This window comes from Setaria italica, chromosome III (genome assembly GCF_000263155.2).
Source record: "Setaria italica strain Yugu1 chromosome III, Setaria_italica_v2.0, whole genome shotgun sequence".
NCBI classification, from domain to species: Eukaryota; Viridiplantae; Streptophyta; class Magnoliopsida; order Poales; family Poaceae; genus Setaria; species Setaria italica.
In genome coordinates this window covers 14,759,839-14,824,447 of record NC_028452.1, presented here as the reverse complement: position 1 = coordinate 14,824,447, position 64,609 = coordinate 14,759,839, and the positions used below count along the sequence as shown (strand labels likewise).

At 47.4% G+C, this 64,609-nt stretch overlaps 5 protein-coding genes across 8 annotated transcripts; 4 read left to right on the top strand and 1 right to left on the bottom strand.

Moving 5' to 3' along the window:
* The first annotated feature begins 18,156 nt into the window (after positions 1–18,156).
* On the top strand, positions 18,157–20,094 carry LOC101772657. 3 transcript variants are annotated; one of them, XM_022824967.1, is made up of 2 exons: positions 18,157–18,853; positions 18,938–19,735. In XM_022824967.1, the coding sequence occupies exons 1-2, from the start codon at positions 18,325–18,327 to the stop codon at positions 19,030–19,032; spliced, it is 624 nt and encodes a 207-aa protein (XP_022680702.1). In that variant the 5' UTR covers positions 18,157–18,324; the 3' UTR covers positions 19,033–19,735. The 3 variants fall into 3 exon arrangements, with proteins under 3 accessions (XP_022680702.1, XP_004961652.1, XP_004961653.1); XM_004961595.2 differs by lacking the exon at positions 18,938–19,735 and adding an exon at positions 19,742–20,094 and having other exon boundaries at positions 18,164–18,853; XM_004961596.2 differs by lacking the exon at positions 18,938–19,735 and adding an exon at positions 19,742–20,094 and having other exon boundaries at positions 18,192–18,809.
* Positions 20,095–22,571: 2,477 nt separating this feature from the next.
* Positions 22,572–25,549, top strand: LOC101772257 (cyclin-B1-5). Its single transcript, XM_004961593.2, has 9 exons — positions 22,572–22,801; positions 23,426–23,522; positions 23,605–23,692; positions 23,783–24,016; positions 24,113–24,232; positions 24,327–24,575; positions 24,648–24,809; positions 24,909–25,087; positions 25,197–25,549. The coding sequence occupies exons 1-9, from the start codon at positions 22,750–22,752 to the stop codon at positions 25,333–25,335; spliced, it is 1,320 nt and encodes a 439-aa protein (XP_004961650.1). The 5' UTR covers positions 22,572–22,749; the 3' UTR covers positions 25,336–25,549.
* Positions 25,550–26,016: 467 nt separating this feature from the next.
* LOC101771846 (UDP-glycosyltransferase 87A2) lies at positions 26,017–32,523 on the bottom strand. Of its 2 annotated transcripts, XM_022825067.1 has the most exons (3): positions 31,943–32,523; positions 31,018–31,856; positions 26,017–26,313 (listed from the first exon to the last, which is right to left on the bottom strand). In XM_022825067.1, the coding sequence occupies exons 1-3, from the start codon at positions 32,181–32,183 to the stop codon at positions 26,281–26,283; spliced, it is 1,113 nt and encodes a 370-aa protein (XP_022680802.1). In that variant the 5' UTR covers positions 32,184–32,523; the 3' UTR covers positions 26,017–26,280. The 2 variants fall into 2 exon arrangements, with proteins under 2 accessions (XP_022680802.1, XP_004961649.1); XM_004961592.2 differs by lacking the exons at positions 31,018–31,856; positions 31,943–32,523 and adding an exon at positions 27,239–27,810 and having other exon boundaries at positions 26,017–27,152.
* A 5,107-nt stretch (positions 32,524–37,630) lies between these two features.
* LOC101771448 (WAT1-related protein At5g07050) lies at positions 37,631–39,841 on the top strand. Its single transcript, XM_012844701.2, has 5 exons — positions 37,631–37,929; positions 38,051–38,113; positions 38,243–38,359; positions 38,526–38,943; positions 39,054–39,841. Exons 1-5 carry the CDS (start codon positions 37,736–37,738, stop codon positions 39,429–39,431), a joined length of 1,170 nt encoding a protein of 389 aa, XP_012700155.1. The 5' UTR covers positions 37,631–37,735; the 3' UTR covers positions 39,432–39,841.
* Positions 39,842–50,365: 10,524 nt separating this feature from the next.
* Positions 50,366–54,604, top strand: LOC101771055 (cytochrome P450 98A1). The gene is made up of 3 exons (XM_004961591.2): positions 50,366–50,912; positions 52,754–53,148; positions 53,697–54,604. The coding sequence occupies exons 1-3, from the start codon at positions 50,417–50,419 to the stop codon at positions 54,342–54,344; spliced, it is 1,539 nt and encodes a 512-aa protein (XP_004961648.1). The 5' UTR covers positions 50,366–50,416; the 3' UTR covers positions 54,345–54,604.
* Positions 54,605–64,609: the final 10,005 nt, after the last annotated feature.

Here is a 64,609-nt window from a genome sequence, read left to right as displayed (position 1 = left end):
ACCCTCGGCCCGCGCCGGCGGCACTCCCGACGCCGGCATCCTTCTTTGCATCGCCTCGCTCTCTCTCCTCCCCCTACCCTCCTCCCATGGTGCCCAGACAAACCCTAGATCTGGGTGGGTTCGGCGCCACCTCCGCCTCCGGTGCCGGCGGGTTGCGGTGGGCGCTGGGGCTGAGATCGACTGCATCGCAGCCGCCTCCCCTGCCTTCGGTGCCAGCGGGCACCAGGGCTCGGCTCGACCACGCTTGGCTCGACCATCTCGATAGCCTGGGCCCCATCCCACTGGTGGGGGGCTGCCGCCCCCGCGCCCGGCGCCGCCATTGCCTCCCCTGCATCCACCTCCAGTGGGTGCGACGGGCGCCGGTGCCGGGCTTGGCCGCGCCTGGTTCGGCCGTTCCGACATCCTGGGTCGTTGCCCTTGCTCCCGACGGCATCGCTGCCCCTCCCTACGCTCTAGGGACGGGACGACTGGGAACGGTGCCGCCATGGTCGCGATGCCCGGCGCTTGCGGCTTGGTGGATGCGGAGGATGCAGGGGGTTGATGAATGGCCGTGGCCCGCATGGGGGTGGAGGCGGTCCCCTAGCCCGCCAGTCGCTGGATCCGCTCTTCTCGATGGCTAGAGGGAGAGAGAAGTTTCTCTTGTTCGCCTCCGAATCGCCCTCGCCGTCGTTGCCTCCTGCTGCCGCCACCACCTACCTCCTAGCCGCACCTAGGTCGTGTTCAGTCACTCCCCATGGTCGCCGCCCTCACCGGTGGTCTCCGCCGGAGGGTCTTCCGCCAGATCTGCCCCCCTCCCTCCCGACCCAGATTCGTCGCTCACTCTTCGTTGTCGATGCTGGTCGCTCGTTGTCAGCCATACATCTATGGACCCACTGGAAGGTTTGGACAGTTCTACAATGCGGGGTTGTACACTGAGACATGTTAGACATGGAGACGGTGCAGGACGGCTTGGTCTACGTGGAGGACAAGGACTAGTCGAGGATTAGGAAACTACTCGTAGCAATTAGAGTAGGACTCTCTAGTCAAATCTAACTAGTACTCTTGTAAACAACTGAACTGTAACCCTACCCCGGCAATATAAGGTGAGGCAGAGACTCCCTCCAAACAAGTTCAATCAATACAATCCAACCAACACACAGGATGTAAGGTATTACATGACATAAGCGATCCAAACCTATCTAAATCATGTGCTCGAGTTCACCTTCGAGTTCCTAATCTCGGCGAGCCCCACGCATAAAACACTACCTCGGGTACCCCCTCGGTAGGTTGCTGGGTCTAAACACCGACAGCTGACACGCTAGGTAGGGGATCTTACTAAAGATCCACTGGCGAACTCGATGGCTCAAGACATCATTATGCCAAACATCGCGTTCAAAGTAGGCGTGACGTTCATCTTCGGCTCCTGGGTCTGCGTCGCGGATGGCACTGGAAATTTCCACCGCCACATCACGCCGACCCCGGAAGAGAAGTAGTACGACATCAACCTTCATCACCAAGTTTTGGAGGATTTCGTTGAAAACAAAATCTTCGACCTCTTCTGAGGCTCAAGGGACGAGTCCAAGTACAACTCGACTTCTCCCACCAGTTGGACTGGTTCCCCACGAGCTGGCACTTAAGCCATCGTGTGAATCGGTCTACGATACAAGTCAATTCCCTTTTGGACTCCGAAACTTGGGTGCTGTCTACCAAGCTACCCTGTCCAGATTTCAGTCCAACTCGGATTAGATTGAGGACCTTGACTACTACTTGGATCCGAACGAGGAAATCCCTTTATTAGGTTCGCAGTAGGGCCTGGTAATCACATCTACTCCACAAGGCAGATTCGTCTACTGGTCCAACATGAAGCTATCTGATCTCACGAAGGACGTTGAGCCACGCCCTGTTGCATACCTTGATACTCTCCCATACCAAGAGGGTACCCCTCTATCTCCTATCTACGAAGAGAACGGCCCTACAGAGATTCTCACGTCAAGCTCAGGTAGTTTTTCTTCGGAGCGAGAACTACTCGTCATCGTTGCTCCTCAAGAGGGCAACGGCGAAGAGCCACCAGAAAGACATCCGCGATGCGAGCGCCATCCAGATGATGTGTCGGCGAATGAGCTCACTACCAATGTAAAAGGAGAAGAGACTGAAAGTCAAAGGAACCGTCGACGAGCAAGAAACACAGCACAAGCAGATCATCGCCGACGCCTTGCATCTGACCTACCGATTATGAACTTGGATCACGCATTTGAAGTAGACTAATCACGTCACCATCACACTTATCTCACCACAATCGCATCCATTGACCTGATTACTCGGGAAATGCCTCAAACCATGTACACCAGGCAATTGGCTCTATTGGCGGAGCATGCATATGAGCAACTCGATCAATAGAGCCCGATACACTCAGTTCGACACACCTCATCCTAGCACAATAGTAGTGGCATGCATCCAAGTTGTAATGAGAATGCCAGGCCTAGTCGCAATGAAGATGCCAGATCTAGTCAAGACGAGGTTCTCATAATTGAGAACCCCAGACCAAGTCAACACAAGGTAAAAGGTAGTCTGGCGGGACCCTCGGGAGGCCGTGGCCATCGAGGGCCCCATCCACAGCCTGAGCAACCAACATGCGACCTCCGTCAGAAGCTCAACAAGAATCACGATGCTCGTGACATCATCGAAGGGCGCCACCGTGAACGCGAGCAGGAAGTCAACTACTCGGGAGAAGACTTTGATGGGTTTCCCACCTTCTCAAAACGAGTACGCAAGATGGTTCTACCCGACAAGTTTAAACCTCCAGGTATTACCAAGTACGACAGTAAGCAGGATCCAGTCCAATGGCTGTGGTGCTACTTGTTGTCAGTTCAGGTGGCAGGAGAAAATGATGACACCAAAGGCATCTACTTCCCCATCTGCATGGAGGCAGGGTGTGGCGGATCCACTTCGGATCTACTTGGTTAAACATGATTTAGCCGCCTGATACGCGACGCTCATGCCTAAGCCGAGTAAACACGAAGTGCCATCGGATTTCCTCCGATTTAACCACTTGATCAGGACCATTTTAGCAGACCCACACGAAGGTGAGCGGTTCCAGAGAGTACAACAAGTCCACCAAGTTAACAACTTAACCACTTAGTTTGGTTATGAAAGAAACATCAGAGTTTTACAAGGTTTTCAGAAAGACAACAGAAGGTAAAACCACTAGCGGAAGCAACGTCGAGGTCGGACGTCCCTGGTGAGGCCAGCCGGGACATCACTGATCCCTCTCCTCGCCGTCCGAGGAGGGATCCCACTCGACCGTCCAACCCGGAGGGAGCTGGGGCGGCCAAGTGCCAGTAGGAGAAGGGTCGGGAGCAGCAACTTCACCTGAAAAACAGGAGCCACAACAAGGCTGAGCTACTAAGCTCAACAAGACTTAACCGATAGGAGTAAAGCTACTCCACACTTCTAGACATGCAAGGCTTTTCGGCTGAGGGGTATGTTTGCCAAAAGCACTAAATAGAATCCTATTTTCAAGTTTTAGCTCCGGTTCTAAGTTCATTAACCGGTCTAGGTTTTGCAACCTATTCTAAGCAATCATAGAACCAACCAATGTATGTATATATATCAACAAAACCATGTCATTATCAGATTCCTCATTTACTCAGGGTGACATAGCGATCAAGCAGTCTCAAACTGTGAGAGGCAGACGAATCGATTCGAATTCTTTAACCATGCATGGTGAACCTAACCTCACGACATCCGCGCACCCGGAGGTCGCTTCCTGTGTCGGCCTTCCCCATCAGTCCCCTAACCCGTGTCGGGCCCATTTCCTTGGGTGCAAGGTTCCACAGACCCGGCCTCTGTCGTTCTGTGACCACGCTTGCCACCACGTGCGACATCCAGCAGGGGAAACTCCGTTCCAAGAACAATGGGGCGACCGCTCACGTCTAGGTTCAATCCGGTACTAGGCTTTCTCATCCCATACTAAGTATGAGGTTGGTACTTTCAAACACTTGATCACGAACACCACCACTGTCGGACCTTAGCAAGTTTCATAGACAGACGGGGCGATCAACCGACCACCAAAGAGTTACCCAAACCCTGCCCCGTCCATCGTCCTTACAGTTGTAACAGAAGGGTAGACATCCAACTCCTACAACTCGCGAGTGACAAGAAATCACTCGGCTTTTACCGCTTCCTATTTAAGCAAGCAGCTACTCGGTCCAACAGCTAGTGTTCAGATCAAGGGAGCTACGTTATGCATCTAGGGTTCCAAACAACTCATATACGTAAATGCACAAACATGTTAAGGAAGGCATGCGCAAGCCTGGTACAACAACACAGGGTTTTCATGCAACCGGGGCTTGCCTTCGAGCAAGGAGGAAGAGAACTGCTCGACTTCTGGGGCGGCTTCGGCTTCAGAGGGCAGGAGCTCAGCTACACCGTCGTCTTCTGGCGCCGGGTGCAGCTCGTAGAAGCCGTCGGCGAGGCGCAGCTCTACACGAATGCAATGCATTAATTAGCATAGACGGTTATTTCAACAGCAACACTTGCAAGTCTGAGCCCAGAAACTCGCGACAAAAAGCAGGAGGGTGGGAAGGTTCAAGGGAGCTGGTGGAGATCAAGAGGTAAGGGTTGGAGGAAAGGAACTTATGATCTGATCCTTAAACTAGAGGATTTGGTATGCTAGGGATCCTCAGACTCAATGCTGAAGGGCTCCCGAGTTTTACACATACACCCTCGGTTTGAAGAAAAGGTTACAGCCGAGCCCTCGGACGAGGCGGATAAGGGTCGGCGGAACAGATAGGGTCGGGCGAGACGGAACCGGGGTCAGGCGGATAAGAGGGGTCGGGCGAAGCGGACAGGGGTCGGACGAGGCGGACCAGGGGTCGGCAGCTTACCTCCTTCCTACAAGGAAAACTTGGGGTCGGGAAGAAGTAGACTTGGGCGGAGGGGCTAAGGCTTTGAGCAACGGCTAAGTCCGGCCGTGCTCCGGCGGCGGCGGTGCTTCTTGTGGATCACAAGTGAGCTCTTACGCATCACGGAGGAGCAAGCGGCTGGATGGTTTGGGGAAAACGGAGTGGAGCGGAGAGGAGAGTTCCTCAGGAACTTAGTGTGTGGCGCTAGGAGCTCGAGCAGGGAGCAAGAGAAATGGCGGAAGGCAGCAATGGCGGAGGGAACTCCGGCGGGGCTCGCGCATTCCCTTTTATAGCGGCTGGGAAGGGGAAGGGAAGCAGCGCGGGAGTGAGAAGGGGAGCGGCGCGAAGGCCGGGGAAGAAGCAATGGAGTGCTCTGCCTGGGCGGCGATTGAGCGACGAGGGTGGTGGTGCAGGACTTCGGGGATGACGCTAGCGGTCATTGGGCTCTGGCGTCAGGGCGGCGCAGGAGCGGGTATGCCGGTGGTTGAGATTTGGCGGAGGCGGGCGTCGTCGTGCGGTAGAGTTGATGTAAGTGACCGGGTTAACGGTGCTAGAATCGAGGGCGCACAGGTGAGAAGACAGGCAGCCGCGGGCACGCGGGCGAGCGCGGAGCAACAGATTGTCGGGCGGCTTCTGACAGGGCGGGGAAAGGAGCTGTCGCTGCCGTGGTCAGGGTTGGCGGAGGAGGAATCGTCGGGTAGCGAAGACCAAGCGGCGCGACTGTGTCGAAGTGACGGAAAAGACGGGCGACATCGGGCTCTGCGGCCGGGATCTGGCGATGTGATGATGGGCGCGGCAGGGGAGGCGTTGCAGAAAGGTTGCAGAGGGGCTTCCGCTGCAATTGGGGAAGGGGGCGCGAGAATCCATTCGGTCGTGGGCCAGAGATGAGGCTGAGCGGCGGGCGTCGGAGAAGTTGAGCCACGCGGCAGGGAAACTCTGAAGCGGGCATGGAACTCGAGTGCGCCTGTCGCGGAAGATCTGGGGGAAAAAGATCTCGCGGGTCCACCGGTCAGATAGAACGGACGTTTTGGGAAGGACTTAGAAGGATCCGACGGTGAGCTGGAGTTTGCGGGGTCGGAACCGGTGACAAGCGGGGAGGGGTCGGGTCTCAGGGGTCGGGACCGGTCGGGAGGTTGAACACTTAGGCTTGGAAGGCTAAGACAGGTGATCAGGGGCTCGGATTAAGATTAACTTGGAAGATTTGGGGCCGGTCGTCACACAGGGCCACTCACATGGCTTGAATATGTAGAAGGGAACTCCATTGACACGTGAAGTCAACTAAAGGTGGTGTTCACAAACAACTTCGCAGGGGCAATGCAACGTTCTGGCAACAGGATCGACTTGTCACAACTCAAACAGCAACAAGACGAGACCCTGCGTAGTTATCTACACCGTTTCTTCAATAAGAAGGCTAATATCATGGACATCACAGAGCGGGACGATATAGATTGCTTCTAGAATGGTGTCTATGATCACCGAATGTTCCAAGATTTTGGCAGGAGACGCCCGGAGGATATCAAGTCTCTCAAGATTATGATACAAGAATTGGCGGATGAAGCACACAAAGAGATCGAGCAGTTCAAGTATAGATGTAACAGAGGCCAGAACAACAACAACCAGAACAACAGCCAAAGCAACGACAAAAACTGCAACGATCGCCCCAACAACAACCGAGATAACTACTCGGGTGGCCAAAATTGCAAGAGGAAGCTAGACAATACTGTCACGGTGATATCCTAGCCCTCCAAGAAGAGCGGCGGAAATCAGCAAAGGACTCCGATCAAGGAGCTCCTGAAAAAGTAGTGCTGGCACCCACACTCCAAGCACTCTGCGATGGACTGCTATAGCCTTTGCAGGGTCATGAAAGATCTGTAGGAACCTTCTGAAGCAAAGGACAAGGGCAAGGCCAATGAAGAGGACAACGGCAATGTCAAATTCTAGAACCCGTCCAACACCATTAACTTTATCTTCGGCGGCACACCGAGTACTGCTACCAAGCGGTCCCAAAATCTACCCCTCCAAGAGATCATGTCCATTGAACCAGCAACGCCTACGTTCCTCAAATGGTCTGAGGTGCCAATAACCTTTTCAAGAAAGGATCAGTGGACTAGTTCCTCTGACCCAGGATGCTACCCTCTCGTCCTAGATCCAGTAGTCGTAGGCTCCAGACTCACAAAAGTACTCATCGATGGTGGCAGTGCAGTGGCCTCAATGTGCTCTTCGTCAAAACTTTAAAGAAGATGGGCCTCGACATAACGGATATGCTCACCCCGACGAACTCTCCGTTCTACGGGATTATCCCAGGCAACACGGCTATACCCCTTGGTTAGATGGTTTTGCCAGTTACCTTCGGGACCACTACCGGAGCGAGCACATCCGGTTTAAGGTGACTGATTTCAAAACATTGTATCATGCCATCCTTGGAAGACCAGCACTGACCAAATTCATGGCCATCCTGCATTACGTGTACCTAGTACTCAAAATGTTGTGACCCAAGGGAGCACTCTCCCTGCGTGGAGACTTTAACAGATCATACAACTGAGATATAGAAGCTGTGGAGCTGACAGCGACTCCTCCGGTGCCAAATTCGATGATGCAAGTCTTCGCCGCCTCCAAGAAACTGTCCTCGACAGAACTCGAGATCCTAGAGAAGAAGTCGGGGGCTACCAAGGTCGAACCAGCAAGTAAGGTTGATATCAAAGCCATTGATCTTGGCACAGGTGATAGCTCCAAGACTGCCCTGATTGGCTCAGGGCTGAACCCCAAATAGGAAGACGCGCTCATCAGCTTCCTCTGGGCCAACTGAGACATCTTTGCATGGAAGCCATCTGATATGCCGGAGGTGCCTAGGGAGTTGATCAAGCACTCACTGAATGTGGATCCCAAAGCCATGCTAAAGCGACAACGACTACGACAATTCGCCCAAGACAGAAGAGAAGCTAACGAAAAAGAGTTGGCCAAAATACTAGCAGCCAGCTTCATAAAAGAAGTCTATCATCCAGAGAGGCTGGCTAACCCCGTCTTGATGCAGAAGACGAACAACAATGAGTGGAGGATGTGTGTAGACTACAAGAACCTCAACAAGCACTGTCGAAAGGATCCCTTCGGGCTCCCTAGGATTGATCAAGTCATCAACTTGACGGCTGGATGTGCTCTACTTTGTTTCCTTGATTGCTACTCGGGGTATTACTAGTTAGCTATCAAAGAAAAAGATCAGATCAAGACCACGTTAATCACCCCGTACGGAGTTTTCTACAATTACACAATGTCCTTCGGGTTGAAGAATGCAGGCGCCACGTATCAACAAGCCATCTAGGAGTGCTTCAAAATACAACTACACCGCAACATAGAGGCATACGTGGATGATGTGGTCGTAAAAACCAGAAATCCTGATGACTTGATTGCGGATCTGGAAGAAACCTTCGCAAGCTTATGAGCATACCGGTGGAAATTGAACCCAACAAAATGTTGATTTGGTGTACCCTCCGAAAAACTACTCAGGTTCATCATCAGTCATCAAGGAATCGAGGCTAATCCCTAAAAGATCACCGCCATCACAAATTTGCACGCCCCATCGTGTATCAAAGATGTCCAAAAGCTAACTAGATGCATGGCAACCCTCAACAGATTCATCTCAAGACTTGGGGAATGGTGACTACCCTTTTTCAAACTACTCAAGCGGCACGATAAATTCCAGTGGACCGAGGAGGCAGATCAAGCCCTTCAACAACTGAAGGACTTCTTATCACAGCCACCAGTCCTCACAGCACCTACTCCCAATGAAGACCTGCTACTTTACATCGCCGCGACTACTAATGTCGTCAGCACGACAATCGTGGTCGAAAAACCATAACCAGGCCATGTATACAAAGTACAGAGGCTCGTCTACTTCATCAGCGAGGTGTTGTCAGACTCCAAAACCAGGTACCTACCAGTTCAGAAGTTGCTATACGCAATACTACTCACCTCGCGGAAGCTATGACACTATTTTCAGGAACACAACATCTCCGTCATCACAAATGTCCCCTTGGGAGATATCCTCCACAGTCGAGACATAATAGGAAGAATATCCAAGTGGGTAATAGAACTCGGAGCCTTGTCCCTGAAATTCAAGTCAAGGACTACCATCAAGTCGCAAGCACTAGTCGATTTCATGGCAGAGCGGCGGGAAAAAAATCAAGTACCCACACCGGCAGAACGCCCAAAACATTGGGTCATGTACATCGATGGATCACTCAAGCTCGAGGGCGCCAGTGCAGGAGTACTCTTAATCTCTCCCAAAGGTGAACAACTCAAATATGTGTTACAAATCTTCTGGAAGGTCTCCAACAATGAAGCCGAATACAAAGTGCTTCTGCACGGGCTCCGCCTGGCAGTCCCGCTAGGAATCAAGCGATTATTGGTGTACGGTGACTCACTGGTGGTCATAAATTAAGTCAACGATGAGTGGGATCGCCACAAGGACAATATAGATGCATATTGCCTAGAAGTACGCAAGTTCTCTAGCCTGGAGTTCCATCACGTGGCTCGTGATAACAACGTAGCTGCAGACGTCTTCTCTAAACTTGGATCTACTCGTGCTCAAGTTCCAACAGGGATCTTTGTCCACGAATTACACAAGCCATCCATAGTAGAGCCGGCACCATTAAAAAACACCGATCGAGGTCATGACGCACCAGACCGGGAGATTATGATGATTGACGTAGACTGGAGAACCCCCTTAATCGACTACATCAAGGAGCACAAGTTGCCTCCCAACAAGACAGAAGTAGAGCAAGTCTCGCGGCGTAGTAAGAACTACGTTCTAGTCGGGAACAAGCTCTACAGATGAGGCGCATCATCAGGAGTACTCATGAAGTGCGTCTCACGACAAAATGATAAAGACATACTAGAAGAGATCCACAAGGGCATTTGTGGCAACCACGCATCGTCAAAAACGATCGTGGGTAAAGCTTTCAGAGTAGGATTCTAGTGGCCTACAGCTCTCGCTAACACTGAAGAACTAGCCTACCGGTGCTAGGGTTTTCAATTCTTCACCAAGCAGCAATATGTCCATGCCTACAAGTTGATCACTATACTTCCCTCCTAGCCCTTTGCATGTTGGGGGCTGGATATGATCAGCTCACTGCCTACGGCGCCCGAAGGGTTCAACCAAGTACTCGTGGCGATTGACAAGTTTACCAAGTGGATCGAGGTGAAGCCAGTAACTTGTCCAAAGGTAGATAGGGTACTCGACTTCCTCGACGAAATCGTCCATCGCTACGGCTTCCCCAGTCGCATCATCACAGACCTGGGCTCGAATTTCAACAATCATAAGTTCTAGGAGTACTGTGAGAACAACGGGGTCGACGTCTGGTACGTCTTTGTCGTTCATCCATGGGCCAACAGCCAGGTTGAGCGCGCCAATGGGATGTTACTGGAAGCTTTCAAGAAGAAAATACACAACATTGGCAACATCAAAGGAGGCAAGTGGCTCAAGGAGCTACCCAATGTCCTCTGGGGGCTTTGCACATAGCCATGCAAGCCCACAGGGTACTCACCCTACTTCCTAATCTACAGATCAGAAGTCATCCTCCTCGTCGATGTCATGTGGAAATCTCCAGTAGTTGAGCAATATGAGAAAGGTGCGGCTGAAGAAACAAGGTGTCTAGACTTAGACAGCCTCAAAGAAGCTCGCTGTGCAGCACTCGTCCAGTTAGCAAGATACCTTGAATGAATCCGCCGCTATTATGATCACAACGTCAAAGAGCGTTCGTTCAACACAGGCGACATGGTCCTCAAGCGTATTCAAGACACCAAGGGGCTGCACAAGCTAAATTTATCCTGGGAGAGTCCTTTCATCGTCTCCAAGATCACTGGACCTGGGTCATACCGGCTCCAAACCCTCTCTGGCGAAGAAGTTGACAACTCGTGGAACATTGAACACTTGTGTCGATTCTAACCATAGTTTACATATTCATATAAATTTGCCATCGACCTTAGTTGTATAATAACAATTCAATAAAAGTAGAGTCATTTTTTGTCGCAAATGACTAGTCTCTGCCTATTTGCGGCTCGCAAAAAGCAAAGTTCACCGAGCTATTGAGCTCCTTCGAGTACTATCACCGAACTCACGGCTTGTATTCACAAGTTTGCACATATATCTTTTGGGTTATTCAACTCGTTGGATAGCAGCAACTTGCAACAAGCAAGCCTGTGCACAAAATTCCTAAGCTTGTTAGCTTATTGGACAAATCTGTCCATCGACAGCCTTCATAAAAAGAAATCATCAAGTAACTTGGGAGTTATCTGTACTACCTGAGATCTTATCTAGACAACCCTGTCTAGTCGCAACTTGTAATAACAAGTTTGCAGTTTCAGGCCTTTGAAGCACAACACCTGAACAACCCAAAGAGGTTGCAAAGGTAGGCTCTAGTTCACGAAGTCCTAAAGAGTCTACTTTACAACAAGGAGTTACATCCTAAAATGTACTCTACATTGCGTATCTGAAGAGGCTCAAAAGAATAGCCTTGTGCGCAGACACTCACGACTACCACACGAGCAAATATTAGGGTAGTCCATGAGATGCACTAAATCGAAGATTTCAAAACAACTCAACAAGCAAACAGAAATTGCGACAAGACTTCAAATAATTTACATTTCATTTCATGACTTGTTCATGTTACACTAACATATTGTTTTTACTTAGCAAATTACTCAAGGTCTATCTAACCGGCTACCTCCTTGGCAATTGGAGCCATCTCCTGCAGGTACTGTTGGAACTGCTCATCAGAGCAGTATTCAACAATACCTTCCGCCACAGGAGCCAAGTCAGCTTGCGGGTAGAAAGACTTCACCATCGCTAACAGCTGCTTGGAGATGGACTCTGCCGTATTCTGGATGTAGCCAGTGATCTTCATGGGTACTTCCTTGAGTATCTCCATCAAAGGATGGGGCTCCACGCTTGGGGGCTCCACCATTGTCAGCGATAGGCTGAGCGGCTTCTGTCCGCTCTTTCAGAGCAAGTTTGGTTGCTGCCAACTTAGCCTCCTACGCTCGAAGTTTCGTCATCAAATCCACCAGTTGGACTTCTCCGTCGACACACAGTTTCTTCTCCTTCTCCAGCTTGTGCTCCAGAGTCTTGTACTGACTGGTCAACTTAACATGTTGATCAGTGACTCGGTAGTATGACTCCATAGCGTGACCTTGAAGATCTTTATTTTCCATGGTGAGCTCTGTAAGAACAAGGGCAAGGGATAAGTCAGTATTTTCAAGATAAAATCAGCACTCGAAGGACATCGGGAGGCGACACATCACCTTCCACCCATTGGTTCAACGTCGTATTGCACCTTCGGAGGAGGTCCTTCTCCTTCACGGTTCTCTCGACGAGAATTTGGTACTCTACGGCCTGCCCATCATACTTCATAAGTAGCCAGGAGGAATACTGATGCTCTTCGACTAGTTTCTATTCTAGTGCCTGGGCCCACATGATGGTGTCCACGTACCCCCGGATCATCTTTGACTTCCAGCAAGAGCGCTCGATCAGTTTTTGCAAAAAAAAAAGCAAGTACTCGTGTAAGCAACGAGTACCAATTTCAAGACAAAGTCAACTGCAAAAAGTGAAACTTACCACTATATACTCGCCTACACGGTGGTGCATCTCCATCACTATGGCCTCAATCTCCATAGTGGACAGGGGGTCAACCAGCAGCTATCTAGGTCCACCCCGGGAGCAATCCAGGTTTCATCATGCTCTCTGTGCTCCTCGACGTCCGGTGCACTGAGAGGGACCAGTGCACAGCTAGTTAATGGCCCAGCCTCCGAAGGCAAGAAGGAGGCCGTGCTGTGACTAGTCAATGGCCCCGCCTCAGACGGTGGGACTATGGCTAGCACTTGGAGCACCCCAGCAGCCCCAACATCATCCTCTGGCTCGGGGGTACAAGTGCTACCTCAACTTCACCAGTAGCTGCCACCTCCACCTCGACTTCTGGATTTAGCATGAGGGCTACCAACACCTCCACCACCGCGGAAGTACTTGCCACAATGGGCTCAGCCACTGGCAGCTCAGGGGCTGGCACTATAGCAATGTTAAGCAATGATATGACATCATGCATAAGAGCCGCGATAAGGGATACCACACCTGAAGTGATTTCGGGCATGGGTTGCTCCTCTGGTGCTAGAATTGTAGGCTCCAAGGCAAGTCTGGGGTTGAGCGGCTACCACCATCAGCTCCAGATTTTAGGCTTGGGCCCTCGATGTCCACACTGGCGGATTTTTTGCAACAAGACAAGTGTTAGAAACACACTACACAGCGACATCAAGTTAAAATCAGTACTCATTACTTACTTGGTGGACCTCTTTATCTTAATGGAGGGCCCAGCTCCCAGACGTAGGGACTTGATGGTGGGTGACGACTTCTTCGGCGCGGCTAGTTGGGGTGCAGCTGAACCCTTGCCAGCCTTAGATGTCATCTCCATCCCTTGAGTAGTCTGCGCCGGGATGGGGTTAGCCCTGCTGGCAGGAGACTCCTTGTCATCCTCTAGCTCAATGACTTCTTTTATCATCGGCCCCTTCTGCTGCACGACTTCTGTAGTCATTTTTTTGCCTCTATCTCCACCTCGACTACCTGCAACTCATCAATGTCAGCAACAAGTTAGGCATGGTAGAAAGGAAAACAACTTACAAGTACTCAATCTTTAGGATCTTCTCCTTCTTCGAAAGTGATTACTGGAGGGTCACTTCATCGGTGGACGATTCCTTCACCACCTGCTTGACGGCGACAATGCACGCCTTCTTTGGGGTTGGTGCCAATCCGACTTCCAGGTCATCCTTAGCTTCACGCTTGGACGTCTCAGAAGACGACCCCGCCTTGTCAGAAAGAAGAGGCTTGACAATAAACTTTTCAGTAGCTTCTAACTCAGAGCAACTGAAGGAGGACCAATCCTCTGATTCCTCTTCCTTCTCCATCGCCTTCTGTATCACCGCAACACGTGGAGCGGCACTAGCGCCATTTGGTCCAGGTGGAGGAGGGTTGGAGCAGTACAAGTGGACTTCCTCCTGCAAATAGAAGACAAGTCAGTATATTAACATACACCAAATATAGTACTCAGGGGTTGTAGGCCACGGGTACTTACATGGTTTGGTGGGTTGGTGGCGTAGTGTTCTCGCACGATCATCAGGATGCCCCTGATGTGCTTGAAGAAGCGTTTCAGCCGCGCCATCACTATATCCATGGATAAGTCTTGTGACGTCATCTGTGACGAGTCATTTGGACCCGAGTAGCCGTACCCCAATGTGTAGCGCAGCTGCAGGGGTTGGACTCGCCTCCTCATGAAGCTAAAAACCACACTGATGCTAGCCATACCTTCCATCTTGAGTGCGGCGATCTTCTCTATCAGCTCCGATAACTAGAAGCTGCCTGCAGTAGTCGGCTCATCCAACTAGTGGTTGTTCCATATTAGACGGTAGCTGGTCACCTTGGGAAGACGGAGCTCATGGTTTCCAATATAGAACCACCATTGCTTCTAGCCAGAGTGAGAGTCTATCAGTTCATACTCCATGTACTAGCCCTTGATCTGATCCCACAACTGGATTCTTGCCCTCCCCTGACTACTTCGGTGTGATCCAATCTGGGCTGGGGCATAACTCTAAAAAACTTCCTAAGCAATTGGAAGTGTGGCTGAATGCCAAGGAACGCTTCACAGAGATGCAAGGAAATGGCAATGTGCAAAATGGAATTGGGGTTGAGGTGGACTAATTCCAGATTGTAATACCTCAATAGACCCCGAAAGAAATCAGATGAAGGGAGAGCTAGTCCACGCTCGATGAAGTGTGCGAAGATGACTGTCTCATTGAAGAAGCTCTGCATGGGCCACGGATTGCCATGGGCCTCCCTCCAGTAGGCAAAATCCTGCTCTTGAAGAAGATCCGCATCCACCAGTGCTTGGATGTCTGCCTCCTTCATCACGGACTTCTTCCAGGCACAGGACTGATTCAACAGCGGTGTCTGGTCCGTCTTGTCGTACTTCGGTGCCAGCAGCTGGATTTATTTCTCCTTCTTGGTAGCCTTCCACTCCTTGCTCTTCGCCGCCTTGCTGGAGGATGTTTTCTTTGGTGCCATTGCCACTAAGGTTTTCTTGCGCATGAGCTGGAGGGCTAGGCAGTGGGGGAAGGATGGCACTTGAGCTCAGGAAGGGCAAGTGGCGGCGCTAGAGGTACAATGCGAAAGATGAACGTGCACAATGGCTCGGGTGAAATGGAAGGGATGGATTCCTCCGTTATTTATAACTGCGGCATAGTTAACCGAGAGGCGAAATTAACAGGAAATATTCCATTTTTTAAAAGTCCTTAGTTAGCGCTGGACGATTTCAAATTTTTCTGAAAGAGATAATATTACTGTTGGCAAATGATCACATTGACCAGTAGTTGACCCTTATACCCAAACTAGTCGTGTAACGGCTCGGGGACTATGTGCCATGTGCCCATCAGCTAAAAAGTTTTTTCTTTCGGTTTTTAAGTAAGAGAGATGTGAAATTACAGGATTGACCCTCAGTCTGATTCTTCGAGTCAACCTAAGGCTCGGGGGCTACTCCATATGGAGTGCGATTTTTATTGCACTTCCATATAAGATTCAAGACCAAGTTAAATGAGGCTTGAGCACCTTCTAGCCGCATTGCAGTACTCGAGTCCATTTGAAGACTCAATCCGATGGAGTACTCAAAGGAGCACCACAAAATAGTCGAAGGCATCTATAGAAGTACTCGGGATTGCTACATTTGACTAAAATGTACTCGGAGCTTGTCGTCCATACATATGTGGGCCCACCGGAAGGTTTGAACAATCCTACAATATGGGACTGTACACCGAGACTTGTCAGACATGGAGACTACGGTGCAGGACAGCGTGGTCTACATGGAGGACAAGGACTAGTAAAGGATTCGGGAACTACTCATAGCAATTAGAGTAGGACTCTCTAGTTAAATTGGACTAGTACTCTTGTAAACAACCGACTTGTAACTCTGCCCCTAGCAATATAAGGCGAGGCAGGGACCCCCTCCAAACAAGTTCAATCAATACAATCCAACCAACACACAAGACGTAGGGTATTACGCGACATAAATAGCTTGAACATGTCTAAATCATGTGTTCGAGTTCACCTTCGAGTTCCTGATCTCGGCGAGCCTCACGCATAAAACACTACCTCAGGTACCCCCTCGGTAGGTTGCCGGGTCTAAACACTGACACTTGTGGGGCCATGCCTCCACTAGCCGTCCTCTTCACTGGTAGGGTTGGGAGAATGCGTCTTCGTCCTCCCCATGTTTCTTCGGTCGTCCTCGATCATCGTCATCAAGTGTTGCTGGCCGGGGGGAGGGCTCCATCTGTGCCTGCATGTCCTCTTCTTTTCACGGCTACGCGTTGGTCTGCCATCTTTGTCAAGCTGCCCTCTTCCCGAACCTTTTGCTAGGTCTCGATAGGTGTGTTTGCGGTGCTTGGTTGTGGATTTCACGAGCGAAAGCTCTGCCCGGTGTTGTCTGGTGTCGGCAGTGGCTACACCCATGGGTGTATGTCACTCTGTTGGGGGCACTGTCGAGGTCATCCACAACACTTTGGTCACGCCAAGTGAAAACTTGGTCCATTCTTTCCTGAATGGACGGACGACGGCGACGTCTTTCACGTCGTTCCCTCCCTGGAGGCGTCGTCTTGCATATCCCTCAGCTCTACTACTTCGGCTCAGGTGACCTTGGCGTTGTTCTGTTTATGTGGCAGTTCTGTAGGCAATGTTTGCGTTGTCTCTCTATAATCTTGCAGGTTGTCAGTTGTTTGGGTTGTTGTTTTCAGCTATTTTGGTCGCTCCATTAGTTAGGGGTGTTGTTGTGGGGTGAGTGGGGTTTTCTCTTCTTCTGCTGCTGGTCGTCTGCCATGACTCTAGGTCGCCTTTTCTCGCCGGCGCCACCCCTCGCCAGTTGGTCGTATTTGGGTCGCCACGGTCGCCCCGTGATCGCTCCTTGGTTGTGCCTGCGGATGTTCCGCATTGTCATTGTTGTAGATTGCTCGCTGCCATCCATCACATTGGCTCTCATCTAGGCATTGGTGGTATGCTACGTGGAATAGCTAGGTGAAGACTTGGTCTGCTCCTCCATGGACAGACGGACGATGGCAGCATTGGCGGCGCTTCCTTCTTGGAGGCATCATCTTGCATGACCTCCTCACTTGACATCCGCTAGCTCCGGGTTGTTAGGCAATTGATGATGTGCGTGTGTTCTTGGTGCCTCTCTCTCGTGCAGGCATCAGTCGTCTTGGTCATGTTTAGTGTGGTGGTGGTAAGGTGGTTTTCCTTTTATGTTGTCGTGTTTGTGTTGTTTGTCGCCGGTGGTGCCTTTTGTATCTCTGCGCTTTGGGATTTCTCCTGAAGTTGTGTCGTTGTAATTTTCTTCTTCTTAATGAAAAACGTGCTATGCACTCTTAAAAAAATAATATTGTTGACATTGTTCGAACTAACATGGGTTGTGAGTCTTCCCATTTCATCTCTTTTACGGTACACAATACTACTACTTAGTGGTATATGGTATATATAAGATTTAGCCGTTTATTATGATAATTTAGTAATTATTGCATTGAAAAAGTGATATTTCAAATGGAATGGTCTTTTAAACTTTGTCCTAGTGTCAAAAAATATTACAATGATGCCATTTATGTTCTTTTACCATGATGCCCTTATACAACCTATATTACCCACGTATACTATCCATACCAGAGGTGAAGGTTTCAGACTTTCAGTAGTCGGATATTTTTGTGCTAGTTCTTTTCGAACTATTATATAACCTAGTATTGTACTCTCCCATTTTACGTTATGTCTCCTCATTTTAAATTGTCAGCCTCCTGATTTGTGAATAATTTTATCAGCACCATCATTTGATGTCCGTGTTAATGGCTTGTAGGACCTGGGCACACCATTGGCACGTACTGCTCATATAGATTAAAGGTACCCTGAAAAGGCTGGAAATAGTGACATAGATAAAGTTTACATAAAAAGTTAGGCTGATAGGTGGTACTAGTAACATACTAGCGCGTAGTGTAGGTACGCACACGGTGGAAATACAGCACGTCGATCGATCAGCTTATCAGCACACAGCAAGTGAGCAAACCTTACCAAAAAGAAGCTTCCGAAAGGGGAAAACGGGGAAGGATCTTCACAACCCGGTTGCCACTCCCGTCCTTCTAGAACGGCCATGTCCTTTGCTTTAACCCAACGGATCAAGACAGCCCAACCCAAGTTACCCGCCCAGACGCCCAGTACACGCGCGTCCTCCCTGTTCCATCTACAAAAGCAACGGCGGCACACCATCCTCTCGTCCGTTCAGAGATCACTCTCAAAACTTTTTCGCAGGAGCGAGCACGCGCGCGCCGCGCCCGTTGCCGTCCGCACGCGGTTGAGATCGAGAAAAAAGTGAGGGCGCGGTCGATGGAGGCGCGCGCGCTCGCGGGCGGCGCCACGCGGCGGCTGTCCGCGCGGGAGGAGGAGCTGCTGGGCCTCCTCGCCGGCTTCCCCGACGGCGGCTCCGATCGCGAGCTCTCCTTCTCCGACCTCGTCGAGGCCGGCGGTGCCAGGCCCGCGGCAGACGCGGACCGCGCGCCGGCACCGCGGGAGGACGGGGCCGCGGCGCGGTCGTCGTCGCCCGGGCGGCTCGAGGCGGTGGCGGCGGCGTCGTTGACGGCGTCGAAGCAGCAGCGGCAGCAGGCGGCGAGGCAGAGGGCGCGGCGGGGCGGCGGGGGCAGCAGGGGGAGCTGCGGGGGTGGCGGGGACGGCGTGCTGCTCAACTTCTACGTGCCGGGCCTGCTCACCCGGAGCATGACCGCGCCACGGCCCGGCCGCGGGCCAATGTCTCCCGGGGCAGGGCAGTGCGCGCCGCCGAAAGCTGCCGCCCCCGCCGCCGGGAAAGCCAGCAGGTCAGTCACTGTCAAAGTCAAACCGACGATCACACGCGGTTACGGTAAATTTGCTTGCCATGAAACTATGAAAGCCTTCAACTTCCATGGTAATCAACTAATCACACTTGCATTTCGTGCCTCCCTAGGTTTTCACCAGAATCATCAATCGTGCACCCGTACATACTCGGTCATATCAACATCTCTTTCGTTATATATAAAAAAAGTATATCCACATCTGTAATTAAGAGGCGGTTAGTTTACTATTAGTTGACTAGTTGCACACTTCGAAGATAAGGTGTTATGGAAGATGGACATATGTTGACACTGCTAGCTATGGATTGTCCTTCAAAAAAAAAACATGTTAAGGATTGTTTGCAACACATGGATTTTTTTTTTCAGTATTTGCACGTAGAACAGTCTAGCACTCATAAAAATCAGGTGGCCCCCAGTTCTGAATTATACTACTGCAGCTGAATGGTACCAATATCATTATGTTATTATTAGTACAAGATGAGCATCAAACACCTTTGATTTCTTTGGTCATCGGTGCTTGGTCTGTGTCTGAAACACACTTCTTTTTCAACTAAACATAGGCTGGAAGGTGCAATCGGTACATGCATTTTTCCTAGGACCGGTGCCTTTTGGACCAAATGGTTCTTCCATCCTTTTTGACCTACATTAGCTTTTGGGAGTCAAAAAATGGAACAACTCATGACCATGAAAGCAGAGAAAGAAACAAAGTTGATAATCTGACCGAAGTACACAGAACTGAATGTCAGCTTTTTCCTTGAGAAGCTTCTCTTTGAAACATACTCCCATAGTTTTTAAAAAAATGTTTTTTTCCTTAAAAAGTGCTCAGACTTTCGGATTACCGCTCTACTGCTTCAGATGCGTTTGGTGCATGATTTACACCAAGCTAACAAACCGGCATGTGGTATCCAATCTTTCAGGGCGCGAGGGCCTCTGGGCATCGGGTGCTGGACGGCGCTGTGGGGCCGCGACCGTCGCCGGCCGCCGGCCAACGCCTGCAGCTGAAGCACGATCATCGGACGAGATGTGAAAGGGCAGCATAAAACACACACCGGCATGTGCTACCAGCAGCAGTCCGGCACCACCAACCATGGAAACTTTTTTTGTTTCTCGCAGCTAACCTAACACTCTGCTCCTTGCACCTGTAAATAATTAATCTCGACCTCCCTTTCTAGTGTGACGCCTGAAGTGCAGCCTCTCGCTTTGCGTATTGCGTGAGCGATGCAAAAAAAGTTTCAGAGAAAGCAACCCGGATCATGCCCCTGAACCTCAATGAGCGAGTCCAGGCAACAAAAGGTCGTGCCTGTCAGCCGCCGTCGTCCTACGTTTTTGTTTTCCGAGCTGCGGAGTCACCACAGTCCACAGCGAAGCGAGCGAACTGACCAAGGGATCTGCTGCCACCGTGAATCCGTGATGCGACGAGTGAGCGCGTGGTTGCTGTAGCGTGCCGTACGGTGCGCGGTGCCTTGTGGCCATCATGTCCGGAGATGTGGCCGGTTTTCGTGGGAGCGGCGCGTCCGTTTCTGCCGGCGAGGTCGACTCGGCCGTCGCATCCCGTGCCCCTGTGGGTTTTGAGTCCGATGCTGGGAAATAAAGACGACATGGGCCACTGGTTTTGTGTAAGGCTTGAGTGCAGCAGTCTCTGAGCCCAGTCATGCATGACGGAGCCCACTGCCCACTAGGCAAAAAGGTATGGAGCCTTGCGGCCCACGCACAGTGACCTGGTCCAAAGTTTCTAGCACACGGCCCGGCGCACGGCCGCTAGCTGCTGCCTGCCTGCTTGTAGTTGTAGCTGGTGACCAGGGGGCAACTTCACGCGCCGCGGCGAAGGGGCCGTTTGGTTCCACGCTAAATGTTATATCGAACGTTTAGGAGTATTAAATATAGATTATTTATAAAATTCATTACATAGATGGAGGCTAAACGGCGAGACGAATCTATTAATCCTAATTAGTTCATGATTTGACAATGTGCTGCTACCGTAACCATTTGCTAATGATGAATTAATTAAGCTTAATAGATTCGTCTCGCTGTTTAGCCTCCATCTGTGTAATTTTTAGTTTTATAATTAACTCATATTTAGTTATCCTAATTAGCCTTCAAATATTCGATATGACACGGATTAAACTTTAACTTCATGATCCAAACACCCCGAAGTTGCTCCATGCGCCACCTCCACGTTTGTGTGTGTGTGTGTCAGCTTCCGGCCGCCTTGCCAGCCTCCTCCAGGATCACACGCAGGTGGCCGACGCGCCGGACCAAGCGCGACCAAAATCCGGGGGACGTGCCCGTGCGCGCGCCATGTCGCAGCACGTCTTGTTTTTTCATTCCGTTCGAACAACGCACAGCTTCAATTTTTTGACAGTGCCTACTGGTACAGTCCAAAGTACGACATGGCAAAAAAAGCCATACTATGTTCAAGATCACGGCACGACGTTTTGATGGGCTAACAGGCTAGTAAGAAGCAAATCCATCTCTTTTAAACTTTATCTTCCACTGTTTTTACTGCAATTTATATGGATACAGGTACAAATTGTATAGCAAAATTAAGATTGGTGAGAAATACAAAGTACACTTCGGAGGTGTTTGGATACCCATTACTAAACTTTAGCACATGTCACATCGGATGTTTGAATACTAATTAGAAGTATTAAACATAATCTAATTACAGAACTAATTGTACAGATGGAGTCTAATTCGCGAGACGAATCTATTAAGCCTAATTAGTCCATGATTTGACAATGTGGTGCTACAGTAATCATTTGCTAATGATGGATTAATTAGCCTTAATAGATTCGTCTCGTGACTTAGACTCCATCTGTGCAATTAGTTTTATAATTAGCTCATGTTTAGTCCTCCTAATTAGTATCCAAACATTTGATGTGACCCTACTAAAGTTTAGCACCTCGTATCCAAACACCCTCTTCATTAGGGCTTGATCTTGCCGCCTTATGTGGTATGGCAGGAAAATGGCACGGGTGGCCCGTGAGTCACGCTTGGACCTAACTGAAGACTTGTTAAGTCGATATGATATTAATAGAATAACACGATGACTAGCACAATTTTATACAGCATGAGACATATAAAGTCAGTACGACATAGCCTTTGGTCGCACTTCTATAGCTCATGCTCCTCCCGTACTACCTTTCTTCCATCAATACCATAACACGAGCCGTTATAAGGATACACACTTAGAAAAATGAAAGGTGGAAGACACAATGTAGAAACCAAGTTTTAAAGTAAGGCAGATTGATAGAATGGGAAAAGAACTCGATCAGGATAAGCATCAACAAATCGTTGTCGCGTACGAGAGAGCAGCTGTTTTTTCCGAGAATTTACTTGCCTCTTTCCATTTTTTATTTGTTTTTGAAAAACGGCGCTGGCAATAGCGGTGGAGCAATTTTTCCATTTTTCACCGCGTCGCACACGCTCCTCAATCCCCTCTATCTGATCGCATACAGGGGTAAAAAATTTATTATCTAGCCGTATCACGATTGACCAGGTCACAAGCCGGCGTCGAAGACAGCCGCATCGGCGAATTCTTTCCATGCGTAACCGGCAAACCCAAAACTTCCCTTGAACGAAACCCTCAACGGCTACTTTCCCCCCGAAACCCTGCCACAGCGACGATCTCAGCCGTCCGATCTGGCCTGTCCGGACCGATGCTGCCTCCATCGCCTCCCGACCGTTGGAGACGGGCGATCCGAATAAAGCTGCAGCCCCACCGCCGCCCTCTCCATCGCCCCCAAACACACCCAAGCCTCCCCTCCCCCATCTCTCTCTATCCTTCCTATCCAAGGACCGAGAAGCCTAGCGGGCTTCCTCTTGCCTCGCGCCGCTCGAGACTCGGGAGGGTCGCCGGGGAATCGCCGGGGCGCAGCTGCAGACGTTCCGGGCGCGTCGGCGTTCTCGGGGAGGCGTTTCGGCGATGGCGACGAGGAACCACCGCGCGGCTGCCGCTCAGCAGCCGGCGAACAGAGGTGAGCGATCGAATGTTGGGATCTCCACCGTTTCTTGGATCGTTTGTTAGTTCTTCCTTCTGGCCTGTTTCGTCTTTCATGGGGGTGGCCGGGTGGGGGATTCACGCGTGCCTTCTGGGAGCGATATTTTGGGTCTGATGCGAATCGAATTGCTTGGGTTCGAGCTCATACCGATCTGTTCTATGCTCGATTCTTGGGAAAGGTTGAGTTTTGAAGTAGCTTGCATAGCTTAGTCCGAGTTCTTGAATCTGCTGCTCGCTTGCTTCCTTTGGATCCTCCACCAAGAACGCATTCTTTTTCTTCAGGGGACGTTTGGTTTCGATTCATGCATCAAGATTTGATTTCGATGTAGTCCAGCTTGTTTGATAAGAATTATATCAGTCTTTGCTAGTTTCCATATTCGATTCACGCATCAATGTTTCGTTCCGATGCAGTCCAGCCTCTTTGATTCGGTTTCTTGATCTGCCTGCTCCTGATTTGCATGTCGAACGAAGTTAAACTTTCAAAAGATCGATTTTTTTTTGTTCTTTCTCGACGTTTCGGGGAAGCTTTGCTTCGAGTTCACACGAATTTCATCCCGTGCCAATGGAAATCGAGTTCTCACCCCTCATCTACAATGGTCAGGTGCCGCAGTCCTGGCGGGGAAGCAGAAGGTCGCCGCCGCCGGCCGCCGCCGGGCCCTCGGTGACATCGGCAACGTCGTGACCGATGTCCACGACGGGTGAGAAACTAGAAATCGTCACGGCCTTCTGCGCTCGTTTTCTTTGTTTAATATTGTCCTCTGAAACTTGTCACGGTTACAGAAAGATCCAGCTGCCGGAGGGGATCAATCGCCCCATCACCAGGAGCTTTGGCGCCCAGCTCTTAAAGAACGCCGCTTTGGCGAAACAGGTACGCGGATGAGCCAATAGTACTGTATTTGACTCTGCAGATTTCTTGACTCTGAAGCATTTTATTTGATTCCGGTTGGTGGTCTTGCAGAATGCCGTAGCTCCTCCGGCCAAGCCTGTAGCGGCGCGCGCTGTCCCGAAGCCAGCCAGGAAGGCTCCTGCGAAGCCCGTCCCGCGCCCTGAGCAGGCCCCAAAGAACGCCACCAGCTCCAACGAGAACAACAAGCCGTCAGAGGTTGTCGCCGGCAGCAGCAGCTCTGCGCAAAAGATTTCGAGGAAGAAGGTCGTGTGCACGCTTACAACCGTCCTCACTGCGCGTTCTAAGGTGAGCGATACATCGTAACATCCAACACTTGCCCTCTTTCGTCGTTTCTGATCGGTTCAGCATCGTAAACCTTTGGTTTCTTATGGTCAATGTCAGATGGCGTGTGGCATTAAGCAGAAAAAGCTCATTGAAGATATTGACAAGCTGGATGGCAACAACCAGCTTGCTATGGTGGACTATGTGGAGGACATCTACAAGTTCTACAAGGCCACTGAGGTACCTGCTACATAATCTTTAGCAATTCTGTTCGAGTGAGCTTGTTCTGAATCAATGAACGTGTGATCACCATACACCATGTTTGTGGTTGCAGCATGAGAGCCGCCCCAGTGATTACATGGGCCATCAGCCCGAGGTCAACCCCAAAATGCGCGCCATCCTCACGGACTGGATGGCTGAGGTCCACGGTAAATTTGAGCTCATGCCTGAAACGCTGTATCTGACCATGTACATCGTGGACCGTTACCTGTCGCTGCAGCCCGTGCTGAAGAGGGAGCTCCAGCTCGTCGGCATTGCGGCAATGCTGATCGCCTGCAAATATGAAGAGATTTGGGCACCATCGGTAAGGCCAAAGCTCTGTTAGTTTCTACTCTTTATTCTGGATGCTTGGAAGCTGAACTCTTGTGTTGTGCAGGTCAACGATTTCATCAGCATATCAGATGATGCGTTCAGTCAGCAGCAGATTCTTGTCATGGAGAAGGCTATTCTGAACACACTGGAGTGGAACCTCACTCTTCCCACCACATACCACTTCCTGGTGCGGTTCGCGAAGGCTGCGGGAAGAGGTGATAAGCAGGTAAAGATTGAATTGCTCAGGTTTTCCTCCAGTAGTTTCAGATCAGATTTCAAACAATTGTTTGGTGCTGAAATTTCTTTTCTGTTCGTGTGGATGCAGCTCGAGCATATGATTCTCTTCTTTGGAGAGCTCGCGCTGATGGATTACCACATGGTGACAATCCGTCCTTCAGTGATCGCTGCTTTCGCAGTGTACGCTGCTCGTTGCACGTTGAAAAAGAGTCCTCTCTGGACAGACACCCTGAAGCACCACACTGGACTCCATGAGCAGCAGCTTATGTGAGTGTCTCTCCTGTCTGAAGTTGTGAGCTTGATTGTTTGTTGTCTGTGAAGAGTTTGAGTGGTGTGGAACGTGTGAGCTAATACTTGGTTGTGTGATGATCTTCAGGGAAGGCGCAAAGATGCTGGTCAGCTCCCATGCAGCTGCTCCTGAAGGGAAGCTGAAGACCATCTACCAGAAGTACGCATCGGAGCAATTTGGGTGTGTAGCTCTCCATCCGCCTGCAGCTGGTCCGGGCCTTGTCTAAGGCCTTTACTGTGTTGGTTCTATGAGAGTAGACAATGGAAGGCTGTTCTGACATCTAGGATTCGTTTGAGTTGGCTTTGAATCAAGAAAGTTTGAGAATGTTATTCTTTAACTCGTTTCTCAGGAGTATTATACACTGCTGGTCACTATTGCTACTACTTTGATATACACTGTTGTAACAACTATTCATAATTACATGAATTGAATTGATAGTATTCTCTTACATGTTCATCTCATTTTCTGCCATTTCACCTGCAACAACAAGATGAGTCGAAAATGTCAACAGAATGGTTCTGAATTTTCACCCTTTCTGACGGAAAGCAGCACAAAATCATTCCGACTTTTATCTCCTCAAATTTCAGACTTTCCGTGATTGACTGAAAGTTTCACGCTTGTTTATTTTGCTGCACTGAGCATTTTGCTAACATTTGGAGATCACACTGGCACTCACTACAGTACTCCAGTTTCACATTTTCTGACATTCAGAGATCACACTTTATGTTATTGATGGAAAGCAGCACAAGATCATTCTGACTTTTATCTCCTGAAATTTCAGACTTTCTGTGATTGAAGGTTTCACGCTTGTTTATTATTGCTGAGCCGAGCATTTTGCTAACACTGACTCTCACTACGGTACTCCAGTTTCACATTTTCTGATTGGTTCCGCAAAATGCTTGTGAATCTTCTTAACTTTCAACTTTGTAATTGACCGGATTGATTTAACAAAGCACAACTTGAATTTTAGAAATGCTACTCTAGTGCTTTGTACTCTTACAAAGAGCTGCTATCAACTGCATGAAGCAGCGTGTTTATTCTTGCCTAACTGAATATTCTGCACATTCAGAGATCTCACTGACTCAACTGAAAGTCAATACCAGCACTTCAATTGCATCAGTAAATTGAGTCTTCCTACTGCAGAAGTGACGCCGAGTGATATCCTCAGACCTCAACGTGAAACGAAATTTATGAAAGATGTGATGTCTTTCCAAGAGGATCCGCCCTCTTCAGCCGCAGCACGAGCCGCGTCCTTCAGCAGCGCGGCTCTCATCCTCATGTCCGCGGCCTCCGCCGAGTCAGGACGCATCAGCCTCTCCACGGCCGCCGCGATCTCCTCTCTCCCGATGACTCCGTCGCCCCGTGCCATCTCCTTGAGGCCGAGCCCGGTCTTCCACACCTCGGCGACGAGCCGGCTGTTGGTCGGCTGGTCGAACGCGATGGGCAGTGTCAGCATGGGCACGCCGGCGTACACCGCCTCGAGCGTCGAGTTCATGCCGGAGTGCGTGAAGAACCCCCCGACCGAGGGATGGCACAGCACCCTCAGCTGGTCGGTCCAGGGCACGGCGATGCCGGCGGCGGCGCCGGTCACACGGGAGCGCGCGTCGGCGTCGCGGAGCACCCACAGGAACCTGGCCTTGCTCTCGGCCAGGCCGGCGGCGATCTCGTCGAACTGGGCGGCGGACACCGAGAGGAAGCTGCCGAGCGAGACGTACAGCACCGACCCCGCGGGCTGCGCGTCCAGCCACGCCATGTAGCCGTCACCGTCGGGATTGGAAATGCCCTCTTGCAGCGCCATGAAGGGGATGCAAGGGCCAGCCGCGTACACCGGGCAAGGAAGCTCTCGCCTTAGAGCGCCAATGGCGTCGCTCTCGAGCTCTTGGAACGAGGTTAGGATGACGCATTGTGCTTTCTTTACAGAGAAGTAGGCTTCAAGGACTTTATCCAGCAACCCGGCATTGGTGTGCGTGGGCGCAAGATCAGTGAACCTTATGGATTTCGTGCCAGGGATGTAGTCTTCAATCAAGCAAGGATCAGTGCCGTCTGCACAAGACCGCAACATGAATGTGCAGAGATGTTAAAGAGCCGAGAAGAACAGTGTTAGTACAAGTTGCAGAGCAGCTCAGTACCCGGAGACGCGTAGCCGGCGGCCACGGCGGGTGGCAGCCGGTGGAAGTTGTACTGCACGGCGAACATGGTGGCACTGAGCGGGCACATGGCGCAGACCGGCACGCCCCGCCGCGCGCCGACGGCCACGGTCCACGGCACGAACACGTCGGCCACGATGGCCTGCGGGGCGGCGAGCCGGTCCAGGAGGCGCTCGAACGGCGCCGCCATCTTGGTGTACACGGCCTCCAGGAAGCCGAGCATGTCGTTGGCGCGGCCGTGCTCCGAGGGGATCACGTTGGGGATGGCCTCGAAGCGGACGCGGGGGCCTAGCTCCGGCAGCGCCGCCGGGGCTCCGAGCAGGCCGAGCCACTCCTCGGTGACGACGACGGTGGCGGACACGCCGTCGCGGGCGGCCAGGAGGCGGCACAGGTTCAGCATCGCGTTCACGTGGCCGCGGCCAGGGTACGGCACGGCCACGATGTGGCACGGCGGCGGCGCCATGGAGCCCATCGTTCCTTGTCGTGGCTAGCTTTGGGCTCGCGACGCTCGGACAAAGAAGCGATCGATCCCCTACGGTCTACGCAGGAATGGATTGGGGGCCCGGGGAATCGTGAGGAGATCCGCCATTTGGGATGCAGTATTATAGAGGGGTGCTGATGGTGTCGCTGCCTCGATAAACTCCGGCGATGCTCGACGGCACGCCATTTCTGACACCCGCCATTTCTTTTGTGAGGTCGGACCTTTTGGAGTTCGGAAAAGAAACTACGGAACATTTGGGGTTCTGTTCAACAACACAAGATTCCAAGAACAAGGAACGCGTGCACAGGGAAGAGATGGGCCCTTTCTAAAACAAGGCCCAAGATTAGCTCAAGTTTGGCCCGTTAGATCCGATGACCTTAAGCAGCCATCAATTCTCCTGAGACAAAAAAAAAAGTTCGGAGGGCTATTTCTTATCGGACTAGCCCTAGAGACGATTTCTGGACCGAAACGATGATTTATTATGGACGACGACGACGACGGTGGTGACCGGCGGCGAGGCGAGCATAGTGTACCGCCGGCCGCCGCTCCACGCGTATAGCCGGATAGGATAGGATAGCGCCGCGTCTGTGAAACCTAGCAAGTGGATCTCTCTTCAGTGCTCATGTAATCGTTGCATCGCCTATCTATGGGCTTTTTTATACTGAATAAGTTAGACATTGTACACGAATTACTTATTGCATCCTCTACTCTATCAATGAAATTGGCACTGTCTTGTGCCCATTCGTTCAAAAAAAAAAGAATTACTTATTGCAAAAGTGATAGCGGAAATCCTCATCGAGACGCTGTGCGCATTCTGGTTGATGATGCCCGTGTCGCCATAGGATGTCTGCAAGAAACCAAGTTAGAAGTTGTATCACCCAATGTAATCTTGACCATATGATGCTCGGTTCAAATTTCCGAGATTTTGCTTATTTGCCTGCGTCTGGCACCCGTGGAGGTGTCTTGATTGCTTTGTCGCTGCGATGTGGCCACTCTATCGGACCACCATGTCGGTGCGTTCACTGTGACGGTTAAGGTAACAACGGCAGCGGCGTCAGATGTTGATGCAGAGGTAGGCGCTGATGGTTGGTGGCTCACGTCTGTCTATGGAACGGCAAGCGGACGCTGAGAAGGTTCTCTTCCTAGAGGAGCTGCGGGCAATTCGGGACGAATGCGATGGGCCGTGGATTGTCGCAGGAGATTTCAATCTGATCCTCGACTCAGCAGATAAAATCAACGGCAGAGTCAACCGGAGGAACATAGCGAGATTTCGAAGGGTCGTGGATGAGCTCCAACTCCGGGACTTTCATCTGCCTAAGCCAAGGTTTCGGTTTGAAGCTTTCTGGCCCAAACCGGAAGGCTATCTCGAGGCAGTTTCGCGAGGATGGCACTGCACCGACGACACGGCGGACCCATTCCGTCGCCTGGACAGCATGCTCAGGAATGTTGCCCGCGAACTGCAGAGTTGGGCGGACAAGAAAGTTGGCAACGTCAGACTACAGCTCATCCTCGCCAGGGAACTCATCTTGCGGTTTGACTGTGCACAGGAAAGAAGGGCGCTATCTGAGGAAGAAACGAAATTTCGCAAACAGCTCAAGGTTCTGTGCTTGAGCCCGGCGTCTCTGGAACGTTCCGGGCGCTCACGGATCCTCCAGCTACAGGAGGGCGATGCATGCACCAAGTTCTTCAACCTGCACGCCAGTTACAGACAGCGCAAGAACTACATTGTCAGCTTGTATGATGAGGAGGCACATACAACGGTCTACTCACAGGAAGAACAATCAGAACTGATCTATGTGTACTTTGAGAACCTGTTGGGAACTGAGCACGCTCGTACAGCAACTCTGCATCTGGCTAATTTGGAGCTGGAGCTGCCTTTCACTGAAGAAGAAGTCTGGGGGTGTCATTCGTGAACTACAGCCATACAAGGCGCCCGGGCCGGATGGGTTCACGGCCGCTTTCTATCAGACGGCGTGGCAGATAATCAAACCGGACGTCATGCGCGCTATCAACGCTTTCTACACGGTGGATCGACGGCAACTCAGCCTCAGGTGTGTGAATGGTGCACTCCTCGTCTTGATTCCGAAGATGTTGGACCCAAAGAAGCTAAAGGACTACCGGCCGATCAGTCTCATACACAGTTTCCCCAAGCTCGTCTCCAAGATGTTGTCTAAACGTCTTGCGGTGCGCCTGGGCGACATGATTGCCGGCAATCAAACGGCGTTTATGAAGGGGAGATACATATTAGACAGTTTCAAGTATGTCCAGAGGGCGGCGGTTTTGCTGAAGAAGAGGAAGATACCCAAGATGCTCCTGAAACTGGACGGCATTTGACACCGTGGCCTGGACTTTCCTACTAGAAGTACTGAAGCTTGGGGTTTTGGACAGCGTTGGAGGGATTGGATCGCTTTGTTACTCTCGACAGCCTCAACTAGAGTATTATACAGTGCTGGTCACTATTGCTACTACTTTGATATACACTGTTGTAACAACTATTCATAATTACATGAATTGAATTGATAGTATTCTCTTACATGTTCATCTCATTTTCTGCCATTTCACCTGCAACAACAAGATGATTCGAAAATGTCAACAGAATGGTTCTGAATTTTCACCCTTTCTGACGGAAAGCAGCACAAAATCATTCTGACTTTTATCTCCTGAAATTTCAGACTTTCTGTGATTGACTGAAAGTTTCGCGCTTGTTTATTCTTGCTGCACTGAGCATTTTGCTAACATTTGGAGATCACACTGGCACTCACTACAGTACTCCAGTTTCACATTTTCTGACATTCAGAGATCACACTTTATGTTGTTGATGGAAAGAAGCACAAAATCATTCTGACTTTTATCTCCTGAAATTTCAGACTTTCTGTGATTGAAAGTTTCACGCTTGTTTATTATTGCTGCACCGAGCATTTTGCTAACACTGACACTCACTACAGTACTCCAGTTTCACATTTTCTGATTGGTTCCGTAAAATGCTTGTGACAGTATCTTCTTAACTTTCAACTTTGTAATTGACCGGATTGATTTAACAAAGCACAACTTGAATTTTATACATGCTAGTCTAGTGCTTTGAACTCTTACAAAGAGCTGCTATCAACTGCATGAAGCAGCGTGTTTATTCTTGCCTAACTGAATATTCTGCACATTCAGAGATCTCACTGACTCAACTGAAAGTCAATAGCAGCACTTCAATTGCATCAGTAAATTGTGTCTTTCTACTGCAGTAGTGACGCCGAGTGATATCCTCAGACCTCAACGTGAAAGATGTGATGTCTTTCCAAGAGGATCCGCCCTCTTCAGCCGCAGCACGAGCCGCGTCCTTCAGCAGCGCGGCTCTCATCCTCATGTCCGCGGCCTCCGCCGAGTCAGGACGCATCAGCCTCTCCACGGCCGCCGCGATCTCCTCTCTCCCGATGACGCCGTCGCCCCGTGCCATCTCCTTGAGGCCAAGCCCGGTCTTCCACACCTCGGCGATGAGCCGGCTGTTGGTCGGCTGGTCGAACGCGATGGGCAGTGTCAGCATGGGCACGCCGGCGTACACCGCCTCGAGCGTCGAGTTCATGCCGGAGTGCGTGAAGAACCCCCCGACCGAGGGATGGCACAGCACCCTCAGCTGGTCGGTCCAGGGCACGGCGATGCCGGCGGCGGCGCCGGTCACACGGGAGCGCGCGTCGGCGTCGCGGAGCACCCACAGGAACCTGGCCTTGCTCTCGGCCAGGCCGGCGGCGATCTCGTCGAACTGGGCGGCGGACACCGAGAGGAAGCTGCCGAGCGAGACGTACAGCACCGACCCCGCGGGCTGCGCGTCCAGCCACGCCATGTAGCCGTCACCGTCGGGATTGGAAATGCCCTCTTGCAGCGCCATGAAGGGGATGCAAGGGCCAGCCGCGTACACCGGGCAAGGAAGCTCTCGCCTTAGAGCGCCAATGGCGTCGCTCTCGAGCTCTTGGAACGAGGTTAGGATGACGCATTGTGCTTTCTTTACAGAGAAGTAGGCTTCAAGGACTTTATCCAGCAACCCGGCATTGGTGTGCGTGGGCGCAAGATCAGTGAACCTTATGGATTTCGTGCCAGGGATGTAGTCTTCAATCAAGCAAGGATCAGTGCCGTCTGCACAAGACCGCAACATCAATGTGCAGAGATGTTAAAGAGCTGAGAAGAACAGTGTTAGTACAAGTTGCAGAACAGCTCAGTACCCGGAGACGCGTAGCCGGCGGCCACGGCGGGTGGCAGCCGGTGGAAGTTGTACTGCACGGCGAACATGGTGGCGCTGAGCGGGCACATGGCGCAGACCGGCACGCCCCGCCGCGCTCCGACGGCCACGGTCCACGGCACGAACACGTCGGCCACGATGGCCTGCGGGGGGGCGAGCCGGTCCAGGAGGCGCTCGAACGGCGCCGCCATCTTGGTGTACACGGCCTCCACGAAGCCGAGCATGTCGTTGGCGCGGCCGTGCTCCGAGGGGATCACGTTGGGGATAGCCTCGAAGCGGACGCGGGGGCCCAGGTCCGGCAGCGCCGCCGGGGCTCCGAGCAGGCCGAGTCACTCCTCGGTGACGACGACGGTGGCGGACACGCCGTCGCGGGCGGCCAGGAGGCGGCACAGGTTCAGCATCGCGTTCACGTGGCCGCGGCCAGGGTACGGCACGGCCACGATGTGGCACGGCGGCGCCACCGTGGAGCCCATCGTTCCTTGTCGTGGCTAGCTAGCTTTGGGCTCGCGATGCACGGACAAAGAAGCGATCGATCCCCTACGGTCTACGCAGGAATGGGTTGGGGGCCCGGGGAATCGTGAGGAGATCCGCCATTTGGGATGCAATATTATAGAGGGTGTCGCTGCCTCGATAACTCCGAGAACTACATTGTCAGCTTGTATGATGAGGAGGCAGATACCACGGTCTACTCACAGGAAGAACAATCAGAACTGATCTATGTGTACTTTGAGAACCTGTTGGGAACTGAGCACGCTCGTACAGCAACTCTGCATCTGGCTAATTTGGAGCTGGAGCTGCCTTTCACGGAAGAAGAAGTCGGGGGTGTCATTCGTGAACTACAGCCAGACAAGGCGCCCGCCCGGATGGGTTCACGGCCGCTTTGTATCAGACGGCGTGGCAGATCATCAAACCGGACGTCATGCGCGCTATCAGGCCTGCTAGGGGGGGTTTTACCCGCCCCACACCCGCCCCTACCCATAATTAATTGGGCTGTTCTGTTGACCCACCCCGCCCCATATACTTTTACTTATCTACACATCCTGCTCCGCCTCACCGTGTGCGGTGAAATGGGTTGCAGCTGCCTGAGCCACTCGTTAGAAACATCCCCGTGCCCCACCGTCATACACAAATAGAGGAGCCACTGGACTGAATTTGTCATGATGACAGTACGGCATGTACGTTTCAAAAAACAGTATGGCATGGCAAAACAACGGTGCTGGAAACAAACAACGCATGCACAAACATGCACAAAGATGATCCCATCAGGTTAACATGCTTGGAATACACATGACAGTACAACATGACATACACATAAGTAAACATCCAAATTAAATTCAGTGCTAGTGTACATAAACAAAAATATTCGTAATCCAAGTTCCCCAATTTTTCTGTTGGAACATTTGTAGAGATAGAGGTCAAATTTCTTCGACAGCAATCTGAAAAAGTAGAAGGAAAAGATTCAGTATGGAACACAATATGTTGTATGATAGTTTCATGTTGGATTATTTGTGAAATAGAAAACAATAGCAGACCGCTAACTAAGTATACTAACATGTTCAAAAGAAAAAATAATCTGGATGCAGCTCAGCACCTCAGTTAGTAAAAATTACCTTCATTGGTGGGATACTTCATTGGTAGGGTACTTGGTTAAGACCAAAGCTTCAAGAGTTTCTGGCGTCATTGAGCTTCGATTGTCACTAAGAATCCGACCACTCAAGCTGAATGCTGATTTAGAAGAAATGGTGCTAAGTGGAATTGCTAACAAATCGCGTGCCATCGTTGACAGCACAGGGTACTTGTTGGAGTTTGTGTTTCACCAAGTCAGAATTTCAAAATTTTCATCTATTGTCACTGGTGGTTCATCTAGATATGCATAAGTTCTGATTTTTCAATCCAAGTCCCTCTCCTCTGATGCCTATATTCAGTAAATTATTGTTCTAGTCTTCTTTTTCCAAGAACTAGCACTGGAGAACAGTTCACCATGCTCCTGGACGCACCAGTTTGTGATACTACATTTGTATCATTTTGTCTAATAACCTCTTCATATTTCCTGAAATACTTGCGAAGCCACTCTTTAGCCAAATTTTGCTCAAGTCAATATCAATAAAGTTCCTGCACACCTTCTCATAAAAGAAGTCTGAGAAATCAACTTTTGTTCTTAGATCGAATATGCTGCAAATAACAAGAACCATATTATAATTTCCGCATATGAGGTCTTGCATCAGGGAAGTGCCTGGTTTCAGGGAGCGAGACGTATATGTAAATCATGGGCTCCTCCAAAGGTAAAATTCTTCATTTGGCTGGCGTCACGGCGGTGGTTACAGACGGCGGGCAGGTGTCGCCGCCATGGCCTTGATGCAACGGATGAATGTTGGTTTTGCGACCCGGAGAGGGAGATAGCTGACCACATACTGGTCAATTGTTACTTTGCGAAAGAAATCTGGTGAGGAATGCTCAACTCCTGGCGCTGTTTCTGCTCCTTTCCAAGGAGCCATGCATCTGCAGAATGGTGGTGCTACCTGCGTTGTCGGCAGCAGCAGACTAAGAAAAAAGGGTTTGATTCCTTATTCACGCTCACAACATGGCATATATGGAAAGAGAGAAACAGAAGGTTGTTTAGAGGTGAAAGCAGGACGGCTAATCAAGTGGTTGGGGTGCTTCTCGCCTTGCTAGTCTGATACGCGAGTAATCTTTATAGCTGCTTATGCTCTTTCGTGCTTAGGTTGTCTTCTGGTTTTCTTGTAACAGCTTATTTTCGAAGCTCCAATTTCTCAGACGTGTGCACCCTATGCCCCGCGTTGTAACCTATGCTGGTAACATAAGCTCTCTTCTGCTTAATAAAAAATGCGCAGAACTCCTGCGTATTCGAGAGAAAAACAACGCACTTTGGAGAGTGGAGACTGTAAAAATCCAGAAAAATCTTACCTGAATTCACTGACGGAGGTAAGAAACATAAGAAAGCATCGTTGGTTGCACTGATGACGCAACTCCAGCACGATCTGTCATTTAAATACGCTGCCACATTTTCATGCCCTGCACTACTAAAAGAAAAGCAGCAGTAACATATGGCCCCAAAAGGTTGCCAACTGAAGCTGCCCTGATGCGCATCATTCTCCCCACCTAAAATCCGAATCAGAGGGCTAGTCACCAGGCACTCCCCCTCTTGTGCGTGCCTATCCATCTGCAAGCCCCCCTCCAAAAAAAAAAAAAAAAAAAAACTATCTGCAAGCAGCAGAGCGGCGGCAGGCCGGCCGGCGTCGTCAGCGGCGAATCGCCAGTGAAATCAGGCCTGATTTGCTGGACTCGACTTGCGTGTGACGCATGCTAAATGCTCTCTAGCTAGTTCTCTAAGCTTTTAAAAAATTTTCCTCCTCTTTTCTCTCAGTGCTCTCGTGCTCTGCATGCCTCCTATAGTCCTATGCGATCTCTTTCGGAGGCAGCATGACTTGACTTGGGGGAGGTTGTTGAAGCTCCATATTCGAAAACATTAGAAAAGTTGAATGAATTGGGAATTGGGCTATTATATTAGTGGAAGATCAAGCCAAGTGTAGTTTCACTTGGGTCGTGTACTCGTGTCTGAGAAGCAGAAGATGTTGGCGCGAGTGCATGACTGACGCAGACGGCAGGAGGGGCGGTTGTGGCGAAATGCTTGGGACGCTGACGAGCCGAAAGCATTGTAAACTTCAGCTAGACGCCCCTCTGCAATAGTCTACCTTTTTCTTATTTTTTTTAAAAAAATCCAATAGTCTACTTAACATATCGAGAGTTCGTGCATTATTTGCTCACTGTCCTGACGTCCTCAAGCTCTTATTGCTGTTGTTTGTTGCGTTTACTCTCAAAGTAGTTGCAGAATATCAGTTTTGCAGAAAATATAGCACTCTTTCTGGTGAAACATGTTATGTTAGTGCTAGTGTTTTTTTTTTGGCAAATTTTGTATGAGCTGGAAGTTGATTTCCTGCAGGTTTGTTTGCTTGCTGTTTTATTGTTTGATTTCCTCCCATATATGTTGTTTGTTTTGAGGGATATGTGCTTAGTACTAAATGTTTCTTTTTTTAGGCTATTTGCATTGGGACCTAAATGTATGTTACTAATTATGTCAAAGGTTATATATTTAAAAGCGGAGGGAGTATGTCAAGAATACGGAAGTGTGCTTCCGTCATGATTGTCCAGCTTAACGCTAAATTGAACCATTGCAAGTAACCATCCAGAATTGATTGGTTGGATGACTTGGATCCAAGCAACTAAACACAACCATAGTGAAGAGGGTGTGTGAGTGGGACATTATTGGATTGCGGTAAATAGCGGAGATGAGTTTGTTTGGGCTATTGGACTTTATTTTCTCTCTACTTGCTCAGAAAAGTGGGTGACAGAATTGCGGTAAATAGCGGAGATGAGTTTGTTGTGTCATGCGCCATGGATAACACTCGAAAGCTTTTCTTATCTGTTGCTTTCATGAGACGCGGCTTTCCACAGCTGTGTTCACGATGGACTTACTGGACTCTATGAACATCGTTCTTTTGGAAAGAGGAACAGAGATGCACAGGCAGAGTCCATTTGTTTGGTCTATGGAAAAAGACAGTCCATTCGTTCTCATTCTAAAATTTAAAGATATACATGCGTAGATTGCAACAAAATGGTAGCATGAGCGTGGTATTACAGTATTAGCAGATAGCAGCACTCCAGTCCATGAAACTGCAGAGCCCTTGAACATGGTCATTTAGTAGATTCAAACTCCAAAGGAGCAGGAGACATTTCTTTGTCATTCTAGTTGAAACGACATACCTGAATGATCATTATCAATAATAGCACATTTTGACATAGCACACTCAACGACTCAAAACTCTGTCAGGTATTTTCTGAAAGAGAGTGAAAATTGATCTTTACTGCACACAATGCAATTTTTGAAAATATTGATATTATGTTGACAATAAATTATTACGTGTAGCAAATTCACATGGATCTGGAGCGCCCAATAGAAAATACAGCAATCCCATTTTTGCGCAAAACCATGCTTTGGGCGTAGTATGGCAAAAAGGAGAAAAATTGAAACACGACAAAGAGGTGGACATTCATATGCATGTATGCACACTCACCCGATGAATGTAGGCACATGCATATACCCTTTTTCTATCACCAGATCTCTCATATTACTGAAAGAATAACGTCGTTAATTTCTAAAATAAAAAATCTAAAAGAAATATGAGTCTATATATGCTTAAATAACATGAATATATTCCACTACGAGAATCCTGATTAACCGAGCGTCACGTACGGCAAAATTTACATGGTTCTTATCATACTTATCCACGCCAAATAACGGGTACAAAGTTGGCGTTCCGAAAAAATCATTGACACCACATCTCCATCCAAATTCCAAATGACCTGCGGGTTGCCGTCACGTCACATTCTGATTCCTCACGTACAAACCCATTAGCAGCTTCGCATGCATAACAAAATCCACCACAGAGCCGTGGCTTTCCCGAAAACGGGGCCCTGCCGGAATTCTACTCGGAGGCCACTAATCCAACAGGCCTACGTTTTCGGAATATACGAATCCAGAGCAGCACGGGCCCACCTTACCCAGTCACTGAGCCACTGAGGCACACTTCACCCTCCAACACTCTATAAATGCAGCGATCACCTCTGCCCCGTCCCAGCTCAAACTCAAAACACACCTGATCTCTGAGTTCTCGATCGAGCACCTGCCATTGCCATTGCCATCCTACTGCGAGCTCGAGCTCTGTTGAGAAGGGGGGAGAACTGTTACGATTCTGCCATGGCGCGGTGGGGCGGGTTCGTGGAGAAGGCGAAGCCCTACATCGCCATGATCTCGCTGCAGTTCGGGTACGCCGGCATGAACGTGCTCACCAAGGTGTCCCTCAACCAGGGCATGAGCCACTACGTGCTCGTCGTCTACCGGCACGCTTTCGCCACGCTCTCCATCGCCCCGTTCGCCCTCGTCCTCGAGAGGTAGCTAGCCTTCAGTTCAGTTCACTTTTTTGTTATAGCGTACGTGCATCTGATCGATGCTGGCCTCAAGTTGGTCTGACGAGTTGACACTGATCACGATGCAACTCTGAAAAAATGGCAGGAAGGTGAGGCCCAAGATGACGTGGTCCATCTTCTGGCAAATCTTCGTCCTTGCTATGCTCGGGTTAGTAGCGCTCTGCTCTGCTCTGCTCGCGGATGCATCTCGTAGCTGATAGCCTGATAGCGATATAGGAGTACTCTTGTGAGTGACACTGACACAGTGACACGTCGGTTTCGCCTGTTGTCGGTGCAGGCCGGTGATTGACCAGAACTTCTATTACGCCGGGCTGAAGTTCACCGGCCCGACCTTCGCCTGCGCGATGAGCAACATCCTGCCCGCCATGACCTTCGTCATGGCAGTGATCTTCAGGTGATGTTCGCTCTGACAAGACATTAAATTGCCAGGCGCACCTACGTTTTTTTTTTAAGAAACAGGAGGGGTTCAGGACCCCTACTGGAAAGGCGCACCTACGTTCATGGGGAGTTGGGGGAGCTGCCATCTAAACGTCGTAGTTCTTGCGGTTCTGGAACTGCAGGATGGAGAAGCTGGACATCAAGAAGGTGAGGTGCCAGGCCAAGGTCGCCGGGACGCTGGTGACGGTGGCCGGCGCGATGCTGATGACGCTCTACAAGGGCCCGCTCATGGAGCTGGCCTGGACCAGGCACGCGTCCCACGCCCACGCCGGCGGCGCCGAGGCCCCCGCCGCCGCGGCCATCAGCGGCAGGGACTGGTTCCTCGGCTCGGTGTTCGTCATCATCGCCACCCTCGCCTGGGCCGCCCTCTTCATCCTGCAGACGCACACCATCAGGCAGTACCCGGCGCACCTCTCGCTCACCACGCTCGTCTGCTTCATCGGCACGTTGCAGGCCACAGTGGTCACCTTCGTCATGGAGCGCCGCATCTCCGTCTGGACCATCGGCTTCGACATGAACCTCCTCGCCGCCGCCTACGCCGTGAGCCTCCTATTCTCGATCGGAAGCACTAGTCCGTACGCCCTTGCCATGATCATTGATATCTCCTCGATCTCTGACGATGGGTTGTTCTTGGCATGTTTTTGTTCCAGGGCATCGTGACGTCGAGCATCGCGTACTACGTGCAGGGCCTGGTGATCCAGAAGACGGGGCCGGTGTTCGCGTCGGCGTTCAGCCCGCTCATGATGATCATCGTCGCCGTCATGGGGTCCTTCATCCTCTCCGAGAAGATATACCTCGGCGGCGTCCTCGGCGCCGTGCTCATCGTGGCCGGGCTCTACTCCGTCCTCTGGGGCAAGCACAAGGAGACGCAGGAGAAGGAGGCCGACGCCAAGATGGCGCTGCCGATGGCATCATCCAGACGAGCCGGTGGCGGGATCTCCGGCGTTGGGGATGATACGGAGGGCAACACGGGGAGTGGCGTGAGGTCATCCTCCGGTGTACCCGGAGCTGCTGCTAATGCAGTTTGATGGCCTCAGATTCCCAATAATTTGCCTCCGGCAGATGGCGGCGTCATCCATGTGCTGAAGATTCTGAACTATGAACTGTTTGTCTACGAAGCGCACACTTGGGAAGCGCCACTAGGGAGATATTAGTAGCTGTTTTGGAATTGGAATGGAGATTTTGGCAGGAATTTTGGGAGGAATACTACGGTTTGCTACAAAATTCCTGCATTCCAAACACGCCGGTTTCATCACCAGAAGGCGCACGCGAATCTAAAACAAGCACCATTTTTTTGCTTTAATTTTATTATATCTAGCAACAACACTGAATTGTACTACTATTTCTACCTATGTTAACTTGCTAAGCTGTAATCGCTTGGCTACATGAGCGACTGTGTATCATATATACTATCAAAGCATAGAAATACTTAAAATTTTGGTTCCAGGTGTTTCGCTGGCGCCTGGTGGTCCCAGCTTTTGAGATAAATCTTGCGTCTGAAATGCGTGCATGCATCACTTGGTGGAATCCTTGTTGCAACCAACTGGATACATCGCATGATTTGGCGAACTTGAGTGCTGTGCTTTGCAAGTACACTGGCAAAAGATTCATTCATCATGGAAATTCCTCTCATGAGATGGCATATCGCTGTTACTAGGATTAACGTACTTGTAGTTCAAATGCAGATATGCCGTCACCCTGTTTTTTTCATTTTCTTTATTCCTGGTGGACATGGATTCACACTCCACTAAGAACAATAATAGTGTGCTTCGGTGCTCGTGGCCTAAGAGGGGGAGGGGTGAATTAAGCAACTTAAAATCTTAACATATGGCTTCCACTATTTTTGCATCAAACTTAAACTAGATCATGCTAGAAGATGTGTAACTATGGTTGATTTAGTATGAAACTCTCATCCCAAAACAAGTTTTGCAACCTAAAGCCAATCCTAGCAAGATACTACACTAAGAATATAAAGGCACACAAGTTGTAAGAATGTAGTGCGAAAATATAAGAGAAGGTGACAAGGGGAAACAAACTATCGGTAGGCACTAATCCCGTAGTATCGGTAGGCACTAATCTACCACTAGTCCACGTTATTGAACCACTCACATGCTTCCCGATCACCAAGTCTCTTCCGAGACACCTCCGAGACACCCCTTGACTTGCCACAAAGGCTTAGCCACTAAGGCTCACGTCAAGTTCTCCGGTCACCTTGATGCTGTCTCCACTAAGGAGATTCTCCATGAAAGAAGGGGATCTCTACGTCCCCGCACATGGTCGTCGACACCGTTCCACACCAAGCCGGAGGGTCGAAAACTTGTCGGCGAGCCACCAAGACTCCAAGGCGTCGGCACACCTTCTACAGTTGTGGTTCACTCCTTGAACCAATCACAAGGTAGACACACCTTGCACTCACTCTTCTATAGGCCTATCCTACCACTAATCACTCTACTAAGCTTGTGCTAATCCTTTGACAAATCACTTAAGCACTTTTGGTGGCTTGAATGTGTTCTTGATGGGTCTTGATCTCCAATGAACTCCTACACACTCTAGCAACTTCAAATGGGCGAGTGGAGGGGGTATAACTAGCCCAAGGCATCAAAGAACCGTTGCTCCAACAGCTAGTTAAAGTATACCATCAGATGTTCCGATGATCTGTTTTGGTATGCATCGGAACATCCGGTGCAACTAGCCATTGGCCTCCCCTCACCCAAGTTTTTCACCGACTCATCCAAAATTCATCCCACGCTTCATCCGATGGTGCCATCGGATCATCCGATGCTGAAGAGCTTCTGGCCAAAACCTCTCTGGAACTTCGCAAAGTAAATATGCTTCGTCCGACGCTCCCCTTGGCCCACCATCGGATCATCCGGTGCTATAGGGTTTTCTTTGTCTTTGTTTCCTTCACCTTAGAATTCATCCGACGCTACTAGAAAACCTACCATCGGAACATCCGATGGCCTTGATTCTTTTTCCTATTTTTCCATTGTACCAATTGATCCGAGGGTTGCTCTGACGCTTCTCAGATAGGCCATCGGAATATCCAGTGCCATTTTTCTTCTAAGTGCCACAACTTGCACACCGAAGATACCATCACTTGGATGCTCTAGAATTTTCTCTATCATTTGGATGCTTCAATACCATAGAATAATCCTAGATATCATGGTTTGATCACTTGAATACCATAGCTTGGTTACTTGAATACCATAATTTGTATATTAAGAATATCATGATTTGGACCTTGCCATGGTTTGGTTTACATTTTTAGAACCTAGAAAACCTAGAAGATAAATGCTAGACAATGCATTAGTTCCAATGACTATGTTATCACTCAATCACTAAAATCGCTACATGCCTCTAGATTTTTTGGTAACTAACATTGCTAAGCTAAGAACGATCACCAGGAAAATCACAAGGACTGCATCTTAAATGTGTGCTGTTTACGACATTGACACACATCTTTATCGTCGAATGCTAACAATAGAATTCTATGCAACACATTCTGAAACATCATAAATTTGTAATTTTATTATAAAAGTACATAATTTTTCATTAGAAACAACATTTCATATCATTTTCATTTTATAGTCAATCGAAGTACATGAAGGTATAATCACTCGACATTTGAAAAAGTTTGACTACGAAGAGTCAAGATGATGCTTATTGACATGATGATATAGGATGAAAAGACAAAACATGCATACAACATTACATCCATAGCTTTATATTTGTGAGGTTCAATCAACTCACCTTAGGGACTAGGCTAGTAAAGCTAAATAATGTTTCTTCTCAAAAAAATTATGGTAGACTTAAAGTTAATTAACCCGGCCATCAAACAACTTAAGTTCATCGCTAATCCTAGGGCCTCTTGTGTTCGTTTCAAGTGGAATACCAAAAATGCGCACCATCCCCATGATGAGAAGGAGATCATCTGCAAGTTGGTCACGAGCGCCGTCTTGTGGAGGAGAGATCATATAAGCACTAGCCCTATCCGATAAATTATCACAGCCTGCTGATAAAACAAAACCAATTAGGAATGAACTTGAATGGAAGAAAAGAACACAGCCACTTGTCCACTCATCGCCATTGCTGATACTGAGGAAACCTGCTAACATTCGTGCGCGGCGCGCGAGCATTTCTCCGCGTAAACCGTCCGAGTGCACATCCCACATCCGTCTGTCTGTCGATTGAGGAAAGCCCTCTTCTCTGTTCTCCTTTACACGTCGAATCCGCGCGCCCTTAGATAACAGTTGTGGCAATTTGCAAGTTGCAACGATGCTTTACATCGGTGGCCTAATAACCAGACTCCAGTTTTTTTTATATAATGGATAAAAACATCCGGCCTTTGTACCCATAATTGGATATATGTAGCTAAAAATTATAAGACCTCTTAGACTCCAATTCTCAAAATTGAGAAATACAAGAGAAATAACAAAGACTAAGAAAGAAAGCTAGAAAAACTAAGTTTCAATCTTCTTCTACATCATTATTTCAAACTTGCTTTAACCTCGTGCAGCAACAAATCTTCACATCTAAGCCACGTTAGGCTTGTCGAGTGCACAGTCACCACGGAAAAAATAAAATTTTAAAGATTATCACTTAATTTCCACCACTTGTGCACTCCCTGAACTCCGATGCGTGCTCCACCATTCGGCCCAGCAGCCCACGCTTACTGCGCTTGCATACTTTCTTTACAGGCATGACATCAGCAATAAACAAATGAGGTAGTTCAAAGCATTGTATCAGAAAAAGCCCACACAGACAGTCCAGTGGTCGTCTGCTAACAAGCCAAGTGGCGCACATGACGAGCAATAGTTGCACTAGTAGAAAAATGACATTCCATTCTCAACAAAAATCTCGGTTATTTTTGGAGACTTTAGTCCCGGGTCTAAATTACAGCCTGTGAGGATATCTTTAGTCCCGCTTGGTGTTACCAACCAGGACTAAATGAGGTCTTTAGTCCCGGGTGAAACACCCGGGATTAAAGATGGGGATCTTTAGTCCCGATTAATTAATCCCGGTTGGGAAAACCGAGATATATGAGGTTTCCCAATTGGAACTAATGCTCATTTTTCTACCAGTGTTGCGCGAGAAAGCTAAACGATACCCGCGAAATTGTGGTTGCTCAAAACGCAAAAACTTCATCGTCCAGGTTCCAAATTGCAAGCGGCGAAAGATAGGGAGGCATCATTCGCTCATCGTCGGTCGCTGCAGCACGCCTCCTCGCCGGATCGATGAGATGCTCGTAAGCTTCTTTTTCTATTTCTCTCCGCTACAACATCCTTCTGAATCTTATTTTGCCCCAAATTTCAATGGTATGCAACTAATTTCCTCATGAATGTTTTGAGTGCAAATCAATTTGTTTGAAGTAATATGGTAGTGTTTCAATTTCTTTGGTCACCAATTCTGATTCTTTCATTTAAATTGCAATATTAGACGCATTTAGAGGTTTTGCTTTTGCAAATTGCAATAAATGGGCAACTATGAAAGGATCTATCGATATTTGAGACTTGGGGAATTGGAGTAATATACAAAATCATGTAATTGGGGAATTGGTGTAATAATATTGGAAATATGTATTTTTCATCTCCTAAGTATTTTGGAAATTGGTGCAAATCGATCCCTTAATTTATTATATTGGTGCAATAATCATCCCTATCCTAACACTTTTTCCTATAATATTTGATCAGATACATCATTTTAATAAGTATTGTTACCGTTGCCGCTTTGTCATTGTATATGTTAGACATAAATTTTTATACATGTATATATCGAAGTGTGCACTCAGGTCGTCCGTGCTATAGCTTCGCCCCTGCATCTCGTCTACTTAGAAACTCTTGATGTCAGAAACGTCCTGCAGTAGAGCTCTCAGCTGATGCTTGTCGATCCATATCGTGTAGGAATCGAACTGAGTCGATCTCGATCATGGCCTCAAGAATCTACTTCACACCTGCTAAGAAGATACACAACGGGTCTAGATCATCAGCTACAACAATCTGGCCTGAGCTTCCAAGACGACACCTTCAGCGAGGGAACGACACAAAAGGTGCTGCCATCGCCCTGAATCAGGTTTTCACCGAGGAAGCTCGCTCGGCGAAGAGGAAGAAGGGACACAAGATTGATGTCTTCAAGGAGGTAATACGACGTCCGAAGGCGTCGCCTTTATTAACATGCAAGTAGGCTCCCTGAGCACGATCCAGAACGACCCGCTGCCAAAACTCGTCGCAGGCACGATGACATGCCTCCAAAGCGCACGAAGGCGGAGCCGTAGCGGGCAGCACCGGCTGGTGACCGCGGAGGGCAGCCCCAGGTTCCGAGATGCTTAGATCCGGATCCGGGAGCGACGGCCCCGGCACCTAGCTCCCAAAGAACAGCGGCAACGCTGGCCTGCGTCGCATCCCCGTGCCGCGCCACCGCCCCCGAGGGCCACTGTTGTGTTGTCGTCCGACACCACGTCAGCCCCACACGACCGGCACGTCGCCCACCAATCGGTAGCGATGGCCCCGACGCCCTTCCCGGGGAACGACGGCCACACCGGCCCGTGCCGCCGCCCCCGAGGGCTGCGGCCACCGCGCGGTCCTCCACCACGCCGGCCCCACAGCCGTTGCATGTCGCCCACCAAAAGGATGTGCAGATCCAGCTCCAGGAGCGTCGGATCCGACCACCTTGGCATCGGATCTACCTCCCCAAGCCGCCACCACTGCCATGGCCACACCACCGACCTGCTTATTCCGGTTGTAGATGGAGAAGATGCCTCACCACCACCTTCCTGGTGCCTGCACGGGCTTCCGACAGGGCACTCCGGCGGCGGTGAGGTTGAGGAGGGTGGGGGAGGGGTTGAGGAGGGCGGGGAGGGAGTTGGCGGCGCTGGGTTCGGGCTCCGCCTGAGTAGATAAGCTTTTCCTCTAGACTCCAGTTACCTGCAACAAGTAGACACACAGGTCACTGAATCAAGCTCAAATCAGATGAAGACATGTGAAGAACGTCGCTCTCGCATGCTAGGCAGCAAGCGAATACTGAATCGTCTAGTGCGGTCGCTGCGGGGCTGCACGTTGCAACTGAACTCTCATCTCTTTTAGTTTTAGTACAATGATACGCCTCTTTTAGTTTTAGTTTTAGTACAATGATACGCAGGTCTCCTACGTAGCTCACGCCGACGGCGGCAAGTTGCTGCTTATTCAGGTCTCCCTACTCAGACAGCACTGACATTGGCATCAAGGCCACAGCCCACAGCTGAGCCTGCACGCCTTTTTGCCTAAAATAAGCTGGGTACGTGTGGTGGGATGGGAACGAGATGCCGGCACAGCAAGGCGCTGGATTTGATTTGTCCTGCGTTCTCTTCGGCAGATAATTGAGGGCGTGCAGTAAGAAGGATGGCCAGTAGCGGCGAAGGATCGTGGAGATGACCGAGATGGATGGAATCTTCAAAAGGGTCGGCGCGTGATGTCATTCTGGGGCTTGGGTTTGGGCAAAGATGAAGATGAAGTGTTGGTTTGGAAAGTAAAGCTGGGGGGTCTGCTGTTGCCGTTGCCTTCATGCATGGTTTCAACGATTGGACTCAGGGAGTACAAGTCTGTGTCGTTCAGGAAACTTGAGAGAGTTCTGTTCTTGCACACCACCAGAACTCGAAAAAGAAAAGAAAGAGGTTTGGCAGCCAGTGGTGAAGGTTGGAGTTGGCCAGGGAATTCGGTAATCTTCGCTATAGCTTTTGTATCGTCACAACCTATTAAGTAGATGCTACTTTTACCACTCGAATAAAGCTAGGTTACTGCAGGTGCACGCACTCAACTAATAAATCTAGTGACAACAATCGGATTAAGCTTTGTGCACAAGATGATTGTGGTGTGGCTACTCAGTAACCGCCAATTAAATTGCGTTATTATGGATCGCGCAAAAACACCTTCAAATCTTCAACTAACAGATATAGAAAAAAGGCAAGGGAGGAATGGTTTGAAAACATCTCAAATATCCATGAGCATCCACTGTCGTGTTCTTCTCTGGTGAAGCATGCATGCTAGGCTTCCGGGCTGTCGAGGGCAAGCAGGGGAACCGCCAGGGTTAAAGAAGGCGGGGCGGGTGCGGGTGCGGCGGCCGAGATGCTGCCGAGGATGCAGGCGGGCAGCCGGAGACAGAGTCGAGCTTGACGTGCGAAGACGAACACTATCATTAGGGAGAGGACACGCCGACGTTGAAGATACGATCTGTATTTTTTTTCTAGGCGTGTCAGTGATAGCTAACAACTCCCACTTCTCACCGATACACAAACTCTGAGCTTTCCCAAATATTTGTCGCGGAGTGCATCATCTATAATCCGTATTCCAGCTTGCCTTACCTTTAAACAAATCTTTATAACAGTTAAAATTACCTCTTTACTCGCAAAAAAAAAATTACCTCTTGAAATAATATTTTTATTTGGTTCTTATTGAAAGGGGTGATTTTAGCGAAAGACAACTTATTAAAAAGATATCAGAAGGGATGATTGATGTTGTTTTTGTGACAATAAGAAAACCATCCAACATTTATTATTTGATTGTCACGTTACAAGATTTGTTTGGAGAGTCCTTGCAATGACTTTTGATTTGTAACCTCCTAAAGATGTAGCTGATGTATTTGGGGTTGTGGATCAAACAAGTAGGCTACTATATGCGATCTCAAATTTGCAAGGGAGCGGGTACAATTTTTTTTTGTCTATTTGGCTAGGTAGAAATGATATGGCATTTGATAAAAATAAAGACTATAATCTTATTTGCATGTTATCTTTAGCACGCTTGCTGACATGTTTTTGGAGTATTCTATAGGAGAGCAACATCCCACATTTTTTTTTCTGGCCAAAGAAAGAGCTTTAGGGTCTCTTTGGAACGAAGGAATAGAAAACAGAGGAAAGGGAAAAAACGCAGGAATATAATAAAAATGTAGTAGTAAAATAAAAGATAGGAAAAACATAGGAATGTACAGAAAGGGGTGTTTGGAACACATGAATTTTAATCACAACAATAAGAAGATAAGTTAGTAATAAGAAGATACATTAGTCTTGAAGCTTTGTTACAATGCTTTTAAAGTACTAGTAGTACTTGCAGGTATTTTCCTTTAGGAGTTAAAAAAAATTAAATAGATTTACACATAATTAAAAGGATATTATAGTAATTTCTCACTCTTTTTATACTTGGTCCTCTAAAAGGTACTTCTCTTTAGATACTTCATTTGTTTCCGTCATTTGATTTCCCGGATGGATGGTTTTTATTTTTTTCAAGCACTCTAAAATTTCTCTAGTGTTTAAGAATACATTAGTTAACATCATTTTTTTAACCTGACTCACGCACGACGAGAGCTCTTTGGTTAGACCTCTTTTTGTGAGCCTGTTGGCCTCTTCGGTACGTCGAGCTTTTTTTTTTTTTGAAAAAAACAGTAACCTTATCTCTTCGCTTGCTCTCATCCGGGCATTCTCTTGTAGTCCTCTGTTAGCTCTCGGTCTCTCCATTTCCTCAGCTGTCAACTCTCTCCTCTCGCCAAAGCTATGGAATCGATTGGAGCTAGCAGCTAGGCAGGTTATGGGCAAAGCTAGGGGGGCCACGGCAGGCCACCAGCTACTTCAGGAGGGCGGTGCAAGCTGGTAGAAGGCCAAGGGCGGCCAGGCTGCTCGCCGCTCGGGAGGCTTGTATCCGGGAGCAGGGGCTGATGGCACCAACACCGGCGGCCTGATTCGGTGGCTCCAATGGTGAGAGGAAGGAGAGGGCTATGGAAGATAGCAGAGAGCAACAGAGGGGAGGAAGACACGGAGAAAGATTGTCCTTGGCTCCGAGTGGATGCTCTTTTTCCTTTGAAATGCACATGGATGATTCCCTTTCCTCTAGAATGGAAAAACACGATCACACAATTCCTTTTCAAAGAATGAAAAACTCTAAAATTCCTATGAAAAAACTTTGGTCCAAACAAGCCCTTATTACTTAGGAGAGTTCATTACATAAGAGAGTGCTAACGCACTCAGGAACAGAAGATAGCTGCATATTGATCTTGCCGCATATCGGAGACTATAGTTGTGGAGATCTTCGCCAAGCATGGCCAATCAGCAGTCGTCCTAACACTTAATTATCCGTATCTTTGCTTCGTCTTGCTTTTGGAGAGCTTAAAAACTGTAAGAGGCAGGAGCAATAGTAAAGATTGGTCGGGTCAAAAACTCTTGCGATTTTCTTTTTAAAAGATAGAATAGAAGCCGGGAGGACCTTTTTTCCCTGCCATTTGGCGCGTCGACGCAAACGCCAAAGGCCCAACGGGTCGTGTTTCCGTTGGCTTGATACGGATACTAGTTTTTTTTTAGTACTGATACAGATACTAGTGGGCCGCGAACCCGATCAGTATACAGAATTAGGCCCAAGATTTCCAGGCCTAGGAGCTACTAGGCCCATTTGAGGGGCCGTAAAACTGTCGAACGGGCCAAATACTACTTACTAGAACAGGAAAAAAAACACTAGCAGAACAGAACAGAACATCTCGTGGACTTCGGCTTCAGCCTTCTACACCGATGGCAAAAAAAACTACCCTACGGAGTACGGACTGCCATCGAGAGAGCTGGTTTGTAACACTGGATTTGTTTTCTGGGGTCGTTGGATCGAGTGAACGTGCACGTGGACACGTCGCCGGAACATTTCTTTGACGGTGCACCCGGGAAGACAACTGCAACCGAAACCGCCCGTAGGCCGTAGTTCGTATCGTCCACAGAAATCAGGCCCACAGGAACCCCCAGTACCCAACGACCATGTTTCGCGCTCCCACCAAACATTCAACTATGGAAGCAGCAATGATGATGATGATGGGGGAAGACCGGATGAGAGACAGCAGCAGTGAAGAATACCCATGTGGATACTGGGGAGTGGGGAGTGAGAGGTAGCCCGTAGCCAGGTAGGAGACAGGAAAAACTGGCTCAAGATTGCCCACACAGGAACCCAATGGCCATGTCTGGCTCTCCACACTTCGTTTCTACCCGATCGATCTGATGATCCAAGAACAGTAGTTAAGCATGATTTGCTCTCATATTTCACTGAGCAGCTCTGTTTTTTTTAAGGATCGAATAGAGTGTAGTTCAGATGTTGTTTTGAGCGTGCGCTGTAATACGAAACATCTGCAGCAAGTCATGCGCTGTATATAATTTTCTGTACTCGTGGCAGGGTATGGATGGAGATGAGTCAACCATCGACGACTCCAGAGTTGTCAACAAGCCTCAAAATCAGCAGCAGCACCTGGTATCCTCCCCGTGGTTGGTGAACTCAACTCAGAGGATGTTTGGTTCTACGGACTAAGCCCACATCATGTTGAATGTTTAGATACTAATTAAGAGTATTAAATATAGATTAATTACAAAATTAATGCACAAATGAGGTTAATTCGCGAGACGAATCTATTAAGCCTAATTAATCCGTGAGTAGCACACTGTATCATCATATTGTCAAATCATGGACTAATTAGGCTTAATAGATTTGTCTCGCGAATTAACCTCCATCTGTGCAATTGGTTTTATAAGATTAATTTTATAATTAACTTATAGTTAATATTTCTAATTAATGTCTAACCATTCGGTGTGATTGGACTAAATTTAGTCCCCTAAACCAAACGCCCATCGGCCACCAAAAGTTTGAGCAGAAACAGCAGCAAGTGTTTTAGACCCCCTCACAGGCTCACACCACACAACTAGCTAAGCCCAATCTGTAAAAGAAATTAACAACACCTGGTAGACCTCGTTACATTTCTTTTTCTCAAAAATATTATCTCCAGACAATTACGATTTCATTGCCAGGAAATACCAATTTTATTCAGTTCAAAAAGAAAGGAAAACCTGTGAGCTGAAAGAAAGTGGAAAACGAGACCAGGAAAAGGGCCAGCCCGGCGGGCCCCACCCACCTACCGCCAACGCCCCATCTTCTTCTCCACTCTTCCCGCCGTATAAATTCACCGAACACCCGCACCACCACCATTGTTCCACTCCACCAAACCCGCAACGCCTGCGGCCTGCCGGGCAGCCATGGACGCCTCCCTCCTCCTCTCCGTCGGCCTGGCGGCGGTCCTGATCCCGCTCTCCCTCGCGCTCCTCAACCGGCTCCGCGTCGGCCGCCTCCCGCCCGGCCCGCGGCCCTGGCCCGTGCTGGGCAACCTGCGGCAGATCAAGCCGATCCGGTGCCGCTGCTTCCAGGAGTGGGCGGAGCGGTACGGGCCCATCATCTCCGTCTGGTTCGGCTCCGGCCTCACCGTCGTCGTCTCCACCTCGGAGCTCGCCAAGGAGGTGCTCAAGGAGAAGGACCAGCAGCTGGCGGACCGGCCGCGGAACCGCTCCACGCAGCGGTTCAGCCGCAACGGGCAGGATCTGATCTGGGCCGACTACGGCCCGCACTACATCAAGGTGCGCAAGCTCTGCAACCTCGAGCTCTTCACCCCCAAGCGCCTCGAGGCGCTGCGCCCCATTCGCGAGGACGAGGTCACCGCCATGGTCGAGTCCGTCCACCGCGACGCCACCGCCCCGGGTGAGTAACCAGAGATCTCATCTCACTGCTCATCTCTTCGATCCCAGATGGTGTTAGGTGTATGCAATTCGTACAAAATTGAGGGTGTTCGGTGAAAAAAGGAGGACGATTCTTTGGTACGAAGACTTGTCGTGGGGACGTGGTGGGGTCGTTGCTGGGGGTGTCGGCGTGTCGCTGCCTGTGTTGGTGGATTTGGTGACCAGCTGCTGCCTCCTGTTGACTCGGCTAAGTAGTGCCGGTAATTGCGTATCTACTCGCTCTGTGCTCTTGTGGCAAGCCTGCTACGATCGTTGAGAAAAATGCCAGGCCTCGGTCGGCAACTTCGTAGGCTTCTTGATGGTTTTGTGTAAAACTGTAGGGGAAATGTCAAATCTCAGCCAATCACAGGTAAACGAATAGAAAGGCCTCGTATTGTGAAGGTGGCCACATGGTAGCACGTTATCGGAGGTGACATAGCGTCAATAATTTTGCTAAATTGGTGTGCACAGTGGCACCAGTAGGCAGTAGTACTGATAATCGGTGAGTCGATGAGCTGCATTGAGCTGAGGAACCTTGGGGTTTATTTTATTAGGCAACAGGGTTATACTTGATATCGACCAGACATGGTAGTTATATTATAAAATTTGACTGGTCGTCCCATGAGTTTTAGGATTCATAGGGCGCAAGGCTGTTCTTGATCTAGATGCCGTTTTAAGTATTTGGTTGGGCTTCTGCTAATTTGGCCGTTTCCACACTACACTTTGTTAAAGAATTTTTCACACTACTATAGGCTCAGCCTAGAAATAATAATGTGATGCAAGTGCTGATGGGAAGTCTGTCCTCTCACTGAGAGAATAACATGCAAATTTAGCTTGGTGCGCCAAGCATTCTCTATTGGCATTAGGCCAGTTTGACCAAACCAGCAAGTTTGACTTCATTGTCATTGGCCATAACTATAGCTCATGAAAATCATATTAGGGTTCCTTTTTTGTTTTCTTGGCAATTAGTTTGATCAGCACATGGGAGATTATGAATGTGGTGACAACTCGCAAACATAAGAATTCAGGTTTGCTTTAATGCAGAACTATATAGTTCAGTAGTTCACTTGTGCAATCTGAGAGCATTTTAAACAACCTGGATTTCTGAGCAGCTTACCATGTGACATTTGCAAAAATGTTACATTGATTTGTCTGAGACTCCAAGTTCGAACTAGGCTAATACCATTGGAGTTCTAAAAAAGAAACTTGCTGACCAGATTGATGATATGTTATAAATGTGATTTTGAGCTCAATCAACATAGCTTTTAGTCTTTAACCAGACTCTGCTGCAGTATTGGGTATTTGTAGTTTCGTAGCAATCAGTGAGTGGGTTTGAACGGATTGCTGCAGCATATCCCAAAAGGGGGAGTTCAGATAGCAAAATGCATGTGAACTCTATTTGGTGACATGTTATTATACAGAATATATCTCTTTGCACTAGTGTTAGGTTTTATTTTTCTAGTATTCATGAATAATATGTATAGTCCTATGCACATTTCTTCTGATGTTAGTTGCAAAGCAAACCACTCATTGATAACCTTTTGATTTTATTTAACACAAAATTGATTGTTCCACTGGTCGTCTTATGCTCCTTCCTGGTTTGTAATTTTAGTTGCAAAAGCAAACTACCCATTGATAACATTTTTATATTGTTTAGCAAACATTTATTTTTCCATAATGTAATTCCTGGAATGACCCACAAAAAAAGGAAATATAACATATTTCTATGAATTACACTATTGAAACAGTCAGCTACCAGATCAGGTAGGCATTTCGCAGTAGTATCTAATTTTAAATTATTACTTTATCTTATATTGTTTTCAGGTAATGAAGGAAAGCCAGTGGTAGTGAGGAACCACCTTTCTATGGTGGCCTTCAACAACATAACAAGGCTGGCATTTGGGAAGCGGTTCATGAATGCAAACGGTGAAGTTGATGAGCAAGGGCGTGAGTTTAAGACTATCGTGCACAACGGGATCAAGATTGGTGCATCTCTCTCTGTTGCTGAGTTTATTTGGTATTTGAGATGGTTGTGTCCACTTAACGAGGAGCTCTACAAAACTCACAATGAGAGAAGGGACCGCCTGACAATGAAGATCATTGAAGAGCATGCTAAGGCTCTCAAGGAGAGTGGTGCCAAGCAGCACTTTGTGGATGCACTTTTCACCCTCAAAGAGCAGTATGACCTTAGCGAAGACACGGTTATTGGACTTCTATGGGTATGTTGGATCCCTTTTCTCACAGATTACTCATTCAGTCATTTGTATATGCCTCCTCCTGGAGTTTATTTTAAGTTTTTTATTCCTCAGATGTGAGATGTGATGCACTGCTGAATTCTTTTAATACTAGATGTGTGCATGTGCATCAGCATGTAGTTTGGGTCAGTAGGCAAAAGAATACTGATTTATAAAGTTCACTGGAGAATTCTTTTGCCTACTCCAGTAGTCCAGTAGGTTCAGTATGTAGTTTGGGTCAGAATGAGACGTCACTTTCTCAAGGTAGGTGTAAGATGGTGGGTTTTGGAAAAAGTCTATGTTTACTCTGTAGTTGGAAATGGTTGAACTTTATGTTCAATCATTCACCTACTATCAAACACGAGAAAAGTGCAAAAGTTAGGCCAGTTAGCTACTGAGCCACTTGGTGAAAACCATATGTTTTTCCCCAATAATTCAAGGGGGGATCCACCATGTACATTTTCATTACTGATACCGATCCTGGTAACTCGTGCTGAGTACTAATCTTCCTTGATTCCCCCCTCCCTGTTCAGGACATGATCACTGCTGGAATGGACACGACAGTCATCTCAGTCGAGTGGGCGATGGCAGAGCTGGTGAGGAACCCCAGGGTGCAGAAGAAGCTGCAAGAGGAGCTCGACCGCGTCGTCGGCCGCGACCGCGTCATGTTGGAGACCGACTTCCAGAGCCTCCCCTACCTGCAGGCCGTCGTCAAGGAGTCGCTCCGGCTGCACCCGCCGACGCCGCTCATGCTCCCGCACAAGGCCAGCACGAGCGTCAAGATCGGCGGCTACGACATCCCCAAGGGCACCAACGTGATGGTGAACGTGTGGGCGGTGGCGCGCGACCCCAAGGTGTGGAGCAACCCGCTGGAGTACAGGCCGGAGCGCTTCATGGAGGAGAGCATCGACATCAAGGGCAGCGACTTCAGGGTGCTGCCGTTCGGCGCCGGCCGGCGGGTGTGCCCCGGCGCGCAGCTTGGCATCAACCTCGTGGCCTCCATGATCGGGCACCTGCTGCACCACTTCGAGTGGTCCCTGCCGGAGGGCACCAGGCCGGAGGACGTCGACATGATGGAGTCCCCCGGGCTCGTCACGTTCATGGGCACGCCGCTGCAGGCCGTCGCCAGGCCGCGCCTGGAGAACGAGGAGCTGTACAAGAGGGTCCCTGTCGAGATGTGAGCTGCCTGCCGCCGCTGTGGAATTCACTGCTCGGCCTGGGCTTTTCTTCTTGCTGCTATTGGTTATATACTCTCTGCTGCTGCTTTCAGCTAGGTGCTTTATATAGAGTGTTGTAAAATGTGAAGTTGCATTTCTAATCTCATAAATATGTCACATGCGGATCCTTCAAATGATGATTATACACTCACGTTCATTTCTTATAGATTTTCATGGTGTAGTTGAAGTGAACATATCGTTTTACACCATGTCCCTTTGTGTCACATGTCAACACAATTCCACTTTGGACTGAGATCTGGCACGGCATGTTCTGGTCTTTTGCTTTGAAGCTTGAGGCTCAAATAAAGTTCTGCCTTTTGGGCCTTGACTTGTGGCCTAGTATGGGTTTGGGCTTTTTAATGGACATAAACATTTGCGACATCAAATTTGTGCTTGTTATGAAGCAGAGAGATTACCCGCAAAAAAAAATGGAGCAGAGAGATTGTAGGTTGTCTATCTACTAAGCTTATTAGACGGCTTCAGCATAAACTCCATGCCACACGGCAATGGTACTGGTGGGAGGATAAAAAGGAAAAATAAAGGTTGCTTGATTTTGATAAAATTGACATTTTTATGGTCTTTTGATCTGCAGATTGCTCTAAATCTGACCATCTTGTTGGGTTTGAAAGGAGTGAGTTGATTATTCACAAGGAAAATGGTAAGATATAATCATGTAACCACACCATAATCCACGAAATGGCCACGTGATATGGGGTCATCCCACATTCCCATCCTAGATAATTCTGCAGTTGCTCAAAAATATAAACCCAATTAATTACATATATATAGATATTGCCGTTGAGTTGTCTACGGCAGATAAAAATGACACAATAGATGATGATTAACAGGATATATGCCCTTAAGGTAAAGTTGAATTGGTAGCCAATTTTATGTGATCTATATTCACAATGTAGTGGAAAAGAAACCATAGCGATATAAACTTTGTGTATTTGGGTAAACTTGTGCACCGCGACAAAGAAGGACTTATTTCCTAAATCTTCAACGCAAAATATTCAACATAAATAACATTGATAAAAATGCATTTTTATGCATGTTTGCTCAAATTTTCACCTACTAACCCTTTACTCCTCGCTCGAACATTTGTTTAGGCTCCACCAACTCCTACTAATATGGCAAAAGAAAATATATATACTTGAGAAAATAAGGATGGAATCATCATTATCCCCTTAGATGACAATCTGTGATCATGCATTAGAAGTATATGTGTGAGCATCTTTAACATAAATTCTTTGCATTGGCAGAGGGCAAACACAAATTTTTTGCCTGTTTGCTAGGGATTGGCCGTGCAGATTGGAATGTGCACTTTGTGATCAAGTGCAAGAGACGGCGGATCATATGTGCCTACACTGCCCATATGCCCGTGAAGTTTGGGAGATGATGAGACAATAAACACGAGATCTGATTGATGTGCGCCTGTGCCAGACCCGAACAAGGGAGTGGGAGAATGGTGGAATAGCGAACTGACAGAAATGGCCATGAAGCCAAAGCGTGCGAAAGTGCAGTGATTGTGTACCCAACTTGGAATATTTGGAAGGAACGGAATCGGATCTTCGAAGGGAAAAGGGAGCAGCCGAGGCAGGTGGCTACAATGATCAAAGTTGAAATGGCATCGCGGGTGCTCAGTGCTGGGAGCCAGGAGGGTTTTCGTTTTAATGTTTAGTTTATTAGACTGTTTAAGAGCTAGAGTATTGCAAGTTATTTATGTAATTGTCATGATATAATCCTCGACTTCACTCTCCTTCTTAAATGATAAATGATGTGGCAGTGCTCTGTTAGTTCTTAAAAAACCATCTTTAACATACATTACATGACCAAAAGTTATATGTCAAGCCATTTCTAATTCTTGCAAATGGGTGCATACACGCGCACGTAGCGGCATAGTGTGGAGAAAAAGTGGACGGAGGGATCTCATTATTCATCTCCCCTATGAAAAATTAGTCCATCAACCCGTGCTCCCGCACAGGCTAATATTTTTTAGAATCTATTGTATTTAAAAATTATTTAGAAATTAAACTCCTAGCTAATAATCAAAATTGTTTACCTACTACTCTCTTATTTTTCAATACTTCAACATAATACTTATATAGATATGTACCTATCTCTATCCAGTTGTGATTGATTTTTAATTAATAATTATTCTATGCACGTTTTCACCCATATTCGTACTTTTTCCATTTTGTATCACACCTCCAATTCTCCATACATTATGTTTAGCATACAAATCAATATTTTTCATCAATTCCTCACATACATGTATAAATGTTCTAAATAGTGGCATTCATCATGTGTATATACTTTAACTTAGTATTTTTATATTAACAATGATATAAATAGGTAATTTAGAATCATATATTAGTTTACTTTTCGATATTTCTGTATGATGCACATGAAGATAATTAGATTAATATTTAGGCGTTTACTTTAGGTTATTTTTAATAACGACACACGTGGGTAACATAGATGAAGTTTTAGAATGACATTTTAAGTTATGCTTTATAATGATGTGTATTAGTAAATTGGATGAAGATTACGGGGTTACTTTAGATTATTTTTTATAATAGCTGATCTCGGTAATTTAGATATAGGTTTAGATCTCATTTTTGAATATTGTTCACAGTGGTGGGTAACTTTTTAGAAAATATAATAGATCAATGGCTATGATTATTAGAGTTTACAGGATTGGTCTTTGATGTTTTTAATTTTTATGAGAATTTGTCTCTTTTTTCTAGCTTGTCTCGTGCGAACTAATGCGGAGTCTCCAATGGAAAAAAAATAAGACTACATTGCTACAAAACTATTACCATAAGCTACCTCTCGTTTGTTAAATATTCAAACACGATACTTATGTAGATATATACTTAATATCTTCATCCAATTATGATAAATTTTAGTTAGTAATTAATCTATAATATTTTCATCCACATTTATAATCTTTAATTTTTCACTTTGCATCGCAGGTATGCGCTTGAATTTGTTTAGTGAACCTTAAGTTTGAGATACAATTTTAGCATGAAAATCTCTTTATATCCTTATAAATGGTGACACACATCATGCGTATAGACCTTAATTATTATATCGTATACCAATATTGAAAGATATAGACGATTTATCGTATACCAATAGTGAAAGATATAGACGATTTAGAATCATATATTGTTGTATATTTTTAAATAAGGTTATTTTATTCAAACGTAGAATTACCTCATGTTATTTTTAATAATGGCATGTGTGGTAATATAGATGCAAATTTAAGGGGTTACTTTAAGTTTTTAAGTAATAGTGGTAGGCAATTCAGTTGCAAATTAGGGATTATTTTAAATATTATTTATAATGACATAAGTGGGTAATTTGGATGAAGATTAGGGGGTTACTTTAGTTTATTTTATATAATTGCAGAGGTGGGTAATTTATATATAGATTTAGGGGGTTACTTTAGGCTATTTTCATAATGTCATAGGTGGGTAATTTTTTAGAAAATATAATAGATCTAATGGCTATGATGATTTGAATCTATTGATTGATGGTCGGATGTTTTGCTTTTTAGTTAGAATTTCTAGGATTTCTCTCTTTTTCTGAAGTGTCCACCTAGGAATCCTAGGTGGCTTCACCTAGAGGCTTCAAAAGGAACCTCCAATTAGTAATATGAAGATAGCAACGATAAATTATCTATCCAATTATTTCGGTTCTAATAACAACTGCTACAATAAAACTGCACATCTACCCAATTACATCAATTGGTTTTATTCAGAAGGAACCACTAGTAGACAAGAGACCTTCCATCCAGCATAATATGTTTCGGTCATTTTTGGATCCGGAACTAAAAGAGCTTTAGTCCCGAGTCAAATGGCCATCACCAACAGCCACTTCCAATGGAAGCTTTAGTCCTGGTGGTAATATCAACCGGGACTAAAGAGGCCCCTTTAGTCCTAGTTGTAACGGCTAGGGAATCTGGTATGGCTTTTAATCCCGGTTAGTAACACTAATCGGGACTAAAGGCTAACCATTTAGTCTTGGGACTAAATATTTAGTCCCGGTTGGTAGTTCCAACCGGGACTAGATGATGCTCTTTAGTCCCGGTTGGTGTTACCAACCACGACTAAACGCCCCGCCTATAAAATCCCCTTCTTCCTCCCCCGAGCCTGAGCCACTCAAACAGAGAGCTCGGGCTCCTTCTCCATGGCAGCTTGGCAAGCTTAGGGAGGTGCTGCCATTTTTTTCATTAATTTCATGGTGATTTCACTCATCCAAAGTATTGTAAAGGTTAGCTTCTTCATTCTCCCTTCATTTATTGTTGTTATGCTTTGTTTTATGCTTTAGAGATAGGGAAAATAGAGTTTTAGAATGAGCTAGGGAGAACGGAGAGATTTTTAATTTATACATGTTTTTGAGCTACAATTTTATAGATAGCTTCATTGTTATAGATATTTCGTATTAGATAAAGAACTTGCAATATTAGGTATGGGAAAATATAGAGTAAATGTGTTTTTAATTTTTAGTCCTTGCAATAAACATGAGCTAAATAAATTGTAGGTCAAAGAAATAGAAGTTGGTCATTGCTACGAATTTTTGGATAGTTTGTATATTAAATTAGAGTGACATAAAAATTACACGGGTCAACCTTCGTATCATTCACTAGTTCAACAAAATAAAAATGCAAGAATTCTGGAACAGGACAAAAAAGATACACTAAAGACTACAAAAGCTCCATAGTGGATTTCATAATCCTGAAATATAGGTAGAACAGAAGGACGTCGAGTCCACAAACTCTAGCTGAATATCATGAAAGAATCTTAAAATAGTTTTCCAAACACCTTTTGGAGCCACGTTTTCATAATAGAAGTGTGGTGGCCCAATAGCTTGTTCATACAGAGATTTGTTTACTGATCTTGACCCATCAACTTTTGGTTGGTTTTGGATTGCCAAAATAGGCCTTGCTCAGTGAACAGATCTTTTACCTAGATAGGCTATTGGGCCACCATACTTCTATTATAAAAATATGGCACTTGTTCCAAAGGACGTTTGGATAATTATTTCTAAATTCTTTTTATGGTATTCAGCCGGAGTACGTGGACTTGAAGATCTTCTGTTGTACCATTATTTTAGGATTCTTGACTCCGTGAAGTCCACTATGGAGCGTCTGTAGTTTTTAGTATATCTTTGTTGTCTTGTTCTAGAATTTGAGCATTTTTATTTTTATCAAACTAGTGAATGATATGAAGGTTGACTGGTGTAATTTTCATGTCACTCTAATTTAACAATAATTCTATTTCTTTGACCAATAATTTATTTATCTCATGTTTATTAAAAGGGCCAAAAATTATAAACCCATTTACTCTATTTCCCCCCACCTAATATTGATCAAGTTGTTTATCTAATATGAAGCTCTATGTCCATTTTTCACATAATACGATATAGATAGATCAGCAGTAGATGTACCACCTCCGCTCCTCCAATACTAGAGAACAGTGTCTGCACATGGTATGAATGTGCTCACACTATTGCAGTACTGAGGAGCGGGGGTGGCTCTCCATAGACTTGGCTGGGAGTAACTGTCACCACAGAGATAGCTTGCAGGGTGAACATTCTGCTCTGTTCTACCATTATTTTAGGATTCTTAACTCCATGAAGTTCATTGTGGAACGTCTGTAGTATTTAGTGTATCTTTATGGTCTTGTTCCAGGATGCTAGCATTTTTCTTTTTGTCGAACTAGTGAATGTATCTTTAACAATAATTCTATTTCTTTGACCAATAATTTATTTATCTCATGTTCATTGCAAGGACTAAATATTATAAACACATTTACTCTATTTTTCCACTACCAAATATCGATCAAGTTCTTTATCTAATACGAAGGTATATGTCCATTTTTCACATGATACGATGCAGATGGACCGACAGTGGATGTACAACGCGAACAAACGGAACAAGGAGTTCGTTGATGGCTTGCATTTTTTTTCTCGAAGTGGCCAATTCCAACAAGCTAGAGAAGGGATTCATATGTTGTCCATACTTCCAATGCAGTAACAAGAAGGACTATTCTTCCTAGGGGACTCTTCACAGCCACTTGTTTAGATACGGTTTCATACCTAACTATTTGGTTTGGACCAAGTACGGTGAAAAAGGGTTATAATGTAAGATGGCAAAGAAGAGGAGGATGATAACAACATTCCGGATTGGACCGCAGGCCAAGCTTTTGCAGATACTACAATGGGCGAGGCTAATGAAGAAAAGTTTGCAAAAGATGGCCCTATTGATGATCTTGGTCAGGTGCTACGGGATGCACAAAAGGACTGCGAAACTGAGAAGAAATCAGAAAAGTTGCAGCATATGATAGATGATCACAAAAAAATTTTGTACCCAAATTGCAAGCAAGGGGCTAAAAAACTGGGTACCACATTGGAAATGCTGCAATGGAAGAAAAAAAATGGTGTGTCCGATAAGGCATTTAAGAAGATATTGAAAATTATGAAGAACATGCTTCCCGAGAACAATGAATTGCCATCCACAACATATGAAGCTAAATAGGTTGTTTGCCCTCTGGGATTAGAGGTTCAAAAGATACACACATGCCTTAATGATTATATCCTCTATCGTGGTGATGAATACAAGAAATTGGATACTTATTCTGTGTGCAGAGAGCTATGGTATAAGATCAGGCGAGATGATCCTTGTGATGTTGAGGGGCAGCTTTCCAAAAAGAGAGTTCCCGCAAAGGTGATGTGGTATTTCTCTATAATACCACATTTGAAGTGTTTGTTAAGAAACAAGGCGAATGCTAAGTTGATGCAATGGCACAAAGAAGAACTTAAGCAAAAAGACATGCTGAGACACCCCGTTGATGGGGCCTAGTGAAGATCAACTGATAGAGCATTCCCAGACTTTGAAAGTGATGTGAGGAACATAAGGTTTGGTTTAAATACTGATGGATTCAATCCATTTGGTGAGTTGAGTAGTGGTCATAGTACTTGGCATGTGACCCTATGTATGTTCAACCTTCCTCCTTAGCTGTGCATGAAGCGTAAGTTCATTATGATGCCGATGCTTATCTAAGACCCAAAACAACCCGGCAACAAGACTGATGTGTACCTAAGACTGTTGGTTGATGAACTTTTACTATTCTAGAAGGAAGAAGGTGTACATGTGTGGGATGAGGATAAACAAGAGAGCTTTGACCTACGAGTATTGTTGTTCATAACCATCAATGATTGGCCTGCGCTGAGTAACCTTTTAGGACAAACAAACAAGGGATATCAAGCTTGCATCAGCTGTTTAGATGACACAAACATCATGTATTTGAAACATAGTAGGAAGGTTGTGTATATGGGTCATCGTCGATTTCTTCCTGCTAACCACCCATTAAGAAAGAAAGGGATGCATTTCAAAGGGTGCCAGACCATCAAAAAAATCTGCACACCATAATGAAAAGCGTATATTTAATATGATAAAGGATGTAAGGGTAGTTTTTGGAAAGGATCTTGGTAGCGAACCTATTCCGAATGATGATAACGGACGTGCACCCATGTGGAAGAAGAAGTCTATATCTGGGGGTAACCTTATTGGGAAATTATAGAGACCTGCAACGCAATAGATGTGATGCACCTGAGAAAGAATCTTTGCGTAAATGTGCTAGACTTCCTGGATTGTTATGGGAACTCAAAAGATACATTGGAAGCACGACAGGACCTGAAACGTATGAAGCAACGAGATGATCTACATCCGGAAAATAGAGATAAAGGACAACACTACTTACGTCTTACCAGTTACATCTCAGCAAGGAAGACAAGGATACTGTGTTTGAATGCATGAATAGTATCAATGTTCCGTCTGGGTACTACTCTAATATAAAGTGAATAACAAATATGAAAGAAAAGAAGTTCACAAATCTAAAGGCCCATGACTGCCACATATTGATGACCAGTTGCTTCCGGTTGCACTGAGTGGTATTCTACCAGAGAATCTACGATTAGCGCTCGTAAAGCTATGCGCGTTTCTCAATGCGATTCTGCAAAAGACAATCGATCCAACCAAGCTACTAAAGCTACAGATGTGGTACAATATCTTGCCAGCTTTGAGTTGGTATTTCCACCATCTTTCTTCAATATTATGATGCACCTGCTGGTTCACCTAGTCAAAGAGATTACTATTCTCGGTCCAATATTCCTGCACAATATGTAGCTTTTCGAGAGGTTCATGTCAATCTAAAAAACTATGTTCTTAATCGTGCCTGTCTAGAAAGAAGCATCGCCAAGGGATATGGAACAGAGAAGGTCATTGAGTTTTGTGTTGATTTTTTTGACTCAATTAATTCGATTGGGAATCCAGTATCATGCCACGAGGGGAGGCTATGGGGAAAGGGCACCCTTGGAAAGAAATCAAGTTTGAGTAATGATATTGATTTGCTCCATAAAGTACACTTCACGGTTCTGCAACAATCATCCTTTGTGGCTCCATATATCAAGGAACACAAGCAGATTCTATTTTCCCAATACCCAACAAAATCCGATGCCTAAATTATACGTCATCACATGGATAATTTTTCGTCTTGGTTGCATCAACACCTTATGGGTAACTTCACGATTCACGAACAACTCGCTTGGTTAGTTAGGGGACTTTCTAGCACAATCGTGAAATTCCAAGGTTACAAGATAAATGGTTATACATTTTACATGAGAGCCCAAGACCAAAAAAGCACCAACCAAAATAGTGGTGTCCGTATAGACGCCATAGACAGCAACGGGAGCAAGGACTCGTATTATGGTTTCATAGAGGAGATCTGGGAACTCGAATACGGACCACTGAGCATCCCTCCGTTTCGTTGCCAATGGGTGAAGCTGACTAGAGGTGCCGTAATGAAAGATCAGTATGGAATGACAATAGTGGACCTGACCAAGACTGGATACAACGATGAACCATTCATCCTTACCAATGATGTGCATAAGGTTTACTATGTGAAGTACATGTCTAGCAAATCCAAGAAAAATTCAGAAGATAAAGAAAAACCATGGAGCCAAAGCGTCATATAGTTCTTTCAGGTAAAAGAAAAATCATGGGAGTTGAGAATAAAACCAGTCAGATGATTAGGATCAGTTTGATGGCATGTCTCCATTTGCTGTCGAAGTTGACCTAAGCTTCATGCTAGCTAAAAAAAGAGGCTCCGTATTTACACCACGATCATGACCGAGGAACTTTCATCAAGAAGAGATTTTTTAACGTTACATTATAATGTTCTATGGTCAACCTTTATGTAATGCTCTATGGTCAAATATCAGAACCTTTCTATTATATTTTAATGATGTGAAAAACTCATTTATGTAATGCACCAGATATGATCATCCTCTATGTGAGTTTTTGGCTCATCACATTATTATTCGATCAAATTATTATGAGGTTGTGCGGGAAATGCAAAGGGGAGGAAATCAGGACTTCCATCAAGAACAAGTTAAAAATTATTATGAGGTTTAAAACAATTGGATACATTTTTTCATGATCAAATTATTTATTACAAGAGTTTTTTTGTCAATAAAGTGTAAAAATAATTATTTGATAATTTAATATATTTTTGCATGTTCAAAATATTGAATATTACAATTTTTCTTGGATAATAGAAGTACAAACTCAATTTAGAACATATGAAAAAAACCAAATCAATTTAATCAAACTGTTGGGAAGTGAAAAGAGAGAATATCCTTTAGTCCCGGTTGGTAATACCATCCGGGACTAAAGGGGTCCATTATCATCTCTGCACGTGGGAACCCCTTTAGTCCCGGGTGGTAAAATGACCCGGGACTAAGAACCCCTAGTCCCGGTTGGTAACACCACCCAGGACTAAATACCAACCAGGACTAAGAGGGTGTAAATATCCGCACCTTCTTCCTCCTCCTGGACTTAGAAGATTTCGTGGTCACCTCGTCTCCTCCGTCTCCCGGCCTTCATCCCATCGTCGCCACCGTCGTCGGCCCGCCTCGTCCACGCCGTCCTCCTTGACGTCGTCGTCGCCCCTTGCCTACGTGCACCGTGGCACCCCCAGCCTCTCCTCGCGCGTTGCCACACACCGGTCGGGCGCCACCTCCTCTCCGATCCCGGCCTTCCTCCTCGTCACCTCGATCTGTCACTGTAACAGTTGCCAAGCTAGTCATCTAAGTGACTTTGGAAAATTAAAAGCAAATTAAGAAGAAAAGAAAAAGAAATTGGCCGAAAATCAAATTCG

Excerpts from the sequence above, each read along its gene's own strand:
- LOC101771055 (XM_004961591.2), top strand. The coding sequence starts at position 50,417 with ATGGACGCCTCCCTCCTCCTCTCCGTCGGCCTGGCGGCGGTCCTGATC. Across the intron at positions 50,913-52,753 it reads CCGCGACGCCACCGCCCCGG|GTAATGAAGGAAAGCCAGTG; the intron begins GTGAGTAACCAG and ends TATTGTTTTCAG. Across the intron at positions 53,149-53,696 it reads CGGTTATTGGACTTCTATGG|GACATGATCACTGCTGGAAT; the intron begins GTATGTTGGATC and ends CTCCCTGTTCAG.
- LOC101771448 (XM_012844701.2), top strand. The coding sequence starts at position 37,736 with ATGGCGCGGTGGGGCGGGTTCGTGGAGAAGGCGAAGCCCTACATCGCC. Across the intron at positions 38,114-38,242 it reads TTCGTCCTTGCTATGCTCGG|GCCGGTGATTGACCAGAACT; the intron begins GTTAGTAGCGCT and ends TTGTCGGTGCAG. Across the intron at positions 38,360-38,525 it reads GTCATGGCAGTGATCTTCAG|GATGGAGAAGCTGGACATCA; the intron begins GTGATGTTCGCT and ends CTGGAACTGCAG.
- LOC101772657 (XM_004961595.2), top strand. The coding sequence starts at position 18,325 with ATGGAGGCGCGCGCGCTCGCGGGCGGCGCCACGCGGCGGCTGTCCGCG. Across the intron at positions 18,854-19,741 it reads GACGATCACACGCGGTTACG|GGCGCGAGGGCCTCTGGGCA; the intron begins GTAAATTTGCTT and ends CCAATCTTTCAG.
- LOC101772257 (XM_004961593.2), top strand. The coding sequence starts at position 22,750 with ATGGCGACGAGGAACCACCGCGCGGCTGCCGCTCAGCAGCCGGCGAAC. Across the intron at positions 23,523-23,604 it reads GTGACCGATGTCCACGACGG|AAAGATCCAGCTGCCGGAGG; the intron begins GTGAGAAACTAG and ends TCACGGTTACAG. Across the intron at positions 23,693-23,782 it reads ACGCCGCTTTGGCGAAACAG|AATGCCGTAGCTCCTCCGGC; the intron begins GTACGCGGATGA and ends GTGGTCTTGCAG.
- LOC101771846 (XM_004961592.2), bottom strand. The coding sequence starts at position 27,728 with ATGGGCTCCATGGCGCCGCCGCCGTGCCACATCGTGGCCGTGCCGTAC. Across the intron at positions 27,153-27,238 it reads CGCCGGCTACGCGTCTCCGG|ACGGCACTGATCCTTGCTTG; the intron begins GTACTGAGCTGC and ends GGTCTTGTGCAG.